The 72,089-nt window shown below is 39.8% G+C and overlaps 2 protein-coding genes across 2 annotated transcripts in view; both read left to right on the top strand.

Annotated features, from left to right (window-relative positions):
• Window positions 1–25,221: 25,221 nt before the first annotated feature.
• Window positions 25,222–49,254, top strand: slc34a2a (solute carrier family 34 member 2a). The gene is made up of 14 exons (XM_076293181.1): window positions 25,222–25,343; window positions 25,458–26,264; window positions 26,332–26,585; window positions 40,296–40,421; window positions 40,566–40,694; window positions 42,563–42,706; window positions 42,822–42,933; window positions 44,914–45,109; window positions 45,228–45,323; window positions 45,504–45,624; window positions 45,976–46,143; window positions 46,571–46,687; window positions 48,267–48,391; window positions 48,706–49,254. Exons 1-14 carry the CDS (start codon window positions 25,222–25,224, stop codon window positions 49,252–49,254), a joined length of 3,066 nt encoding a protein of 1,021 aa, XP_076149296.1.
• A 14,281-nt stretch (window positions 49,255–63,535) lies between these two features.
• The window catches only part of rbpja (recombination signal binding protein for immunoglobulin kappa J region a), an 11,496-nt gene continuing 2,942 nt past the window's right edge, over window positions 63,536–72,089 (top strand). Inside the window, exons 1-10 of the mRNA XM_076294256.1 lie at window positions 63,536–63,568; window positions 64,618–64,656; window positions 64,765–64,860; window positions 65,004–65,169; window positions 65,266–65,440; window positions 67,170–67,307; window positions 67,489–67,601; window positions 68,168–68,308; window positions 68,727–68,882; window positions 70,908–71,011. Of these exons, the coding sequence (XP_076150371.1) occupies window positions 63,549–63,568; window positions 64,618–64,656; window positions 64,765–64,860; window positions 65,004–65,169; window positions 65,266–65,440; window positions 67,170–67,307; window positions 67,489–67,601; window positions 68,168–68,308; window positions 68,727–68,882; window positions 70,908–71,011 (1,148 nt within the window). The 5' untranslated portion in view covers window positions 63,536–63,548. The remainder of the gene's footprint in view (window positions 63,569–64,617; window positions 64,657–64,764; window positions 64,861–65,003; window positions 65,170–65,265; window positions 65,441–67,169; window positions 67,308–67,488; window positions 67,602–68,167; window positions 68,309–68,726; window positions 68,883–70,907; window positions 71,012–72,089) is intronic.

Genomic DNA, 72,089 nt, shown 5'->3' with positions numbered 1-72,089 from the left:
TTTTGGTACTTGTTGTCTAGCAGATATCAGTGAGAATTGAGTGTGGGTAATGCAATTTAGTGAGACAGTTAGAATCATATAGGCCTTTCAGCGTGATTTATTTTTGTGGAAAAAATGTGCTGGACTGGGCGGCGGTCATATTTTGTACCGCTCTGCGGTACATCTAGTTTTGTAAATTGTTTGTTTATGTCTTGATGTCACGTACGCTGGCAACTACGCCGCTCCGTCCAGCATTGTTTGTCTTTGTGTGTCAATGTCTTGTGTGTGGAGCGCTTTGGATTGTACTAAGTACATGTTAAATGCGCTTTATAAATAAAAATGACTTGACCCCTATATCGATACCTTCAGTGATTGGAAAGACGTGACAGGTTTGCCCTCAGTTGAATGGCCGGACATTTATAATTACCTTATTAAAAAACCGAGCGTCTACAGTAAGGAGAAGCTGAGGGTGTATAAATCATTGGATGCGTATAACTATGTCCTAAATGGTCATGTCCAAGACTTACAATACAATGATGTATCGGATGAGTTTTGTGCTGACATTTTTTAGGCTAGCATGCCACTACTAGTTGGTTGGGCTGGTTAACGTTAGCAAACGTTTGCTACGGAGTTAGTTACCAATTAACTCATTGAATGCCAAGCTGTTTTCGGGAGCTTTGTCCTAGAGTGCCAGCAATCTAGACCATTGTTGATGATTTTTGTACAGCCACAGCATATTCTGTGTTATAGCTATGAACACATACAATAGCTCGATTAAAAGGTGAGACTAAGCTCTCGGTGGGTGCAAACCGTGTATTTCTACACGCCTCTGTTCCTGAGAAATCCCAAGCTAAACAGTGCCTAGTTTTCATCAAAATCGCTGTTTTTTTCTAGAAATGGAGATATAACGTCCTTCATGAAATATGAAGTGTTCCCTGTTAACTTACTTGTGTAAACTTTCCGGGAAGTGATCAGCGAGACCTGGCGAGACTGCCACCTAGTGATAGACCCACGAAAATGGCCTGGTTTTGACCTGACGTGCATGAGTCACTGATTCGACCCAAAGCGGCAACGCGAGTTATGATAAAATGTCCAGATTGTGTGTTTTCATGAGTTTCACGATCGTCATATATTTCATTTCCATTCATCACAGAGTTCCCAAAATCACATATAAGGTGTGCTAGAGCAGTGATTCTTAAACTAGGGGTCGCGACCCCAAATGGGGTCGCCAAAAACTTCCGTGGGGTTGCCAATTATTTTCTGTATTCAGTCTGAAATTATTATTAGGTGAAACAAAGGAAAATAATATTGGCCTTTTCTGCCTTTTTCTTATTTACACGCAGTTAAGAGAAGAGAGAGAAATGTTTTCGTCTTTCAACAAGATCTGGTTCAGCCTGTGGGCAACTGGTCCGCTGATAGAAACAATCTGCTCCCACTATGCAAACTCAACTTGTTCCCGCTATTTTAAGTAAAACAAAACAAAAGACATAGACCGCCTACTAGCCAAAATGGACAGGTGGCTGCTTAAAAAATTGAACAAAAGCTCGGAAGTGCCATCTACCAGTGCGTCTACTCCTCCGTGATCCTCAGATGGGACAAGTCTACAGGCCGGTGAGAATAAAAAAGAACAAACGGCGCGTCGGCTTTATCAGAAAGAATTTCTGAAATATGCATTCACTTGCCAAGTTAAAGATAACCTCGACCACCCACAATGTGTGAATTGCGGCGATGTTCTGGCGAATGAGAGCAACCTGTCAAAATGAAACGACATCTCAAATAGATGTCGGCTCAGCACCGTGGAGGAAAATCTCCGTGTCGCCGTATGCAGCATTCCTCCTAGAATTAACTTGCTATGTTCACGGAAGCATGCCAACCCTTCCCATTGAAATTGTTAAAGATGGTAAACCAGAAAAGGGAAATAAAAAATATTGTTATTGTTGTTGCCATAAATATAATTAATGTAGTTGTAGGCCTAATGCTGCATGTGTATGTGTGTGTGCGTGCGCTACAAACATAGCGCTCTGATCTGATATGGCGGCAGCCTACACTTGTTTAATCGTGATTGTTTGGTTTTCTCGGTTCTTGTTCATATGGAGTAAATAAAACAAATGACTTTGCTTTCTAGTTATTGCTTGATTTAGTTGTTAACGTTTAAGGGGGGTATTTGAGTAAGGACTTATGGGTTTGGGGAAAGTGGGGTCGCCAGACCTCGCCATACTTTTTTGTGGGGTCGCCAGACAAAAAGTTTAAGAACCACTGTGCTAGAGTGTCTAGTTTCGTAATTAAAAAAAAAAAAAAGCTAAAAACGTAATATTACGTTTTTGGCACTCAACGCATTTTGGCACTCAATGAGTTAACAAGATAAAATTAGACATAAGATACACTAGAAAAAGATTTATTTAGCTAGAAAAGCAAGTTTACCTAGCTATAGTAACATCAGTATTTTGTTATGAAGTGCGCGCTACAAACACAAGCATTCTTGATGATCGCCTCCGTCCAGTCCTTTCTTCTGATAACATTTAGCCATAGTTGTAGTCTTTTTTTTTTTTTGACTGACCGGTGGTATTTAATACTATTTAAAATTGAACCGATGACTTTCGGTTCTGGCACCTGACAGCACAGCAAGATGACACCATGATAACCTTTAGCCTCCCAGAGATGACTGTTTAGTTTGAGTAGCTTCCCAGCTGAGGTGATGGTTTGTTTTGCCTCCAGTGAACGTAGTGACGTAGGCTTAGAAGGTACCAATACTGCTGTAACTGCACTGCTGTTATTATATTAATTGTTAACTTCCGGGAACTATTTGAGGCTTCCATTAGCTGCCATTGTTGGAAAAAAAAATGGAACATTAGCATCAATGGAGTTGTCGCAACTCTACCTTTATATGGCTCTGGGTGGTGATAACAAGAGACAGCATTTTTAGCGATACATAGCGATATTTAGATTGATTTGTTTATATATTAATATTAACTTTAGCTTAGAATAGGAGATAGGTAGAATATATTTTGTGTAATATATATATATATATATTTGTTTGTTTATATTAAATCACATTGTAATCTTTGTTGTATATAGATAGATAGAGTTTTAGATTAATTTAGATAGCGTATAGTATTAGATAGCGTTATATAGTTTAAGACAATTTTTCCCTCTGTGAGCTGTTGAAAAGGTAAGTGTAATGATAGTGACTACAATGTTAAAAAGTCACTTTAGTGCTAACATGCTAACATTATTAGCCAACGACAACAGTAACGTTAACCTTTAGAACGTTTGGAGCGCGAGCACCTTTGATCTCCATTGATGATGTCAACAATTTAACCTGTCGTTAACGTTATCCAATAACACGACATGTAGATAATGTCATGAATAACGTAAATGTTGTGCATTTACGACGAATATGGGCTATTTTTGTACCAACGCCATCAGCTATGGCAAACGTTAACTTTGGCTTGATTAACGTTAACTTTGTTAACGTTAGATATCAAGTCTAAGTTAACGTTTAAAGTTACAGTCCTCACTAGCAATGCAACAGAACACATGACATGTACATAAATGTCATGAATATATAAGTTAAGTTAACTATTGTAGGCCTAATGTTAAGTTACATTTCCGACGGGTATTTTGTGTATCAAGTTAATACTAGAATTGAGACCTTGAATTTCCCCTTGGGATATAGAATGCTATGATTGGCTATTAGGCTACATTAACGTTAGCTGACGAACTTTAATCAAAACATGCTATAGTTGGCCTACATGTACTACCTTATCATTAAAGAATAAATGTCCGTTAATTCAGCGAAAATGCTTGAGGCATAAGCGGGCAACTTAGGCAGAAATCGTTCGATTCAAAGTTCATGACAGTTTAGCTAACGTTACAGCAGTTAACACCGCAGTGACCGATTCCATGTTTACAAATTTGTTCCGTTTGTTATACTACGGTATTACTATACCAATATTACTACGAATATGATCCATAATATTGGTATTTAGTACAATTTATTTCTAAGAGATAACTTTATTGAGTGATGTCAGGATGGCACGCTGCGTTCCTTACTAAATCCCCGGGAAACTGTCGCAGCTAATGTTAGCCCATGCTTAGACACATCTGACTATACTAAAATAAATTTAAGTCATTAAAAGGGTCGATTCGCTACGGGAAAACGACCCATGGACATGTCTGTCCATTCTACATAATATTGTACCAAATACTGCAACAAATTTTTTAAATTAAGCTTAGGAAACAATTCTGCTAACCTTGCTATGCCACGTGAAAATCCATCACAGGTGTCACAGGACAGTCATAGGTGTCACGGGACAGTGTCTGGGTGTCTCGGGACAGTGTCTGGGTGTTACAGGACGGTCATAGGTGTCACGGGACAGTGTCTAGGTGTCATAGGACAGTATCTGGGTGTCACGGGACAGTGTCTGTCCCGGGACAGTGTCTAACTGTCCTGGGACAGTTTCTGGGTGTTACAGGACAGTCATGGGTGTCACAGGACAGTGTCTAACTGTGTCGGGACAGTGTCTGGGTGTTACAGGACAGGGGCTAACTGACCCGGGACAGTGTCTGGGTGTCTCGGGACAGTGTCTAACTGTCTTGGGACAGTGTCTGGGTTTTACAGGACAGTCATGGTGTGACAGAGGGCTCTGTCTAGCTCCTCCGTACAGTGCCTTGTTAATTGTCCCTAGTTACTATCGCGGGGGTGCACACCTGACTTTAGTTGGCTAGTGGCAGATACCAACTTTTTGACAAGCGCCAGTACATGCGAGGAACTGTAAAAGCACACACAATAACATTCACACACACAACGATAAACAGACACGGTAACAAACATTAGTATATGCAAACAAACAGCCAGACGCGACCACACACAAACATCAATTCACGTGAACAAAAACACTGAAACTCGCACCTGTTTTCCCCGACCGCAGCAATATTAACCCTGTAAACCAGTGGTTCTTAACTGGAACGGTCTTGGGACCCACAATTTTCCACTGTCATTAGGTCACGACCCAATTTTTTTTAGCGTTCAAGTCAATTTAAATGTAATTCTCAAATAACCATATCCAAATATATCCATAATAGGCCTGTGTAATAATAACATTATTATTATTATTAGGCCTATTATCATCATCATTATATTATATGATAACCATAATATAACCATATATAACCATAATAGGTCTGTGTAATAATAACATCATCATCATCATCATCATCATAGGCCTATTATCATTGTTGTTATTATTATTATTATAGGCCTAATTGTGTTTGCATCTGCATGGCCATTCTATGCTGTATGTCTGATTAATAAACAGGCAAAAACATTTCATTAATCAGGACTTCAACTTTATCCTACATTTAACAAAGTAGGCTATATGAGCATTGCAACAGGAATTTGAGCAACAACTATTTCTTTACATAAAGAAATTTAACAAAGTGGGCTGTATGAACATTGCAACAGGAATTTGAGCAACAACAGGTAGGCTTTCAATACAGATTTGGTATATTTAACATTCTGGTTTGTTATGAATAATAGTGGGGTTGTTTAAGGCTCAGTCATTTCAAATTTGTGTTAAAGTTTGATTTTCACTTCCAAGTTGAAGTTTAGGGTCTATAGAACAATTTGAGTCCGAGTGTCAAACATACAGATAAAAAATGGCCTCTGGGGGGCGCCGTAAAATATATAAACTGCTACAACTTTTCATTAGATTATCCAATTTTAACATATGAGGTATGTATGGATTCAGAATTAAAACAGCAAAATTTTGCTTTTTTTTAGATAAAGGGTGGAAATGCCCTCAAAGTTGCAATGAAACATCATTTTTAACTACATTTGTTGAAAAACAGTTGCTTTTCTGGACCAGTGAGTGACATTTGGGTAATTTTCTGTGGCACACCTGATGATCTCACGGCACACTAGTGTGCCCCGGCACAGTGGTTGAAAAACACTGTCGTAGGCCTAATCCCTTGCATTGCCACAAACAAACATTAGGCCTTTGATATACCATGCATGATAGATAGATAGATAGATAGTTATACTTTATTGATCCCTAGGGGAAATTCAAGAAATGATCTCATGTACTGTAGTCCAGGCAAAGTAAGGTAAGATCTCATACTTATTTCAGACTGGTTTGTTGCAAAATTGGTGTCTATTTTTACATGTTGGCCCTTTGAATCAATGGAAATGGTTGTTGACGGGGATTGACTGATAGACTGTCTGTCCAATCAGAGGGGCCTGTATGATACCTCTTTACTTTGCACAAGTTTGGCTAAAACAATAGACAGTATGTTTATGTAAGTGAATGAAGATAAATTGTAAAGGTTGAAGAGGGGGTTGAATGGGGGTTTCTGGGCTATAGGGCCAGATAATAGCGGTATTAAACCAATGATGTATCATCTTGGGGTCACCAAGTCCCCAAAAAAATCTTCAAAAGTGACCTCACTGCTAATAGCTTATTTAGAGGGCATGCAGGTAAAAGCCTGTCCAGCCATTTAACTATTAATGTAAACGGCAGCAGTTACTGAATGGTACAGTGACTTTATCTGGAAGTGTGGTTTATTGTCAGATGAAATGAAAATTGAGCTCTTTGGCTAGAAACTTTATATGTGTTTGGTGTACATAGAAGAATGGCTATACTGAAAAGAACCCCATGCCTAATGAGAATTATGGTGGAGGGGCTGTGCTATTGTGGGGCTGTTTTTATTCCCAAAGGCCTTGAGAACCTAATTAAGGTGCATGGTGTCATGAACACCAAGAAAAACCTGAACATTTTCAAAGGAAATCTGCTAATCTCTGCCAAGACACTAAAAGTTGGTCATGATTGGATCATTCATCAGGTCAATGAACCAAAGCAAATGTCCAGATCAAAACAAATATTGTTTGCTGAACACAAAATCATGCTTCAGACATTGCCATCTCAGTCCCCTGATCTAAACTCCATAGGAAAACAGTGGGGTGAGTCAAAGAGGAGTGTGGACCTAGGAATCTGGACGATCTGGGGAGATTTTGTAAAGACGAACGGTCTTAAATCCCTTGCTTTGTATTCTCCAACTTTATGGGGTTTTATTGGCAAAGGGAGGCTTAAGAAGTTATTACAAGCAGGGGTGCCAATAATTGTGAGCAATGTGTTTTTGTTACAAATATTTATTTCTTTATGAGATTTTCCTTTTTCTCCAAATAAATTTGCTTCCCTTCAAGGTTGGATTTTTCCTAATTTCTTTCATTGTGAGATTACAATAAATCACCAACAGATTGTTTTTTTTATACCAGTTTTTAGTCAACTTTAACCGAGGTGCCAATAATTCTGGAGGTTACTGTATATAATTGCTATAATTTTAAACTAGATTTTCTGATTCAAAGCTGAACAACAGCTATAAAACTGACTAAAAGCTAGATTCATGTCAATTCAGGTTGGTTTTTACAAAGTTAAATTGTGTTTTGTTTTATAAATCATGATATTGAATTATGCAGTGCAACACACACACACACACACACACACACACTTCACCTGGTGGGGTAAATGATCTATATACTATAGTATGATGTAGTTTGTTGTAAGATTCCATGTTGCATTTTGTTTCAATATGGGTCGCTATAATTTAACAGATTGAACTGTAAATTATGCTGACATATGTTTAAAAATCTTGTTTCATGTGCCCCTTTTTCAATTTGAGCCCCTGGCCCTCCAAAGGTCTCTACACGCAGGGGCGGAGCTACGTGGTGGCCAGGGGGGGCCACGGCCACCACTGGTCAAAGCTTGGCCACCCTGCTGGCCCCCCCAGCTCCGTTCAGTGAAAAGTAAAAAAGAAAAAATAATTGCTGCCGTTTTCGACGGCACTTTGCCAACACTTTGCAAAGCAGGGACTGAACCAATTACTGCACTCTATCTACGACCATTGGCCCAGTCAGGAAGTGTAGCCCACGTTGTGATCAAATCGTGAGTAGGCCTAGTGCAGCAGCAGCAGCGGGACAATTCAAGTCATCTTTTAACAACACTTGACAGTAGACTAGCCTAGCCTACTACTTAACCTCAGTAACAACAGGTGAGTTGATGATGAGTTGGAACATTAATGCTAATAAGATTAGAATGTGTCACGAATCGTGAGCTGCGTTGGGCTGTCCTTAGGTAGGCTCTTGACATTGACGTGTGGGGCTGATCAGAAATAATCGGATGCCCGCGGTAACGCTGTTACAAAAATATTTCGATAAAATTCGGGTGAAATGCAAGCATATTAGGCACATATCATGGCTACAATAAAAGTATGCTAATAGGGCCTAGGCTAGGCTACTTTATAAAAAACATAATTTGCTGACTGCGTGTGGTTCTTGCCATAGCTGGTCAGGCAGAGGCTGCTTTGCCTGAGTTCTTTGTTCCATTTACATTGCTCCAGAACTGTTCATCGCAGCGAGATGAAACTTTAATTGCGTGACAGAGCAGAAGTGGGGCTTTCCAAAGAGACTAAACTCTTGCCTGTGCGATCAAGTATGAAAAAAAAAATCATGAAATTAAATCAATTGATTCATATTTATAGTTTACCTGCGCTCTCTTTTGCTCTCGTTACTCTCGTTTAAATTACTCGCGAACCCGTGATCGCATAGATATGGCAAGCATATCAGAAGAAAGAGGAGACACATGGCTATCTATTGGTACCAAGTATATCGATGCTTCTGGGCTATAAAACAAAATAACATCATGTACAAAAACCAACTCTCGTTTGAATTAGGCCCTACTCACGAAGCCGTGATCGGATAGATGGGTATTTCCCAGAATTGGGGCCTATTTCTGTCCACAGGGTGTAATTCTATTAAAAACACATTAAATCTAATAATGTTTAGCATCACTAATTAGTATAAAGAAAAACAAGCCTAGACTTTTTTAATGGTTGCTCCTACTCATGATTTAGACAAATTTTATTGGTGTTTTATGGTACAATATCAGTGTTTTGGTGTTGTCCGCAACCAGAGTTTTCACATATTGTGCCATATCTCAAACATTATTTATCAAAAATTCATTTAAAAAATCATGCATATGAATTAAATGTTATCTGAACTAATGAACTGCATGCACACATTATGCATATATATGCATTTCCTGCTTTATTTTGCTTAATGTTTACCTGTCCCATGGTTTAGCCGTCATTACCAGCACACTCTACATAAAGGCACTTTGCTACTGTTTTTTCATCAAAAAAATATTTGGTAACCATGGTCACCTATTATCACAGTGGAATACATGGGTGTCAAGCAGAAAGATTGATGCCTTGATGTCCAGAAACATAAGAAAATCTACTCTTTATCCCTCGTTTTGGGCATGTACACTTATTATGTGTCATTACCATACGCATTGTATTTCTGTATTTTTGAATATTCCTGACATTTTAAAATGACTTTAATAGTTTAAATGATGTACATTACATGTAGAAAGCTAGCTACACTTGCATGGTGATCATTTTTGCTTCTCAGGGTAGTTTTTCGGTATAAATGTCATCACCAACACAGTCATTACCAGCACATTATAGCTTGAAATGTAGTGGTAATGACGACTGTGTTGGTGATGACATTTTTGCAGATACATTTAAAGTACTCTTTTTAAAAGAAATACGTTTTTTTTTTTCACAAAGTCAGTTCAACTTGGGTTTCTAAATTATAAACATTTAATTGCAATAGATTACGATCAGTGATTTGTCATCACCGCAACAAATGTCATTACCAGAACTGCAATGTCATCACCATCACCATGCATATTTTTGCCAATAGATTATGTATAAATTACAATAAATGACATTAATTAGATATTTTTGACAATGTTGGACAGTCTAAATTGCCACTGGATGAAAACAGATTTGATATATGGCATTTATTTCAAATAAATGAAATTCCAAGCCAGGGTCGAGTGAAAAAATTAAAAAATAAGATACTTAAACGACTATAATTCATGTTGTAAGTAATATTCAACAATTCTAATAAGTTCAAGATAAAAATAGACTTCATGTGAAACCATAATTGATCATTGATTGATCATTGATTGACCATTTCATCTTTAAAATGTACATATTAGATGATGTGATGGTAATGACATTTACCTGAAAAATGAAAAAAAATCATAAATTCCCTTATATTGTGGTCTCAACCAAGCTCACAAGGTTACTCCTATCAAAATGACTAATAATTTGATGCATACCAATTAGTAAAATTTTGAATTTTATTTTTCAAAATTTCAGTAACCCAAATAGGCCCGAAATCTGAGAAATGCCCAGATATGCCACGCATGTCAGATGAAAGAGGAGATACAGAGCTATCATTTGATACCAAGTACATCCTGCTGGGTTATAAAACAGACGAAATGACATCAAAATAATAACTTCATATAGCTCCACTTACCCCACGTTTTTGTGTGTTGTAGTGGCAAGGCATGTTCATAATCCAACGCTATCATAATGCGGTTTTGAGATCCCAGCAAATTCCTGCATGCATCCAATTCGAGACTCACATTGCATCCCAATTTATTCGACAAAGAAACACCTTTTTGCATTCACTTTGTTCATGACAATGCAGTAAAAAGTTGTTTTAGAATCATTAGTGTACACACAGAACACGCAAACTCGGGTTCAGTCAGGTCAGATCAGTTCGTGTCACAGATATGGAGCGCAGAAAGGGCTTTTTTCATTACTAAATAAAAAAAATGCCATTTATTTCTGGAAGGCGCACACCACATGTCTGTAAATTGCTCAGCCCCAAAGCCCCCTCTTATATTGCCAGATTCAGGACAGTCTGCCCTACACATACATGAAAGTCATGTCCAGCTGACAGAGATACATTTCAAAATAAGAATGGTATAATACGCTTGGTAATATGAATTGGTGGCAGATCTGGGTAGCCTAGACTGTTCTGAAAAAAATATAGCATGTGCAAATGGCACTTACAATGACCAGGATAAATGCTTACAACTAAAGGTAGTGGAAAAGCCCTTAAAACAGTCTAGGGTTCTAAGGGCTAATTTCTTAATTCAGAGCCATGTTACTTACAGCCAAGTACTCAGAGTGGATATCAGAAAGAAATATAGTTTGGCCATCAGTATAAGATTAAATATCTGAATACAATATTTGTAGTATTTATTATTGTTCTTTAACATCATTTGAATAAGACTGATTAAGTAAGGTGCATTGTCATAATGTACTTTTTATAGCATTGGCTTATGGAAAATGATTTGGAGTGGACAACAAACTGACCTGTGTATCAGTGTTGGCTTTACACAATTTATTACCATTATTAAAATAGGCTATCCTAATCTTCAAAACTTTTTGAGTAGTTTTTAAATAGTAGTTTTGATTCTCAAGTGCCACCCCAATAAAAAGTCTGGACCCAGCTGGCCCCCCCTATAAAATAATCCTGGCTACGCCCCTGTCTACACGGCCCTGATATAGAGAGCTGGGCAATGCCCATAATGATGACTGAGCTGTGTAATGGGTCTGTTGCCTATTAGACTACTTTAGGCTATCACGACTACTTCATGACTACCTAAAACCTATTCAGAAACTGTCATTGGTCATTGATTTATGTACTCAAAAATAGCCCTCTAGACTTTTTCACAAGCCTGTATTACGCAATGGGTTCCTCAAAATTCCACGCACATTATTATTGATTTACTTTCTTCCAGATATAAAGTTCTTTTGTGAATTTTTTTGTGAATAAAATGATGGCTTGATTGAAAAAAGTTGGTACTCATGATCCTAAATTCATGAACTTGGGTGCTTAAAGGTCCAGTATGTAGGAAATAATGGAAAATAAACTGTAACCATTCCAACCATGATCACCATATGTTGTCAGAGAGTGAGGAAACACGATGAATTGAAGTAATGGCTTATTTGACAACATTACTCTAACCCGTGAAACTCCGTAAAACCCATGAAAAAAAAATCAGTTACGGGGCGGAATCTCTTGGAATTTCCGTTTATGTTTTGAACGATTAATTCTAGAATAGCGTATTAATAATGGGCTAGCGCGTCCTCCTATTTGGGTTGCCAAATTAGCAAAGGCCAACTGTCAACAGCTGTCAGTTGTAGTCATGAACGCCTACAAGAGGCATGCAAATTTCCAAAATTAAAACAAGAAACAAATTAAGTGGACATCGGAGGAGCTTCCTGAGATGGTGACGTCTTCGTCAAACTAAGAATATCAAGTCTGACGCAGAGCTGGCCATATTTCTCCACAACAGGTAGCCTATGCTAAACTTCATCTGCATCGCTAACTTCAGCTAAATAGGTTACGTTGGTTAGAGAGGTATTTTTTGTTTTCACTGTTCCGTAATGTGTAGCTGGGTCATGGTTGGAGAAACGTTAAAGCAGCTGCAGGTCAACTAACGTTAGCTAAGTCTTCATTACATCTGGCAACCCAGAAGAGGCTCGCGTCTGGTAGTCTTGAGAACGTTCACCAGTGTTTTGATTTTGGCCTACAGAACGTTCGTTAACAATCCTACAAATCGCACCTTTAATATCACATCGGCTTTATGCAGCCATATTTGTGTATGGGTATCCTAGGTATCTTTGTGCTTCAGGGATATTCTGAACAACGATCTTAAATCGAGTTGAGTGATTACCCAGGCTTTATTTACAATAACTTTAAAAATGATTGCAACTTTGAGGGCATTTCCACCCTTTATCTAAAAAAAAGCACCATTTTGCTGTCCATGGGCTAAAAGTGTGTTTATTATAAAGTGTGTTTTTAATCTGGTAACCAAATGCTTAGCTCACCAGTTTCTCCTTTTAATTCTGAATCCATACATACCTCATATGTTATATTTGGTTAAACTAGTCAAAAGTTGTAGCAGTTTAAATATTTTGCAGCGCCCCCTAGAGGCTATTTTGTTATCTGTGTGTTTGACACTCACACTCAAATTGTTCTATAGACCCTTCACTTCAACTTAGAAGTGAAAACCAAACTTTAACACCAATTTGAAATGACTGAGAAAAATTACACATACATACGACCCCACTATAACAAGTAGGCCTATGAATGCAGCAATTAACAAAAACATTGCGACATTGCAAAAACATTGCTTATATTCTCACGTAGGCCCTACGCATGACTACAATGAGGAGCACCTTTAGTGGGAGAGTTGGGGATGTTTCTTGCTAATTACTAGGGCTTCGAAATCTGGTAGGATGGTAGACAGCAACTCGTAGATCGTGTTCAGTGTCCAACCTGTTCCTCTGTTTTGATTTGAGTTGGACAAGAGTGGAGAAGCCACTTTCACAAAGATAGGTGGTGCTGAAGGGCAATAAGATTTTAATTGCCTGTCTCGCTAACTTGGAATACTCTGCTGTGACACTGCACCAGAACTGACACAGAGTGACTTTTCCGAATATAGCTTTCATTGTCTGGCCACACGAAAGTTCGATCAGCTGGTTTTCTTCCTCGCTTGGCAGCGCATCGCTTTCAACGTCGGCTTCAAAGGGATCACGCACCCATTCTTCCTCTCTGTTGTGCGCGCTCTCCGGGAAGTAGTAATTAAACCGCGTTTGCAGTTTGTTGAGGTGTGCAGAGATGGTGCTCTTCAGGGCATTTTTGTCCGTGACACTATCCAGCTGAAGTGCCTCTTGACAGGCGTTAGGCAACATGTCAAGCCTGTCTTTGATTACTCTGCTTTCCCACAATGCTTTTGAACGCACTGACTTTTTCGGACTGCTCGAACTTACTATGCCCCTTCCCTTGCAAAGACAAATTCAGTGTGTTCAGGTGCTCGAACACATCGGCAAGATACGCAACTTTGGCGAGCCATAGTTCGCTGTCAAACAGCTTAGCATAGGCTGAGTTGGTCTGAGAGAGGAATGCCGCTAGCTCTGCTTTAAGTTCGTAAAATCTGGTCAAAACCTTTACTCGACAGCCAGCGAATTTCCGTGTGGTACAGCACCTGTAGGTGCTCAGCACCCAAGTCCATGCAAAGTGTTTTGAAACACCGGCTATTCTTCCCACTGCGCTTAATGTGATTGACCACTTTAACCACATCCTTCAGTATGCAATCAAGCTCTGGCACCATGTCTTTTGCTGCTAGGGCCTCCCGATGGAGAAAACAGTGGTTCCAGATTGCATTCGGTGCCCTCTCAAGTATTCTCTTCACCACTCCTGAATGCCTGCCTGTCATACAGGCTGCACCATCAGTCGTGATCCCAACGCAGTTGCCCCAGGTCAAACCCACGGAGCCCAAGTACAAATCCACTGAGTTGAAGATTTCATCTGCCGTTGTTGTGGTGGGCAGATCTCTGCTGCAGAGAAACTGTTCTTGCAAGTCTCCTTCCCAAACGTGTCTCACATAAACGAGCAGCACTGCATGATTGGCGATATCTGTGGATTCGTCTATTTGCAGTGCGAATTGGGTGCTTGTCTGGACACGACTTGTCACCTGTTCTTTTATGTTCTCTGACATGTCTTCAATACGCTTGCTAATGGCATCATTGGACAGCGGTATTGTTTTTAACTTATTTGCGGTCGCTTCATCGACCATCTCCCTCACCATATCCACAGTTGCAGGTAAGATGAGGTCTTCTGCTATGGTGTGAGGTTTCTTGGCCTTCGCGATCCGGTGAGCTACGTGGTAAGATGCGGAGTGCCTGCACTTGTGTGGAGCATGTTGCCGTTAGCAGTCTCTGTGAAGCCCTCAGTTCTTGGCGCCGTCTTTGAAAGTACTCCACTGGTTTATCTTTGACCGTCGGGTGTTTTGTGTCCAGGTGCCGTTTCATTTTCGACGGCTTCATGCTCTCATATGAGAGTGTCTTACCACATACCACACAGATGGGTTTCTGAACCATTTTGTCCTCGACACAACTAAATCCATATTTCAAATATTCGGGATCGTACCTTCGTTTCGACATCTTGTTCATCCAAATGACTGCACGTTATCTCGCATAAACACTCCGACAGTATCTATGGCAACAGATGATATGGACCTGAAATCGTCTGTCAAAATAAGAGTGGAAATTGTTGCCGGGAAAAGTTGGACGTGTATTTTTTTTTTTTTTTTTTAACCGTATCAATGAATTAGCATTTTTTTCACCACAGCTCCGGGACCCACCAAGGACCCCTCCGCGACCCACTTTTGGGTCGCGACCCACCAGTTAAGAAACACTGCTGTAAACTAATAAACTTACACTCACCGGGGAGAGCAGGTTAAATCCTGATTGCTGTGTGCCCATTTTTCTTTGGTTTTTGTTGTGTCATCCGTTTCGCCCCACGTTTTAAGTCCAAGCAGCATTTATTTGGGGATAGTTGAATGGCGCGCAAGCCGCCATGACGGGCTAACCTGAGCAGTGGGGCTGAGGGCTAGTTCAAGCGCCTCAGGTCTGCGCAGTGCAGCATGGGTGTGGGGCAAACTATGTTTTACGGGGTTTTTCATGAAATACTGTAGTAATAAGGGTTACAAGGGGAAATGATACATATGGAGTGTATTCTTGAGGAACTATTTACTGACTGTGGGGGTGATGTTTAAAAGTGTTTATTAGTGATTTTTGTTGTTAACTGTGGAGATAGTATGACCTGTGGGAGGGGTTGAGCATCTCAAATGTTGGGCTCTGAGCATTCTGTGGGAGAGAGAGTGAGGGAGAAGCAACAAGTACCAGCTCAGGTAAACAGTTGTTTTGCAGGTTGTGGCTGTAATTGGATTACCTTTGAATATTCGTTTGCTTGTCTTGTTGGACTTAGTTATTTTGGACTCTTTAAAATTAGTTTTTTTCCTTTATTGAATTTTTTTTTTTTGTCATTGGCCAGTCTTGTTTACATGCCACAATTTTTCTTGGACACTATTGGACGTCGGGTGCACTTTTTACAATAAACATCCTGCACTTAAGTGCTGCTGTGGCGGAGCCAATTCATTTCTCTCTAAAGAACCCAACCTGAGCTGTGCTACTCTGTGACACATGGGTGTCACGGGACAGTGTCTGGGTGTCTCGGGACAGTGTCTGGGGGCTTACTGCTTACTTTCATCACCTCTCGGAGCTTAAGGTCCATACCTGAAATTGCCTTTATTGTAATCGGACAAAGAATATATTGGGGTGCTGCCAACTGTCCCTTTTTCAAAAAAATTCTCGATCCCCTCCACCATCGCTTTCATAGTAACATAACAAAGCAGTTAATTTCACTTTAAACTAATGCTGTTGTGTAGGTGTACTGTGTGTGAAGATAGATTCATTTCCTGGTTTATACAACTTTACATACCTGTTAAAAACTCCTTTCGGAGAGCCCCCGTATCAACTCCTGCTTCTCCTAAAAAGGTAACTTTAAGATAATTGGCTGGGGAGGACTTTTTTTGCCACTGCCACTGTGTGAGGCCCCTCTCCATCAGGTTCTGTCTGGATACAGTCAGCTCAAAGGCTTTGTCAATGTTAACCAATTCTGATATTGTTCAGATAACGTCGTTAAGACTAAAGAGGAAAGACAGATATTTTTGTGTTTTTGCATGCAAATAAGACCAGCCCAGCCCCCCCCCCCCCCCCACCACCACCACCACCAAAAATAGAAAAATACATAAATAAATACTAACTTTTCAATGACACCTCCTTTTGGACTGAATGGCCCAGAATTTGATTCTTCCAAACTATGAAATCAAAACAGGTTTGATAAATAACTTAAAAACAGCAAATTAAAAGGTTAACAAGATGCATCAACACGTTTTGCAAGGCAAATAGCAAATACCTTCGGCTACAATCGCTGGCATGTGCCTCTACATCAGCAGCTGGAAAGGTATTGCAGCATATTGGGCACCTGACATCATTTGTCTACGTACAGACAGGAAATAAGAGTTTTGTGCTCAAGACACTTTGGGACATAGCTACAATAGTAAAGAATAACCTTGATTGATAATCTTGTTAAAACAGGCTACCTGTGGGCTACAGTTGTCAATAAACACCACGTCCTCTTCCTAGATGCAAAATGAATTAGGATCAACAGGTAGAAAGGTAAAAATGGTGCACAAATAAATAATAAATAATAATGTCAAATGTCAAAACTACAAATCCCTACTATAACAAAACTAACTAACCTCTATCTCAGACAGCTCTGGCGTTGGTGCTGGTTCTCCAGAGCTGCTGTTCAAAACAGGTTCCCACTGCTAAAGGTAGCAATAAGATGTTACAAAAAAGGTAGCAATGACATGGTTTCAAAAAAGACAACATCGTTCATGAATTTGAATGGTTTGGTGTACATCTTTGTATAGGTGTATCATGTGGACAATCTATGCTTATATTGGCCATTATGACAATTTATGTATACTACATCTGATTGAACATACAGCGAGACATGTCAACCCTTGTTCCATACAGTATGACTAACCTCTGAATCTGAATCCAGGGCTTCTGTGTCTGTGGATGATTCCTGAGCTGTTTTGAACAAAGTTATACAAGAGTAGTTAATATATTGCTGTTGATGTTCAATACATAATGTATAATGTTATTTTGTTTTACAATAAAATAAATGTAAAAAAATTAAATCCAATTTATTATTTGTATTCATTTACTCCTGAATAAAAGTATGGACCATGGACCAGTTCTTATTTGGTTATTAATTTCAGAATCACTTACATGAAAGGAAGTGTTCTGATGCACATATATATAGGGCGATTCTTTGATATGCCTTCACTGCATCTTTATAAAGTTGCAGTGAGAAAGGCATATCTGTCCTGGGAATGTTGATGACTGGTGTTGTGTCAGGGTAGAGCAGGACATACGAATCAGCCTGCATGTTTGTGTTGAAAGTTTTCATTTTCATTTGAGCTGCTTTTAGCAGCTGTTCTGCTCTAATCTCGGGCGACACTTGCAGGGGGAGGACCGTTCCCCTGACAGGTCTTATGCTCCCATCCTTGAGGCGCATAAGGCCTACTGAAATCTACAGAGAAATGCAGAAGGTAAATTAATGTGTTCATTGATGCACTACAAAAACTACTACATTGAACTACCAGCAAAATGATTAGCCTGCATCAACAGACGAGTTACCTTCACACAGTTGTCTTGTGGGGATCTCTTTTTTTTAACATTGCTGCCTTTCCCTGGACTTGAGAAGCTGGAAGTCCCGTGCTGCCTCCACATACTTCCCAGCCCTTTCCTGTTGCTGAGGAATGTGCAATCCTGCAAAATAAGAGGTGTTAACTCTCTATACATTCAAAAACACACATGTAGTAGTAACAAATAGACAGTAGTAAAACATTCTGTTGACAATAGTAATAAAGACAAGTACTGTATAGCGTATACATATAGGCACATATCAACATATTAACATTAGTGGCAGACCGTCAGGGTCTTCAAGGCCTTCTCTGAAGCCTTAATTATTTCCAAACGAATAACAAGTAAGTGTCTTTGATAACATTTTACTTTACCATTTACCTTCTGCTTCTTCCCCGATCGTTCTCGACTACTACCACTGTCCGCTATGTGATTTGATTTTGATTTGATTTAGTTTCGTTCTGCTTACAGTATCTCACTGCCACTGCAAAGCCTTTGAATGCAATCCGCTGCCCTGTTTACAAATGCTACAGCGGACTTAAACTGCCACCTTGTGGCGATAAGTTTTAATACATTTCACGCAGCTGCATGAATCACTGAAAGCGCAAATGAAGTGGCCAATATTTTTTTTTCAAATGTGCTTCATAAACATAAAAAATATGTATCACTGCAATAAGCTATGCGGAATTCAGCTAGTAACTTGCATTGTTTGTGTAACGAAGATTCTAGAGTGCTACACAGTAAGAGAGAGAAAACTTTTACACCATGAAATGCTGGGAAATTGCACATTTTAACGCTGAAATAAAAAAAAAAATCTTCGGGGGGAGCCCCCTAATTATTATTTTTGTCAAAAAAATAGTCATAGAAGGCCTAACCACTGAACGCATGATTCGCCACTATTTAACATAATATACAAATAGGCTAGGCATAGAAGGTGCAGCAACCAAGTAATATTTACGGTACCTTCGCTGGAGCCAGGCCCACTGTCCTCAAGGAATTTAATGGCCTCAATGTTCTTCCCACATGTTATGCAGTATGTGGCTTGAAAACTTTTGAGGCCGACTCCACAAAATGGACTAAACTGTAAAGGAAGTAGTTGTTCTATTATTTCTCTCAAAACAGTTAATCTAACATGAAAGGTGATGTAACCCCTTCAATTAGGAGATGGAGGAGCGTGGTGCCTCCACTGTAAAAAAATATCCACACTCAACTTTAAGCTAATGTGTACAATATAGGCTTAATCGAGTAATTAATTGATTCATCACCATACATTAATAAACAGATAAGATTCACGTGAACTCAACAATTGTCTCATTCCACATCTGTAGCACTATTTCCATTTCGCTATAGGGCACTTGTTGCGCTACTCACTGACTAGCGAGCGGCATAGTCTCCTCTTCCTTCAATTTACCTCAGCCACAATTTAACCGTTACCTCAGCTGACATCAACGCACAACAAAAATCACTAGTGCCACAGCGCTTCAAAATCAGAAAGTGAGTGAACATTCACTTGCCCCCTCACATTTGACATTTAAATTTTTTAATGTAAACACACATTAACAGGTGTCTCTCCCATCTTATTGAGCGCTTTTAGTCTCAACTCTGAGCGCTTATTGGCAATTTTAACCTAGGCCTATCGGTTTCAGCGTAACGTTAAGGCGCACCATCATCAACTAATTAAAGTTAGGAGGGGAAAAAAAGAAACAAACGCTTCATTAATGTAGCTTACAACCAGAAAAAAGTCTATCAGCTACTTATTAAGATGAACGACACAAGCTGGACTTCTTCATCTACGATAATTCATGCTAAAGTTACTACCATGAATTAATCAAGCCTTTCTATTAGGGCTGTCAATCGATTTTTATCTAATTACATACTCTGTGATTAATTAATCTAAATTAATCACATATATAAATTTTGCTGTGAAAGTATTTTAAATATTTAAATTCAAATGAATCATTGAATAATCAGCATTAGTGATATTAAAGTTCAAAAACTCTTTTAATATTATTTTCACTGTTCAAATAATGGCCATAACAATATATAATATGACCTAATATGCTGAGGAAATAAATTCAAAAGTGCTTCAGGAAGAAGTTTTTTTTTCACATACAAGGCATTTCAGGCCACAGATATAACCTAGGGGACACAATGAAAATAACACTCCCCTCAATATGTCAACACTATTTCTTTGCATTGATGTGCGACTTTAGAGTTTACAAACTCCGGTGGTATGCATATTCCTTGCTGCAGACATTGCAGAGGACTTTATTTTAATCAACACTTTATTTTCATCAACACCATCAGGCCGTTTTTTAAAAGTAAATGTTCCAATCAATGATCTAGGCAGCACATTTTCTTCTCTTTCCTTCATTTTACAGGTTACTTTAAGGGTTTAAAGGACAATTCCGGCGCAAAATGAACCTGGGGGTTAATAACACATTTGTACGAGTTCGACCGTTCGCTGGGATTTATTTTCATGCTAGTCGAATGTGACCAGTTTTATTGCAAACCGCTAATTAGTGTTTAACGCTAGCCTTCGGGGCACACGTACAGTAGAAAGAAATCGCTATTTCTATACCACTAACAAGGCTCAAAATAGCACCACACTTAAACAGTAGCATAATGAGGGTCTCTACATGTAAACCGAAGCATTGAGAACTTTGTAAGTGTACAGGCAGTTTATTAAAAAGAAACACATTACCGTTCACGTCTGGTTGTTCACATATACAGGCAGGCGATGTGAACTAAAATCATGTAATTTGCTCAATATAGGCCTATCAGAAATAAGCTCCGATGTAACATAACTTGTATAGTGTACTTACTTAGTGGATGTCCATCTGGTCTCTCTGGTATCGATCGCCGCCTCCAATTTCTTTTCGGGACATGGAAAAAAGTTTCAACTACAGCCCTGTTTATCAATGAGGGGGAATCTTCAGACTCTACAAAACACTGCGTCTCTTGGGGGTCGCGACGCAACAGGTCCCACTCCATGCAACACAGGCACTCCTCTTCGGTGGCTATAGCTTCACAATGTCCGCAGGTAGCCTACAGTTTCTAGAAGTGCGAGGCTGTGTGCAGCATTGACTACAGGTAGCTCTCTCTCTCTCATAGCCCTTTCACGGAGCTCCGCAGCTCTTCGTTGGTAGGCTATATTCCGACGTCCAATAAGGGTTCATCCTCGATGTCTTCAAATTCGTTCAAATAGCCTGCCATCTCTTATGTCTCCTGTTGCGTTCAGTGCTTCTCTTTTGCACAGTCCTTTCTTTCAGCAACAACGTTTCACATGAGATTCACTTCACATCCCAGAGTTTCGTTTTCCCAAGGCGCCTGCCTGTATGTGAACCAGACGTGAACGGTAATGTGTTTCTTTTTAATAAACTGCCTGTACACTTACAAAGTTCTCAATGCTTCGGTTTACATGTAGAGACCCTCATTATGCTACTGTGTAAGTGTGGTGCTATTTTGAGCCTTGTTAGTGGTATAGAAATAGCGATTTCTTTCTACTGTACGTGTGCCCCGAAGGCTAGCGTTAAACACTAATTAGCTGTTTGCAATAAAACTGGTCACATTCGACTAGCATGAAAATAAATCCCAGCGAACGGTCGAACTCAAAACAAATGTGTTATTAACCCCTAGGTTCATTTTGCGCCGGAATTGTCCTTTAAGGGTTACTAACTAGAACGGCTCGGGGTCAGAGGTCATACGGAATCGATTAATCTGCACTATTTTTTTAATCAGTTATTTTTTCTCAAATTAATTAATCGAAATTAATCAGTTATTTTGACAGCCCTACTTCCTATGTAAACTCAACGACTACCAAAATCAATGTTAATGTCAATTTATTTTACCTCTACATCTAAAGGCTAACAAGGTACTTATCTGAAGAATTTCCCCATTTTTGCTATAATAGAGGGCACTTACCTTGAATAGGGTCGTAGCCTACAATCTGCGGTCAGCGGTTTCCACCTTAAGCAATTTACCTCACTGACAATTTGACAGTTACAAGTTACCTAAAGTTATCATGCATTGGTGACGACATCATTAAAAGAACCAATTAACATGACTTCTTTTACCAAATCTGCTTGTTTCTGGGGAGAAAATACACAGTAGCGATCCTAGGTATCAAAAGAGTATCCAATATCAGATTAGAATGCCACTTTACTTTACCCACCAATCACAGACATATACTATCAAAGAATGACGTTTATTCATATCTGTATCTGTCAGACACCAAACAGGACGAGGGCCACAAAAGAGTCACATTAGAAAATGTATTTAAGGGTTGGGGGTTACGGGGGTTTCAGGGGGTCCGGGAGTTCCAGGAGTTCCAAGAGTCTGCGTGTGTGTGTTCCCCCAGTAGCCGAGCAGCGATGGCAGGAGCTGGATGATCCGGGAAGTCCGGGGCTGGAGATCAAAGAAGTAGTGATGTTACCCGTGAACCCCCTGCTTCGAAGCGTGTATCGAAGATATGAACCAATTTGGAGTGAAGCTTTGTATCGGAGCTTGATTCGTTTTGTGATAATCACGTGATCAGTGACGTCCGAAGCTTCGTTTCACACACACCCACGTGACTGCTTCGAAATGTAATTCAAAGCATTAAAGTTGCGCGACACGGGGGGCGCCGTTGTGGGTTGTTGAAGAAGGAGAGCCAACAGAGTCAATAATGCTGCTAACACGAAAGCTTATAGGCTGGGCTTTTAGCTCAATTATCAGCACGCTCGACTCCCGTTCTAAGGTGTGTCTGTTTCGCGGGTTCGAGTCCAGGCGTGTGCAGGACTGAATCGCACAGTTACAACACAACCCAGTTTACAATTGGTCTATGTACTCAATCATAGTCTATGTACTCAACGTAATCACAGAAATGTGTGTGCAATGTGCATGCCCATTCTTTATTCATCTCCCTTCTAAATTGATGTATTTTGTTTACAAATACAAGAAATGTTCACAGCCAAAATACTACCTTTATTGTTTTTGTAGAGAAGGCAATTACATTTGTATTTATGCAGGGTACAAAATAGGCTTAGTTAGGCCTATTTATTACATTATTTATTTATCCATTAATTCATGCTCAACATTTATTCATCTTCGACTCAAAGACATTCATGGCTAATGTCTGAAACACTTCGTGACACAATGCTATCCTTAACTTTCACCAGCAGAGGTCCTCATAGAGTTCTGAAGCTTCGAGTACTGAACCTTTTTTCGATACAATTGGATTGGAAGCTTCACTGGTTCAGAAAGCTTCAGTTCGCCATCACTACAAAGAAGTAGTCGAACAGGTCCGGGCTCACAGGCAAAGAGTCAGAGGCGTTTTCCAAGACAGGCAGGTAACTGGTGCTGGTTTGCAGACGATCTGACAAGTGTGGACTGAAAAACAAGGCTTTATATACAGGGCATGATGAGTGGTGAATGCAGTGCAGCTGGTAGGTTAACGAGGGTGAGGCAGAGCAGAGACAGGTGAAGGTGATTAGGCAGAGCGGAGAGTAGAGTGGAGCAGAGTAGGAACAGGTGGAGGTAATCAGACAGTAAAGAGAGAGCAGGCAGCCAAGTGGCACAGAATGGGATTCAATCAGCGTGTGTTACCAGGCAGAGAGAGAGCTCATGACAGTATTTGGGGAGGGAAATGAGGGTTAGGAAGAAAAGAAAACCATAAAGTAAGCCTATTACTTATTAGAGTTACTAGCTAGCTACACAAACTGTTAGCAAAACAGCTAGCGAGTAAGACTAAAGCCTTAGCCTTAATTACTTGGAAAAAACAGACATTGGGGTTAATATTTAACTCGTTTATTATCAAAACATTACAAACGTACATCTGTATAACTTGTCTCTCGAGATGTCCTCTTTCGTGTAACTCCTCCAAGCTACAACTTTTTTAACTTTTTTAAAAAGCGCGGCCAATAGACCTCTCCAGAATAAGTCCCGCCTCCGTAACTTCCGTATCCATCCAACTTCCGGGCGTCGATTGTCTATGGGAAATAACATGGCGTTTTGAAAGATCGTACCTGTCAAACTCTGTAGGTGACAAAGTAGAAAAAGCTGGTGGGCCGATTGGCCTACACACTTCTGCCATCTAGTTTCCACTGGATTTTTTGATTCTCGCTGCCGTTTAAGTAGTAAACGATCATTAATGCTAACCGGGAGCTAGTTCCGATGTACGCGGGCGGAGGAGGGCGTTAGATCTTGCCATAGAACCAGTCACAACCTAATGTGATGGTCATTTTCACGTGTGATTCATGCGTGGTTTCAGTGGTCTATAAATGTAAATCGTTTGCAAGGTTCAGCCTCTTTTCAACATGACTTAACTTTGGTTTGACTGTGCTTTTGGCTGTGCTTTTGCGTTTGTTGGCTTTTATTGAGATATTTGAAAAAGAAAGAAATTGCCGACGAAGACACTAAAGACATGACGAGATGAGATTTTTTTCACGAATAACAGATAGGCTAATGATAAGCAGACTAGGAATCAGAGGCTGAATCGTATTGAGTCGATAAGCTTTATTTTGCATGACCTTGATCAGAACAGTAACATTTTCAGAATGTATTAACAACCTATCAAACATGATGATTTCACGCAGGGTTAGTGCCACCTCCGTAGACAGGCTCTGGTGTCACGAACTCCATTTCGGTGAAGACAAACTATGAAACATTGCCGTTGCTATGCAACCTTGACTGGGGGAGTCGCGGCGTCTGAAGCGTGCGTTAGCTTATTGCTTCTTACTGATATATTTCTACTTTAACGGCACCGACAATCAAAAAACCCAGTGGAAACTAGATGGCAGAAGTGTGTAGGCCAATTGGCCCACCATTATTTTCTACTTCGCTACCTACAGATGTTTTACCGGTATGATATTTCGAAACGCCATGTTATTTCCCATAGACAATCGACACCCGGAAGTTGGATGGATACGGAAGTTACGGAGGCGGGACTTATTCTGGAGAGGTCTATTCCACCGCTGCTCACTTCCGTTGTGGGTTCATATCCGTTGTGAACACTTATTTGCAAGTGTTGTAGCGTTTGTATTTCACTGAGCCGTCAGGGTCGTGTTGCAAACACTTACTTGCAAGTGTTATATCGTTTGTATTTCGCTGAGCCGTCAGGGTCACGTTGTGAACACTTACTTGCAAGTGTTCCGAACACTTGTTTGCATGTGTTGCGAACACTTACTTGCAAGTGTTGTGGACACTTACTTGCAAGTGTTGTAGCGTCAAAAGATCATCGTGAAAGTCACTGAGCCAACCAAATGGGTCAACTAAATGGTAGCAGCAAAAAAACCACACAAAGGCAAGCTGAGGATATGCCGTGATCCCAAAGACTTGAACAAGGTAATCAAACGACTGCACTACCCCTTACCAACCCTCGATGACATCACGTCCAGGTTAGCTGGAGCATGCTACTTTAGTGTCATGGATGCCAAGTCAGGCTACTGGGCTATAAAGCTCACAGGGAGTCTTCCAAGCTGACAACCTTCAACAGTGTTCGGACGGTACAGATTCCTGCGGTTACCCTTTGGAGTAAAATCTGCCCAGGACGAGTTCCAGCGGAAGGTGAACGAGACCTATGAAGATCTACAAGGTGTCATGGCAATTGTGGACGACATTCTCATATACGGCAGGAACAAGCAGGAGCATGATGAAAACCTCCGTGCCATGCTGCAACGTTCCAGAGAGAGAGGAGTGAAGCTCAACCCGGAAAAGAGTGTTGTCTGCGCCACTGAGGTCAGCTACTTTGGGCACCTTATCACCAAAGATGAAGTCAAGCCTGATCCATCCAAGATTGCAGCTATCAAAGAGATGAAAGCCCCAAAGGACAAAGATGAGCTGGAAACAATCTTAGGCATGGTGAACTATCTGTCAAAATTTGCCCTAGGTATTGCCAGCATCAATGCGCCTCTGCGTCACCTGTTGAAAGAGACCAATGAGTTCACACGGGATACACAGCATGAAGAAGCATTTCAGAAGATAAAAGAGCTCATCACACGTGAACCAGGTCCTGTCTTAGCTTATTTTGACCCCAGAAAAAAGCTCACCCTACAAGTCGATGCCAGTAAATATGGACTTGGTGCTGTTTTGTTACAAGATGGCAGACCTATTGTATATGCATCAAAAGCACTCACTGACTGTGAAGTCAATTATGCTCAGATCGAAAAGGAGCTTTATGGGTGCAAACGCTTCCATCAGTACGTGTATGGCCACCACGTCACAGTGGAAAGTGACCACAAGCCACTGGAATCCATCATCCGCAAACCTCTTGCAGCAGCACCTCCCAGGCTACAGCAAATGTTTCTTCAGCTGCAAAGGTATGACTTTACCATTGTCCACAGACCAGGCAAGGACATCCCTGTTGCAGACACTCTATCCCGGAAGTCTGTCTGACCAGGATGAGAGCCTCAGAGAGGGCATGGACATGCAGGTAAACATGCTGTACAGTAACTTGCCTGTCAGTGACGCAAAGCTAAAAGAAATCAAAGCAGAGACCGACAAAGACCCACAGTTAAAGCAACTTAAAAGAACAATCAGTGAAGGATGGCCTGAGGAAAGAAAACTGTGCCCGCAGAATATTGCTGAGTACTGGAACTATCGCGACAAACTCTCCCAGATGAATGACATCATATTCAAGGGTGAGAGAATTGTTGTTCCTACTTCACTGTGTGCTGAGATGTTATCACAGATACACATTGGTCACATAGGGAGGGAAAGTAATCTCATCGCCATCTAGTGGTTGCGTTCCTAGAGTTTAGCGGAGTGGATCTACAAGAGATGTCCTCTTTCCAAGAGATATCCTCTAACTGAAGGTGGAGGAGCGCAAGGTCTACGTTCAGACTGCAAGCAAAAGTCGCCCAAATTTATGGGGGGTTGAGTGACCAGGTCAGACTTATTCAGAAGTAGTGTGAACACTCAAATCTTGCCTAGAGGCAGATTTGATGCGACTTTTATGTCAATCTACATTCACATTTGTCACAAGTATGCGCCGGCAGGAGTTAGTTAATGTCATTGTTCTTCTTTTGCACATGCGGGTCATTTCAGAACAGCAAACAGTTCACACTGGAATCTGATATAGGCCACATTTTAAAATGTCATGTGAACAGTCAAACAAAAAAATGGGATCTGAGCAAAAAATCTGAATTGAGCATTAAACATATAAAAATAAATGCAATGTTTTGTGTTAATTAATCATCTTCGTAAGTAGGTAGGTATATAGTTAAATGACTCATTACAGGGTGAATGAAGACTCTCTCACCCGCCCCTATTGCCTGTAGGAAGAATATCCCGCTTGCAAGTTCGGTGTATCCGACCTGCCGACCTTCAGTCTCACAAAGTCTCAGACATCGCGAGAAGCAGGATCAGTTTACATCCTGCATCCCCAGCACAGAGGCAGGCTAACGAAACGCTAGCGATTGTTGCAAACGTGTGTATAATGGCAGAGCCGGCGATGAAGCAGCGAAAACCCTTGACGGAAGATGCAAAGAAAAGGAAAAGAGCTTCAGACGAGCGAGGGCTTGCACACGTATCAATACGTACAGACGCTAGGGGGAGCTTCGTAGAGAAAAAGCGTCAGGCTTGCCTGGTGTCCCTTTAAGACGTGCGATGTGAACGTAGCCTAACATCCACCAGCTCCATGATGTCGTCATGGAGGAGTGGAAGAGAATTCCAGTGGCTGTGAAGCTCTGGTGAACTCCATGCCCAAGAGGGTTAAGGCAGTGCTGGAAAATAATGATGGCCACACAAAATATTGACACGTTGGGCACAATTTGGACATTTTCACTTTTTTGCCAGTGGACATTAATGGCTGTGTATTGAGTTATTTGAGGGGACAGCAAATTTACACTGTTATACAAGCTGTACACTGACTACTTTACTTATCATAGGAAAATGTATCAAAAATGTGAGGGGTGTGGACAAAAATGTTTTAGGGTGTAAAACAAGGGAGGAGACAAGGGGCTACCAGAGCCTCACTAGCAGTGCAAAAGAAAAGATTAAAACTGTATGAAATGTAACTACCAGTTGATCGATTGTGCAAATACAGTATATTATATAACATACAGTAAGTGTATAGTCTAGTTACACTTGTAGTGTTCAAATGATAGAGTAACAGTAGATTTAGCAGACAAAATTATTCTTTGTACATTATTCTTCAGTGACTTCAGTGTAACAAAAATGACTGATACTCACTGTGTGTTGTTATGAGAAATATATACAGAAATATAATGACAGAATTGCATGTTGTCTTTACTTATCAAAGTTGCACAGAAAGATGACTTAACCTGACCTAATATGAACTGACACCACACTGTAGGAGCAGGCTATAGTTGGTCCAAGCCATGTACACATTTTGAACTTGATCCAGGAAAAGTCTATTCTGTTTTCCTCCATTTTTATGGGAATAAATAGTCAATTTGGATATTGATCTGCTAAATATAGCAATGCTGTCCTCCACTGCAATTTTCCGATCCCCAGTTCCTCTCTCACTCTCTCTCTCACTCTCTCTCTCTCTCACACACATACTCACACACAAATGCACACACACACACACACACACACACAGAAAGAGTGAAAGAAACAGAGACAGAGTGTGAGAGAGAGAAACTTAACTCATTGTAACAGCTCTTGATTTTCTTTATTTTTCTATTTTTTAATTTTGAACAGCCATGTTATCACTATTTGAAAATGTAATTATTTATGTTAGTTGTTTAAAAATTATTTTCCAAGTTACTCAACAGATAAAATGGCAAGGAATCATTTTATAACTGCTATTATTATCCTTAAACTTCTAAATAGTGAACTGTGAAAATAATCATGTGGCTGAATGTTCAATAGCTCATGAATTGATCGTTGCCCTACATTCTTGTACTATGCCCACAGTCTTTCCTTTTTGCTCTCACCCAAAACACATGGAAACAGATAAATGCACGCATGGGTGCTAACAGGTTCAATTAGTCATACAAACTCCTCCCACACACACACACACACACACACACACACACACACAAACTGTCCACGATTGCCCCTCCTTTGTTACATCAGAGGGGTAAACCTTGTACATGGGGAATCCTCCATACAATGTCCAATGGACTATAAAAGGGAGACACTGAAGTTGGGAAGACTTGTATTTAATGGAGGCAATGCTCCCTTCTTTTAGCATCTCAACTTCTACATTATTTACTTAAAGTAAGAGAAGACTTCAAACAGGACGGTTCTGTAGCCTTTTGAAAAGTTGAGTGGTGCATGTGTAATAGACAGGAATCTATCACCATACCAAGTATTTTTCTTTGAAACACTGCAGGGTTCACAGCAGGGATGTCCCTGTTGTAACTTTGGACACTTGGCAGAGTTTCAGTGAACAGAAGACAGACAGTTCTGAGCCAAGGGGGTGCTATCAGCAGTAGATAAGCTAAGTCACAGAGGTGGACACAGTTATTCAGATAGCGAGGTGACACACGTGGCACTCCTCTCTTGCCCTGTGTTGGAGAAGATCTGTACTGGACGCACACAGCTGAGCAGGGGAACGCGACTCTCGACAATCTCCAATGGGACTGACCACTCAAGCTGGAGACACGGATACACTTGGACTGCCACAGGTAAGTGTGGTGATGGATAATCGTCTCAACGACATGATGTGGTACTACATTTGAGATATGAGCCCAATGTGAGCTGACCATTTATTGCTCTGATATAACTATGGCAGGGGGGCAAAATCATACATACATTTATAAGTAATGTCAGAGGTGGAACTGTAATGGTATTATTGCTATTTGATTTATTTATTTACTCAATCAAAACAACGAAACTGGGGAAGATCACGTGGTAACAGAGTTACACTCCCATTTGATGTTTTGGTGCTACTCAGCAATTAATGAACCAAATTTAAGATTAATATGTCAGTTTGTATGTGCCTTCGTGTACTGTAACACAAAATGGTCTAGTGAAATTAAATCTTTATATATAAAGTCAGAAAGTGCTCAGTAATGGAGTTACAGAAAATTAACATCACTTTCTTACCATAAAAGTCAACATCATCAAAAATGTAGTTCTCAAAATATAACATTAAAATAACTCATATAGAAGTGTTTCTATACTTGTTTCCTATATATGACCAAAGATTTTGTGACAGTGACAAGTTCTGAAGTACGTCTAAGACATATATATGTTTCATAAGTCATGGTAACGGAGTTACAAATGTTCCTGTTAAAACAAGATTTAATTGTGTGAATTGTTACCAAAAATATATTAAAATTATCATGTATTCATTACTAATAGGCTAGTATGTTTTATCATAATGAAAGAAGAAAAAATACAGAGTAGATGTACTGCATAGCGGTACAAAATATGACCGGTGCCCAGTCCAGCACATTCTCTCGGTAAATAAATCAATTGTCAATTTGTCTCTATCCTCTACTAACTCAAGCTATGTAAGTGTGTGTGTGTGTGTGTGTGTGTGTGGGGGGGGTAATGGGGTGTGTTTGGGGCGTGTGTGTGGGAGGTATGGTGTAATGGTGTGTGTGTGGGGGGGTGGCGTACCCATGTGTGTGTGTGTGTGTGGGGGGGGGGCTGTACCTGTGTTTGTGTGTGTGTGTGTGTGTGTGGGGGGGGGGTGTATGTGTATGTAATGGTATGTCTGTGTGGGGGGGACTTATGCATGTGTGCAAGTGTGTGTGTGTGTGAGTGAGTACTGTACGAGTGTCACCATCATCAACCGGCAACCCTTCACTCAACACCACCATCTTCAAGATGTACACTTAGAAATTCATTTATTTCATGGCCCCCGGCCCCATGGAGAAAATTTCACAAAACTTAGCATGTCCGCAGAGGCTTTTAGCGTGATCATACACATCAGATTTGGGGCTGTTCAGAACATCTCAGCCGAAGATATAGAGAGAATTCTGTGACTTTGCTGTAACTCTGTTACTGAAAATTTCAAATGAAATATACTAAATCAAGTGTCCTAACATGGCGTTTTATTTTGGAAAATAATTTAATTTTTGGGCTTAATGCCATTGATGGAGGGTGAAAAAAACTGCATTTTATGGTAAAGGAGTTACGGTAACGGAGTTACAGAACAGCATGTTTTAAAAGTCTCCTAAAACCCTTTTAGATATATATTTTTTTCATTCACAAACTGGCTTATCCACCTGGCACACCCGGATCGTTGGTCTGATTAGTTGAAGGACTATCAAATTTCTACAGTCATTTGAACTATGCCCGTTGATCAACTGACAGACAATAAGCCAGTTATGTAAGTAAATGGTAGCCTAGAAATCTAGACGCGCCCCTAGCGGCAGCAAATTACATTTGCTGCCAGGGCTAGTCTAGCAACTCTCCGTTGACTTGTGAGCTCTAGAAATCGAAACTAAATCTGGCATTGAAATCGTGTATAGAGTCGTTTGTTGGGCTTAACATAATGATTGATGGCAGAGTTGCAATGGTTTGGCTTGAATTCCCTGCTACTTGAAAACAAATATCCTATTGCGTCCTATTGCGTGCAGAGGGAATTTGAAAGACAACTGATTATCCCGACCCTCGGACTGAGCACTGCGAACGGTGAGTGCCCAGACCCTACATTATAATGTGGGTCTGGCTCGCCAGGCTAAGTAAATGGCCCATACTGACCATGAACCTGTTAAATTATTGTACAGGACATATGTGCAACACACAACAATATAAATGCAAAAGGCCTATTATAGGGCAGTTCCAGCGTTATGGATGTGACCGCTGGATTCATATTGGTAAACAAAATGCCTTAGAGCAGCAGAAAATTTAAATAGTAATTATGAAAAACTAGCAATGAAAGTATTGCTTCATCAGTGCCCATTAAGATCCACAGGAAGAATCAGGACAAGTCATTTAAAATATAAAAAAAATATGTTTTTTTCTTTTACTGTCATCAATTTTGGTCAATGATTCCGGGTTACTGAAACACCAGGGAACATGACATTTGTTGGCCACTCCTCCACCGCGCTAGGCTAAATAACTAGCCCTACCTGAACCGTTGCACCCAAGATGATAGATAGATAGATAGATAGATAGATAGATACTTTATTGATCCCCAAGGGGAAATTCAAGATAAAATGTTTATGGTATATTAGTCTCAAGAGCCTGCATCCACTATAGCCCATACCCACTCATTTGTGATTTGCACACATACAGTACATGCGCACACGTGCGCGCGCACACATACACACAAACACACACAGACACACACAGACAGGCAAGCACATACACGCACATGCACAAACACCCACACACACATAAACACACAAAGGCACACACACCCACACACACACACTGTTAGCACCCACATACACACACACACTTACACAAAAGCAAACTCACACATGCACACAATCATTTACATGCACATGAGTTGCAGGAGTATCATATTGTGTACCGCTATGCGGTACATCTAGTTTATTACTGGCGTTACTCATGTTACTCTGTGGGTATCAGCTACAGAGGATCTGACACTTCAAATGCTGGCATATCGTGTTGTAAACCTTTATCAATGAGAGTCACATTTCAAATTAAACTGAGTTACTGTAAACAGATGTGAACGGCAGGCTGAACACATCTGCAACAGAAGGAGGTTGCTACGTTAACTCCAGCTGCAAAGTCAGCCATCCTCACCAGTTACGATCATTCAGTTACTGTACAACAACAGTATGACAATTACGGGAAGATAATCGCTCAGATTTTCGTTATTGGACCACTCGAAAATAGCCTATGTCAATCACTGGAGGTATTTTAATCTTATGTTTTGTTTTGCTAATGCTGAGGCCTTCCTGTGGTTTTGATCAGCTTAATAATCTCTGAAACATCAATAGTAAACACTAAGGTGAAATGTGTTGCCACCAGAACAGACAGAGGCATTATATGTCACCAGAACAGACGTTTATCAGCTTTGAGGTAAAATAAAGTCTCCAGTCTTGTAAATTCACATTATGTAACATCCATAACGTCTCATCCATAACGCACCATTAAAGGTTTTGTAAGTAAGAAAGGGGCAATTTTTTATCATACTTTACATTGATATAAATCAGCTTTGCACAGACACTTTGGACATTGTCGCATCAACACTGTATGTGTAGCATAAACTTTTTCTATAAAATGTTATGGATGTGACATGGCCATGGAACTTGCTGACTTAAAAACAAAAGCCTTACAAATGTGAGGAGCTGTGCAAACTGCAAAACTGAGCATACACATTGCTCTACCATTCCCTTGTCAATCTGGAATTTGTCAAATGATAACAATTTGTTGGAACATTGAGTCCATTTATCCCCTTTTTAAATATGTATAATACTGCCATGTGAAAACTGTTGTTTCTGTATGGTTGCACACCATATTTATGATGTAAAAAGAGTGTAATTCTTCATGAAATTCAATCAGATCAGTTATAAACAATAAAATATAGACCTAAATGAAAATTTTAACAATAGTTCTATTTGTGTGTGCACAACTTTTTTTCCATGGTAAGGATGACCTTTGCATGGAATTGCCCTCTAGTAACCTATCTGAGATGACAGTTAAAAAGTCTTACAGTGATATTAACTGCTACTTTGGTCAAAGAGAAAAGAGTACCCACGCCTGCCCCTTAAATAAAGGCATTTTAACTGAAGGAGAGCCTTGTTTTGTAAAAGTTTTTCTGGCCTCTTGTGTTATTGTGGTATTAAGAGAAATGATGATGTGTATTTTGGTGCTTTTCAGGGAATCACTCCTTTTATGGCAAAAACATATCGAGGGACGTGTACAACATCAAAACAAGAATAAAATAAGAAAAAAGTTGGCAATATATTTCACAATTACTTTCAAATAAATGAGCTTTTCAAGAGCACAAATCCATACTGCCTGACGCTCCACTTTAGACTGGGTAAACCTAGCCCGATCTACCGCCAATTTGATTTCACCCTGCAGCTCAGGCTGGAAACCTCCACATTTTTCTATCCTACTTCTGTTACAAATCTGCGTGGACCAATCACAAACTGGCTTATCCACCTGGCACACCCGGATCGTTGGTCTGATTAGTTGAAGGACTATCAAATTTCTACAGTCATTTGAACTATGCCCGTTGATCACGCCTATTGTGCAGTAGAAAATACAGAGCAGACTCCCTAGACTAATTTAATCTTAAAAGGTTGAGCTTGGTCTGGTGATAGCCAGATTAACTCCACTTGTCATTATCTTCAACATGCTGTAACCTTTGATCTAGGGCACATAAACAAACTTTAACTTTTTGAAAGTGATTGGTAAATTCATACCAGATGTGTTTTGTAAAGATGTTTAAAGTTTTATTTTTTACCCTAGATGTTGACATGCGTGTCATCTTCCCCAACTGCAATTTTGTTGATATTACCCTGAATTAAATAACATGATGACGCTCATGATCAAAAATGGAGATAGAGCGTTTTGTAACCAAACTCTTTATGTTATTGTCATTCAATGGTTTTATACTCTATTGTGTTTACATTGAACTGATTTGGGGTATAAAGTGTATTAAGTTTCCATGAATTGTATAGTTTGATACAGCCTAGATGTGAGAGAAATATCTAAATTATGCTATCAAATACTATGGATAAAATAACAGTAACAGAACAGCCAACACGATCGCCCAAAATTATGTGATTTTCTGTTCTTTTTCTTCTTCTCTCTCTCTCTCTCTCTCTCTCTCTCTCTCTCTCAAGAATCATATTTGTTCATGATTTGCTCAATCATATTCATTCATGATTTGCTCAGAGAGAGTACAATACATACAGTAATTCATGTGTAAAAAAGAAAGATAGAAAAATAATGAATGATTTAATGGATTCATTCACAAATGAACCAGTCAATGAATGAATTATCAATTACAAGATAAATGGTGTGTGTATTATGTCCTTTAATAATTAAGATCTAATTATACCTGCAATATCCGTTCCTGCTGAGAGCAGTTAAACACTAACACACCCATGATTTTCTTTTTATTATTATTTTTTTTTTAAGTATATTTTTTGGGGCTTTTTATGCCTTAATTTGATAGGACAGTTGAGAATGACAGCAAGTGAGGGGGAGAGAGAGTCGGGGTGGTATACGGAAAAGGACCACGGGGCGGGAATCGAACCAGGGTCGCCGGCGTACAGTCCAGGGCCCAGTTTCCCGATAATGACGGAGACACGCTCTTAAGAGGGTTTTCTACGATTCATCTTACGATCGTTCGTTTGGTTTTTCCGACTGTTTCCCGAACATGCTCGTAGCGTGAACGCGCGTGCACTGCTCTGAAGATGCTCTTAAGGGGAGCTGTCCACGTTAATAGTTCTGAAATATCATCTAATTTGATGGTGATGTCAGGTGACTGCACGTCACAGCTAGGCCTACCATTCAAACTTCGGATCTACACATTAATTCACATCAATACGAAAATAGAAACACTTTGACATTTGCATGTAAGCATCCGAAGTAGGCTAGGTTATATACCACACACAGACATAAATAATTGTAATTATTATGACCGCCACGCAGGAAAGCGGCAGTCATATAGGTTTAGTCAGATTTTTTTTTCTTTCTTTTTTTTTTTCTTTTTCGCATGTCCAAATTTCCGTCAAGGATTCCCGGGACACTGTAAGACCGGGGTACACGAAACTTGGTGGGCATGTAACCCCACATGGATAGCATGGAACCATCATTTTTCGTTTTGATCTGTAGCCCCCCCGCTGGACTGGACCCCCCGAAAGGAGGGTAGGGCAGACACAGTTTTCTGTGAATATCTCGAGAACCGTAGGGTTTAGGAGGACCATTTTTTTTGTATGTTGATCTCAAAGGGCCATGTCAATCCATTCCATAACCACTCATTTCATGTATAGCGCCACCTAGTTAAACACAAAAAAGTAAAAATGAGGTGTTGTAATCACAGGTATCTGTGACCTAACATAGTCAAAACTGCACGAAATTGGAAGTGTAGGATCATTATGACACCCTCTGAATGCACGCCAAGTTTCGTGGAATTCCGTTCATGTTTCAGGAAACAGTCGGCAAATCTTAAGACGTTCGTAAGAGGAACTTTACGACGCTCTTAGGCTTAAGATGCTTTCGGGGAACTGGGCCCAGGTGCCCCAGCCAGTTGCGCCACGGCTGGGGCCACCCATGATTTATGATTGGTCCATTATCTTAAAGTACATTACAACTGACAGAAGATAAGACAGTTATGTAAGTAAATGGCCCATACTGACCATGAACCTGTTAAATTATTGTACAGGACATATGTGCAACACACAACAATATAAATGCAAAAGGCCTATTATAGGGCAGTTCCAGCGTTATGGATGTGACCGTTGGACTCATTGGTAAACAAAATGCCTTAGAGCAGCAAACAATTTAAATAGTAATTATGAAAAACTAGCAATGAAATTATTGCTTCATCAGTGCCCATTAAGATCCACAAGAAGAATCAGGACAAGTCATTTAAAATATATAAAAAAATATGTTTTTTTCTTTTACTGTCATCAATTTTGGTCAATGATTCCGGGTTACTGAAACACCAGGGAACATGACATTTGTTGGCCACTCCCCCACTGCGTTAGGCTAAATAACTAGCCCTACCTGAACCGTTGCCCCCAAGATGATAGATAGATAGATAGATAGATAGATACTTTATTGATCCCCAAGGGGAAATTCAAGATAAAATGCTTATGGTATATTAGTCTCAAGAGCCTGCATCAACCTAGCCCATACCCAATCATTTGTGATTTGCACTCATACAGTACATGCGCACACGTGCGCGCACACACATACACACACACACAAAATCAAAAACAAAAAGCCTTACAAATGTGATGAGCTGTGCTCTTAAGGCAAACTGAGCATACACATTGCTCTACCATTCCCTTGTCAATCTGGAATTTGTGAAATGATAACAATTAGTTGGAGTCCATTTATCCCCTTTTTAAATATGTATAATATTGCCATGTGAAAACTGTTGTTTCTGTATGGTTGCACACCATATTTATGATGTAAAAAGAGTGTAATTCTTTATGAAATTCAATCAGATCAGTTACAAACAATAAAATATAGACCTAAATGAACATTTTAACAATAGTTCTATTTGTGTGTGCACAACTTTTTTTTCCATGGTAAGGATGACCTTTGCATGGAATTGCCCTATAGTAACCTATCTGAGATGACAGTTAAAAAGTCTTACAGTGATATTAACTGCTGCTTTGGTCAAAGAGAAAAGAGTACCCACACCTGCCCCTTAAATAAAGGCTTTTTAACTGAAGGAGAGCCATGTTTTGTAGACTTTTTTCTGTTTTTCTGGCCTCTTGTGGTATTAAGAGAAATGATGATGTGTATTTTGGTGCTTTTCAGGGAATCACTACTAGGCCAGAACTTGAGGATAGCAAAGGGGACACACAGAAAGACACAAACAGTACGTATTATACTTCTGCATATTGTGTGTGTGTGGTTGTATGTGTGTGTGTGAATGTGGTTGTGTGTGTGTGTGTGTGTGTGTTAGTTGCAAGTTTGTTTGCGGTCATTTTCCATAAAGGGCCTCGTCTTGTTAAATTCTCTATCGTAATTACGTAATTACAATTATCGTGTAATTATCTTGTAATTCCCCACCTGTAATTATCATACGGATAAGGCAAAGAAATTCACTGAGATTAGCTTTTGGTGGTATAAACTAGCCGTACAAGAGCACAGAGTTAATGAAATAAATAGGATGAATTGCAGCTAGTTTAGATAACCAGCCTAAATGAAATTCTGTGGAAATGTACACCAACTTTATTTCACAGAATCCTAACTTTTTCTGCAGACTAAAATCTCTTTTACGTTATATTTGCCTGTTTGAGTTATGTTTGCTCACGTGCAGTACACTACACTACTTTTACTGAGTAACAGTGAGAAACACATTCAACTGACTTTGCCTTTATCTCACTTGTAGTCAAGAGTAAAAGATTCCACCAGTTCCCTAGATTTTAAAGAGAATGATATTCAACTGTGGCCACCACAAGATGAAACCTACTGACTGAATAAGGAGTCACTGACAAACTACCAAGTAAAAATGATGCGTATTAATATATGCACACAATTTAATATTACATATTTAAATATGCATTTAAAAAGTACATAATTTCTGATAGATATCATAATAACCTCTTTTCCTTTTTGCTTAAAAATGAACTGGATTGATTAATGACCAAATGTGCAAAAATTGTAATTTTAAAAACATATCTTATATTTTAAAGTTTAAAGACCTTCTATGTGAAAGTGTGCTCATATTTACCTGTATTTATGGTTAAGTGTGTTATTGCATTTTATGTTTCTGGCAGCTTTTAATTAATTTTCCCAAATACGAAATCCATATTTGGCGGCCATTTTGAAAAATGGCTGCCATGGCCCCCAGGGGCCAGATTTTGAGCGCCTACGGTCCTAAATCTGATCAGACCCCCTTTGTGAGCCTTCATACCAAATTTCAGGCTTTTATCGCAAAGTGATCGATTCTGATGAAAATCTGCGCTTAGCCGCCCCACTAACCGGCTAAGAGCGTCTTAACAGTACTTCTCACTGAGGTCACCAACAGGACATACCAAGGAATTACAACTTAGAATACATAATCCAATTTACTTTCCCATTCTTTATTGTGTTTACCTGTGATGAATCAGATTTTAGCGTGCAAAATAGCATAGCCTAAATTTAATGGTCATAATAATGTGATGAAAAGCAGACAAAAATGCAATCAAGTTATGAAACAAGACGTTGCCAGAATAGTTTGCCATTATCTTTGCTAAGTGAAGGCTATATTTTATTAGGCCTTTAAGGTAAAAGCAGAGAAAGGAACATGTGGTTTAGTCTGTACTGCATCAAAATCTAAGCCTACACATTTCCTCACTTTCTTACTCGACTTCTTATCTTCAAACGTGTTCTTAAGTGACACCGCGAAAAATTATTGCATGGTGCAACAATCTAATCTTAAATAATTACAATTATTTATGTCTGTGTATGGTATATAACGTACTTGGAATGCTTACATGCAGATGCCAAAGTGTTTCTATTTTCGTATTGATGTGAATTAATGTGTAGATCCGAAGTTTAAACGGTAGGCCTATAGCTGTGACGTGCAGTCACCTGACATCACCATCAAATGAGAGGATATTTCAGAACTATTAACGTGGACAGCTCCCCTTAAGAGCATCTTAAGAGCAGTGCACGCACGTTCACGCTACAAGCATGTTCGGGAAACAGTCGGAAAAACCAACAACGAACAATCGTAAGATGAAAACCCTCGTAAGAGCGTGTCTCCATCGTTATCGGGAAACTGGGCCCTGCTGTGTAATAGACACTCTGAATAAGGTATGCTGTTTGCATCAATGTATAGTTAGAAGTGGATGCTATTCGTTCCCTGGTGTATATAGTACTGTATGCTATTTACACCCTGGTGCATGAACTATAGCTAATTGTTGCAATCAAAACTTCCGTTTGAGAACCGATTTCTTGTTCAAATTGCGCGCCTTCTCTCCAGAGACGTTGGTACACATGCACACTCACTCTGCCAAAACGCATCACACTGGAATTGAACCTCAGTCTCCCACATGCCATCTCATGTCTGTGACCACTGCACTATCTTCTTCCACAAGTAGATAATGTTTGCAGGTAAACTTATAGTTTATAGGCCTGAACTTCATATTCACGAAATTTCTGTTACTAACTAACCATGGGCGGATTATGAACTTCCGGGCCCCTGGGCCCAGATGTATTAAGGGCCCCCCACTAATTGTCGCATATGTGGGAGGGGGGGTTTGGGGGTCCTCCCCCAGAATTTTTTTAATTTGTTTGATGTGATTTCCTGTATTCTGGTGCATTTTGGGGATGGCCAATACTACATTCAATCAGATTCATAGCCTACATCCTGATTTGTTGATACTGAGGCAATGATTCCATGCAAAAGCTTGGGCTTCAGGGCCCCCTGACCCCATGGGCCCCTGGGCTCGGTAGGCCCGTGCAGTAATCCATCCCTGTAACTAACAAACTGACGGTTGTATGTGTTCACTGAACCAAGATTATGAAAATAAAACACAACTTTTCAATCTAAAACTTAATCTGAACAGATATTAGTGCCGAAACCTTTCAGAATTCTTCACTTTCTGCTGACGAAAAACGAATGTCCGCCATGTTTTTTGTGTACGTGAGCAACGTCTTTTTGTTGTTGTCACAGGGTGTGAATAGCTCAGCTGTGTGGCCAAGGCTATTAATACCAGGGGTGTAAATAGACACTCCGTTATCATACTCATATTGAACATGCTCTCACTCTCTCTCCTTCTCTCTCTCTCTCTGTCTATTTATCTATCTATCTATCTATTTTGTAGTGAATGAGGAGAAGTCAGTGCCCATTGCGGCTGCCCACTCTACAGTGGCTCTGTTTGAGGGTGAGAAGAAGCAGGAAGACCCGTGGGACCTGCCTGAACTCCATGACACTGGGGTTAAATGGTCTGGTAAGGTCTCCTGTTTCCACAATCCAAATGTATTTTCCTGATTATGTTTATATGATGGAGCTCTTAAGAGGCACAGCATGAGTGACCATACTTAACTTTCAGATTCAGGAATAAAGTCTCCTGTTATGTCTCTGCCTCACACAGATCTGGACAGAAACGGAAAGATTAAGAGGGTGGCAATTACAGTGGGGAAGCTGATCGCTCTACCTGGTTGCCTCTACATATTTGTCTGCTCATTGGATCTCCTCAGCTCAGCATTTCAGCTTGTTGGAGGTAACTGTTGTTTTTGTTTAAATCAATATGAAGAAAACAAATACAAATATGAATAGATACAATCTAGATACTATCAATACTGGGGCATCACAAGGGTGTGTTCTGTCACCTATCCTATACGCTGACGACACAGCACTGGTTGGCTTTTTAAAGTCCGACATTTCTCCTGTGAATGAATTTCAGAAGGAATTACAGGGTTTCACTCAGTGGTGTTCTGATAATTTTCTTGAAATCACTGTGAAGAAAACAAAAGAGATGGTGATAGATTTGAGCAAAAATAGAATAATGGTTCCCCCTTCAAAGATCAACAGTGAATTAGAAGAGAGGATCTTCACCTACAAATACTTGGGAGTTGAAATTGACTCTAAATTAATTTTTAATGAATGTGCACTGAACAAAACCTAGGAAACTCTAAAATCTAAATAATTTTAGATTAGACAGTCACATCCTTGTAATGTTTTATAAAAGATCTTCAGAGTGTTTTGTCCTTTGGCCTTATCTGTGTGTTTGACAACATGCATGTTAAGGACCAAAAGAAACTGCAGCATATGTTCAAAATGGCCAGCAATATAGATAGATAGATAGATAGATAGATACTTTATTGATCCCCAGGGGAAATTCAAGGTCTCAGCAGCATACATACAACACAACCACATTCTTTAACATCAGAAAGAGTAATACAGTATATAATATAAAAACACAACTAAGCAATAAGGACAGTAGAAGATAAAGAATGCTAAATATACTAAAATACAAATTATATAACTAACACTTAATGCAATATATAAAAATATACTAAAATACAAATTACAAAAATACAAATTATACTAACTAACACTTAATCTAAGTCATTCTAGAAACAGTATCCACATAGTGGTTATTAATCAATCAGAGGCGCTTGCAATGACTGAGGCAGGGACTGAGCCTGTGATTCTCTGTGCATAGTTAAGATATGGTATGGTTATATCATCGGACTTGACTTGTCGGCAGATCAGCAGTACAATGATCCTAAAAATTACTGACCAAATCCTCAATGGCCCCACTCAAGCTCTCCATCATAAATTTATGCGAAGCAATAGGTCAACTGGTAGAATTTTACAACAGAGAATTAGAACAGCAAGGTACTATAGACCCTTTCAAGAGAGTTCCATTATCAGCATCAGTTGGCCCCACAAGACTTCCTTTTTAACATTCCATATGTTATCTTAATGCAGAGGAAGTAGATCGGGAACCAAATAGAATGTTCAAGTATTGTTTTTGTTTTTATTGTTGAAAGGGTCTATAAATCGTTTGTGCCCACAGCGATCAGATTGCATAATGACCAAGCACGTCGCAAGCCCTTTAACTCCACACTGGCACTTTAACTGGATGGTTGATCACAATTTCCTTGACAGCCATTCCTAGCTAGCTTCCTAGCTATTTCTTTTTATAAATTTTTTGCTACAATATTAGTATTTTCTATGTTGTATCAATGTCTGATGTTGGATTGTCATTGTCATTTCTGTAGTAAGTCTATTGTCATTTTTGTTTTGTCACGGTCAATCTCGGTATTGTTATTCTTTTCTTTCCCTTATACATGTTTATTGGTTTAAGGGTTGGTTTGTTGTTATTGGTGTATACAGTATGTCTTGGAGAGTGTGTTGTGATGGGGGCGCAATGAAGGACCATGAATGAATTTTCCCCCTGTGGGATAATAAAGTTCACCTTGATCTTGATTTGGGAAAATACACTAACATTGTGTTTATGTAACATTGTGTTTTATCCAAAACCCTGTTGATCTATTTGATGTGAATCTGTAAATACTGATCTTAAAATGCTACCTCTCCCAGCCTCACACATACCAGTTTTACCCCTATAATTCCCATCAGGAAAGGTAGCTGGAGATATTTTCCAAGAGAATGCAGTGCTTTCTAATCCACTGGCCGGCCTGGTTATTGGAGTGCTGGTTACACTACTGGTCCAAAGCTCCAGCACCTCTTCCTCCATAGTGGTCAGCATGGTGTCATCTGGATGTGAGTCTATATCACAGGACAGTGGAGTGGTCAATGGAATGTCATAGACAGGTGTGAACCATGGTTTATCCAGATGATCTGGCTCTAATCTCTAGATTCCCTCTACCCTCCATAGTGTTGGAGGTGTCCACAGCAGTTCCTGTGATCATGGGCACCAACATTGGAACATCTGTGACTAACACTGTTGTGGCAATGACACAGGTTGGTGACAGGAACAAGTTCCGCAGGTAAGTTATGGTTAACCTATAGGCTATGCCTATATGCGTCCTCATATAGCTACCTCATTACTGAACAGATTTCATTGTTTTTGCTCCTAATGAAAGTACTTAAAGACATCTGACAAAAGGGCTCCAGACTGAGATGCTGAAATTCCCCTTAACATTTTGCTTTGTGCTGGTGTAATGTTTTTATGCAGTAGAGGTCACATAGCCTAGCCTGGCTCCGCCCTCCTACGTACTTCCGCTCAATTTTCATTTTCCTTCAGTACGTCGTCTGGGATTTCGGTATATTTGCGGGTTTTCTCAAACAAATGTTACCTGTCCAATCAGCAAACAGAGGGCATGACATATTATCACTCTATATGCAATTCTTAACAGACACTGCACCCTTCTTGGCTATATTATTGAGGGAAATTAAAGGTGTTCTAAGTAAGGGATAACGGCTGCCGAGGTGTCCTGTTATACAGAATTAATGGATGAGGGCGAGAGGCAAAGAACTCCCTGGCGCGCAGCGTCCATTAATTCCGCATAACAGGACACCTCGAAGGCCGTTTTCTCTCTTATCACCCGGTTGCCACTATAGGCAATAGTACAGCACGCAAAGGAAACAAGCGGTTCCGTTTAAAAAGAAGGCGACTTATTCAGTTTGTTGCACAACTTTCTTTGGCCCTATAACAGCGATAGCATGGACAGTTTGCTTGTTTGTTTACAGTTGATTCCATAGTTGTGAAGCCTGCTTCCAGGCTCAACCGTCATCCTACTATGGTTGTTATAACAACCATTCATAAGCATTGATATGGAATGGTGATTAAAAATGGTGATTTTACCAGATCTACTTCATAGGTGTCCTGTTGACACCTACCAGCCAATCAGAAAATAGTATTTCTTCTCTCTGTGTGATAAGCGATGTTACGCGGTTTCTAAGCTAAAAATTTTTTTTGTCACATACTGCAAACATCACCTCACCATCCACTAGCTGCCTGTGCCCTAAATACACAGTAAAAAACATGTCTCTGTGGACAGCCCAGGCTCCAAAAACAGCAACAAAAACAACTTGGTCCAGCCTGGATCATAAAAACATAATAAACTGTTCCAGCCAATCACCGACGAGATGCCTAGATAAAATCGCTGGACTGGTTGTAAACAAACAACTGGTCTATGTACTTCCATTCTAGAATGTTCAAATTGTCAACATGGACTAGTCAAGTCAAGTCAAGTCAAGTCAGTTTTATTTTTATAGCGCATTTAACATGCACAGAGTGCAACCCAAAGCGCTCCACATACAAGACACATAACGAAAAGACAAAAGATGCCGTTGCCAACGTACCTGTGACATCAAGACATGACACATACATTAAAAAAATAACAAACACAAAAGATGCTGGACGGAGCGGCGTAGTCGCCAGCATACCCGTGACACCAAGACATACAAGACAGACAACAAACAAATTAACAAATAAAAGTAAAAAATAAAATAAATTTAAAAAGAAAAAAAATATAATAATAATAAAATCATGGTAAATTAGTTCAATTTCCAAACCAGCTGAAAATGTCTAAGGGCAATGATGACCCATGTGAAAACTTCACACAGCTGTGTCTTCACAAACGATGCAACACCAACAAAGTTCTTTGAAACTGACCAACCGGAGAAATCACTGGCAGTCTGGAGAGCACCGGAAGAACAAGACAGTCCAAAGTCGTGATGGGCGACCGTGCCGATTAGCAGCTCGGTGGTCCTAGACAGCAACAGTCTGTTGTTTCATGGTAATTGCTGCTGTCATCAGAGTTCCTTAGCACTCAATCCAGACTCCAGGCACTTAACGGTAGATGCTAGCTTGACTAGTTGTCAACGAACAGAGCACAATGTAGCGTTATGTATTGTTCTGTTTGGGTGTAGCCAACGTGAGATGCTTCAGAGTATTTCTTCAGTCAGTGCGTAATATGTGACACACTAAAATAATAAAACTAATGTGAATCTTTTGTTGCCAGGGCTTTTGCTGGAGCCACAGTGCATGATTTCTTCAACTGGCTCTCTGTCCTGGTGCTGCTGCCATTGGAAGTTGCTACTGGGTACCTGTACAGAGTCACTGGGCACTTGATTGACGCCTTCCACTTACAATCTGGAGAGAATGCTCCAGAGATTTTAAGTGTCATCACAGACCCTCTGACTGAATCTATCATAGTGGTATGTGGTTGGCAGTTATTGCAAAGCCAAATGTTTTTTTTTAAATGTTTTATTATTGCACACATGCATATCAGGATAATTCTGAGCTGGATACTCTATATTCCTATCTCTGTCATAGCTGGATCAATCAGTTATTAGTGCAATAGCTACTGGCGACCCTGCAGCAAAGAATATGAGTCTTATCAAGATCTGGTGTGACACCTTCACAAATACGGTAAGGTTATTATTATGAGTGAAGAAAACAAAGGAATGTAACTACACATACACATGCGTCAGAACAAAGTTGGTGCATAACGGATATGTATGAAATTGAAGTAGATATTATTACACTACCCTATACAACCAATACCCCACACAGTCTCATAAATGGTTTACATGGGATGTGGTGTTTCAGACCCTGAAGAATGTGACCGTGCCAAGTGAGCTGAATTGCACATCTCCATTGCTCTGTTGGACAGACGGGAATCTGACTTGGACAATGAAAAATGTATCAGAGACCATAAACATCAAAAAATGTATGTTTTCTATGTTGATATTAACCCAGTCCCTGCTTTTTAGAAAACACATTCACAAAATCTGAATATGCTCTCATTACAATTCTTTACTGGGGAAGTGTTAAAAGTAATTATGTCAATAATACAAATAAGTTATTTGGCATGCCACATCCTTTTAAAACAAATTTCATCTAAAAAAGCATGAAAAGTTTGATCTATAACAGGATGTTAGTCAGAGCTGTTTCCCCAACTATGTTGAATCAAATACCAGAAGATAAGCCGAAGCATTTACAAATGAGTTAACCCCCCCCCCCCCCCTCCAAACTTGCTTCATATTCTTTATGATCATGATTCTGCTGTTCATGTTCACAGGCCAACACCTCTTTGTGAATACCAACATGTCTGACCTGGCTGTGGGCTTGATCCTGTTGGCTGTTTCGCTGCTGGTCCTCTGTTCCTGTCTCATTGTTATTGTCAAGCTGCTGAACTCCATGCTAAAGGGCCAAGTGGCCGTGATCATCAAAAAGATCTTAAACACAGGTAAGAGAAAACATGCACTCTGCATGTAAATGTGACGCTGGTCAGCAATGTTATATTCAATGACGAATGATAACAGGGAAATGCTTTTTGTCTGACACAGTTCATACAACATAGTCACACACAACACACATGCTTACACACAACATACATTGAATATGCTGCTAGGATGGTAAAATTGACAGTTGGAATAATTTTCGAGAGGAAAACATAGAGAAACTCCACATGCGTTTCACAATGACACTTTAAGACTACCAAGAAGAATGAATTAAATTCAGAAGAATATATTCATTATGTTGGAATTGTTCATGTACACAATGTATAATAATGTACCTGTAAGCTTGAAATTCATAAGAGTTTTAACAGTACTTTAATTCAGGCCAGCTTGTACGTATCTGTTACAGTACATCTTCTCCTCATGTTTCTGCAGACTTCCCATTCCCCTTCGGATGGGTGACTGGCTACATCGCAATTGTGGTTGGCGCAGGAATGACCTTCATCGTTCAGAGCAGCTCGGTGTTCACATCTGCCATCACCCCACTTGTCGGTCAGTCGTAGCTGCTACACCAAGGAGTTTAGATAAATGTCCCAGCGTATCCACATATTTCTGTTTCCACTGTTTTCCACCTTTCCACCTTTCTCCTAACATGCTGCTCTCCCGTGCTTCTTTTTGCCCATGGTTACCATTCGGGTACACGGTAGTTTGGTTTATCTTTTGTTACAAGTTGCTTAAGGAGGGAATGTATCTACTTTACAAGTTCACTGTTGAATGGGTATCTTTTGAACTTAAAGGAACACGCCACCCAATGTCAGTAGTAATATATGTTCTTACCTTAACTTTCACGAGTTGAGTCATACCTCTCCCGTGTCGGTAAGTGCACTCAAACGCTCTGGTGCGCGGCGCGACTGTGTTAGCATGTTGCTATGCTAGCGGGCTCAGACGTAGCCAGACACGTCATCCACGTTTTCCCGACTTAAATACAGTTGCACGAGTAGTTGATAAAAATGTCTACGGTCACACAACATAAAACGTGACGATTTACCAAGCGAATAAACAGGAGAACTACAATGTGTGGCGCAATAGCACTGGGAGTACTTCGACCTAGCGTAGTAATATTAATTAACACCTAATTGTAGATCCTATCCACCAGAGTTTAGAATCCATGCTTGATCGACCCCTCAGCCTCCCCCTCCCCTCTGAGCGAGAGAGAGGCACACACACTAGAGATGCGCTGATGGGCTATTATTTCAACCATAACTGCATAGCAAAACTTATCATCCATCAGCCATCCATCAGCACCAAAGTTTTTTGACCAATTTTCAAAACCGCACCCGCCCACCAACCGCTGGTTGTGTTAATGTAGGCTATATGGGTGATGCAGCGCTGCTGACGTGAGGCTAGAAAGCCCTTGCCTGTTCTAGAAAGACTGATCCAATGCAGCAAATATATTAAAAGGCTAAAGTCGTACATTGGCTATGTTGTAGCCTATCCTCAGAATATCAGCAGCAAACTCAGTCTCTGTCTCGCAAAACAGTCTCCAAATAAAACGCACATCGGCCTGTTGCCTATTCTACCAGCTTGTGAAAATATATTGTCCAAAATGCTTGATTGCATTGCATTCTCCAGATTTTTAGCTACATTTTCATGTACCACATCAGCATTGTTGTTCAGTGAATCTTTTGTAAATTGCTTTACAATTACCGTCGGGCCTATAGGCCTATTGCCTGGCTTGCCTCAGCTTCGGTCACGTCCTTTTACAATTTTATCATTGTAATAAAAAACGCAATTTGCCACATAATTTCAACATGCTCCTGGCCTACTAATTAATGCCTATTGTACTATATTTTTTGCAAAAAGAAAGAAATCCTTGATAAAATAACAAGTCATTCACATTATAGGCTACTTTACGTCAGTCATGTCAGGGTGACACTATGACAAGCCTATTCTGAAGATTCCCATTCATTTTGACTGCACGGGAAGAGAGCGCGTCTTTTTCAGACATACAGCGCAATTCATTTTATACCAGCATATATTACTACTGACATTGGGTGGCGTGTTCCTTTAAGTTTTACAATGTAAGTTGGTTATTGGAATGTTACTTATTGTGGGAATGTCTCATGTTCAGGAATCGGGGTCATCAGTATTGAGAGAGCATATCCTCTGTCGCTGGGATCAAATATTGGGACGACAACAACAGCCATTTTAGCAGCTTTGGCCAGTCCTCCGGAAACACTGGGAAACTCATTACAGGTTAGTCGCACACATACATGTTTATGGTATTTAGCAGACACTTTTGTCAAAAGCCACTTACAATGACATCAATAAACATTACACTAAAATGTGTGTACTAAAATAAAATGAAAAATATCATTAACAGACTACGTAGAATTAAACAAAATAACAATAACCATAAGCTTCTACAAACTCTGCAACTCTGTAAGGAAAGAATCTCTTATATCCTCACTTTCATACCACCAACTGTCAGTGATGCCCATGATGACATACCTGAGTCATGTATTCAGCATCTCTCTCCTCTCTCTCTCTCTCTCTCTCTCTCCTTAAAGATTGCCCTTGTGCATTTTCTGTTTAACATCTCCGGTATAATACTGTGGTTCCCAATACCCTTCATGCGTGTGCCGATCCGGCTGGCCAAGGCCCTTGGGGACCAGACAGCGCAGTACCGCTGGTTCGCAGGCCTCTACATCCTCAGCTGCTTCTTCATCATCCCGCTGTTCATCTTCAGCCTGTCGCTGGCCGGCTGGCAGGTGCTGGTCGGCGTGCTAGTGCCCATCGTGGTGCTCATCATCTTCGCCATCGTGGTCAACGCGCTGCAGAATCGCCGGCCCCAGTGGCTACCCAGCGGCCTGCGCTCCTGGGACTTCCTGCCACTCTGGATGCACTCCTTGGAGCCATGGGACCGCGTTGTCTCCTGGATGCTGACGCACTGCTGCTGCTGTTGCAAATGCTGTCAGCAGGAAGCGTCGGATGAGGAGGTAGCGGTGAGGGAAGAGGACGGTCACCCGCTAAAGGTGTATGACAACCCTGCGATGAATGGCAAGGGCGATGCAGCAGCAACCATGCAACCATACATCATCAAGGCCACATCTCTGTAAAAGACACACGTTGTTTGTTGATAATTTATAAAATGGCCATAATGACTTTATATTGTCTATATCACATATGGTTGGTCATACTGCATCATTTTCAATGTTAAATAGTGTTGTTAAAGTGCCTGTCTGGGTGAACTAAGCTAGAAATACCATTAATGTGAAACTGAAAGAGAAGTGCTATGGGACACTCCGAATTAAGAAGAATGTTGAATACTACTGCAACATTACAGAGAAACATATATCAGTCTGAGCTGGACTTACGCCCGTATTGTACATCATGTATTTTTACACGGTTTAACATTAGAAAGAAATATAAAGCACTTAAAACATTCTCTTATCAATTTATGGTTACACTTTATTTGACAGTATCGACATAAGAGTGACATGACACTGTCATGAACGCGTCATAAACAAGTCATAAACGTTTATGACATAGCGCTTCTGTTATTATGACCGCCGCTTCATCGCGGTTTAGTCAGATTATTATTATTATTTTTTTCTTTTTCACATGTCCAAATTTCCGTCAAGGATTCCCGGGACACTGTAAGACCAGGGGTACACAAAACTTGGTGGGCATGTAACCCCACATGGATAGCATGGAACCACCTTTTTTCGTTTTGATCTGTAGCCCCCCCGCTGGAGTGGACCCCCCGAAAGGAGGGTAGGGCAGACACAGTTTTCTGTGAATATCTCGAGAACCGTAGGGTTTAGGAGGACCTTTTTTTTTTGTATGTTGATCTCAAAGGGCCATGTCAACCCATTCCATAACCACTCATTTCATGTATAGCGCCACCTAGTTTTAAACACAAAAAAGTAAAAATGAGGTGTTGTAATCACAGGTATCTGTGACCTAACATAGTCAAAACTGCACGAAATTGGAAGTGTAGGATCATTATGACACCCTCTGAATGCACGCCAAGTTTCGTGGAATTCCGTTCATGGGGGGCCACACAATAAATGTATTTATGTTACTATACACCAACTGGCCTGTAGGTGGCCGGAGACAGTTTTCTGTGAATATCTCGAGAACCTTTTTTTTGTATGTTGGTCTTAACTGGACTGGACCCAGGCAGCTTAAAGCAGACCCATGGGGCATTAAAACGGAAACTGAAAGTAACTCCTCACTGCCCCATGCGTCTGCTTTAAGCTGCCTGTCCATAACTTGTAGCCTGACGAGCCAGACCCACATTAAAATGTAGGGTCTGGGCACTCACCGTTCGCAGTGCTCAGTACGAGGGGCGGGATAATCTTTTGTCTTTCAAATTCCCTCTGCACGCAATAGGACAGCGGCAGCGCTATGAGTCCCATGCGTTTCCCACCAGCGGAGCTAGTTGGTTAGTTCAAACGTTTGCCAACTTAATAAAAGCTTAACTCGTGTCACACTGTTCGCCAGCAGCAACATCCATCTTATTTGTTTTCAAGTAGCAGGGAATTCAAGCCAAACCGTTGCAACTCTGCCATCAATCATTATGTTAAGCCCACCTAACGACTCTATACACGATTTCATTGGCCTGATTAAGTTTCGATTTCTGGAGCTCACAAGCCAACGGAGAGTTGCTAGACCAGCCCTGGCAGCAAATGTAATTTGCTGCCGCTAGGGGCGCGTCTAGATTTCTAGGCTACATAACTTGGCCTATGTTGTCCCAAATTGTCTCATTCTTTTTCCTATGGGCTGCATGTGTCATGTAACCCGTGTGTCATGTGTTCATGACAGTGTCATGTCACTCTTGTTGATACTGTCAAGTAAAGTGTTACCTAATTTATTTTATAAGAAATGCAATATTTTGTTAAAAAAAGCTACTTAAAACCATGTTAATATAAACTGTGAAGTTTGACTAGGCTTTAATGCCTGAACTTGATAACTTTAGTAAATTGATAATTTACTACTTAAAGATATTAATTGTGCAATAACTCTCAGTGCATCATTTTATATTTATGTACTCTTCTGGGAAGAGTAAAACAAAGCAAATAAAACCACAGTGAACATTAAATATATTGTTGGACTTTTTGTGTGGAGAGTAAATACAACATTATGTGCTACCAATGTGCTGGTTTATTACACGGCTCTTCATAATGCTGCATGCTCCATTCACTTGAATGTTCGGAGGTCTGATAATTCTGTATAACAGACAACTGTCAAGGAAAATGGGTTTTGTTCTTCTGATTCACGTCTTACATATCATTCTGCGAGTAGTTGGTTTGCTTATCGCAATGGAAAGTGAACATCAGCTAGTAATACGTTGCCACCTGAAACTTTCAAGTTCTATTTTGGTTGACAAACTATTTTCGTTATGTCGCACGTTGACACGTTATGTCATCAGGCCAAAGTTCACAGAAATATGTAGGTAGAAATGCAACAAATGCAAATAAACTGTTCCATAAACTTTATCAAGAGTTAATCCACCCCCCTCTAGAGATTTTTTTTATGCACAACAGGAGATTAAATGCAAATTCCAAATGTTTCCAGTCAGGATTTCTATTTGAATGGTCAATATGTGCATTGAAAAGTTGTCTAATTTCATTAGTTATGAATTCCCTCAATTTGATCTCTTGAATGAATTTCAGAAGACAGCAGAAATATTAATTACGGTGTATAGGTAATAGACAATTCCCAACTATGCTCTTCTCTTGGATAAACTTATATAAACTACCCAGGCAACTGCATTAGACACTTGGATATTTAAATTGTTCCATTGTAATTTAGTCACAGGTGACTGCAGTTAACAGTTAAACGCAGACGCGAAAATAATGAGTAAATATTTGTTTAAAATTGATGGCTGATCATCACCGGCATCTGTCCTAGATAAATACCCCTCGTTTACAGCCCATGATAATTACACTGCCTGGCAGGGTAAACAAGAACTGATCATCGTTCCTAATTTGCTGTTTTGCAAGTGTTAAGGGCTTAGACATACAACCCCAAAATAGAAAACGTTGGGACATGTTTTTAAGATGTGAATAAAAACAGAATGTAATAATCTGCAAATCTCTTTAACTCACATTTAGTTGCAAAAAGGATATATATATTGTGTACTATTTTATTGTCATTGCTTGTGTGTAATGCATTTCAGTTTGGGAATGTGCGCACATCCAAATTAAGGTGCAGGAGCCAAAAGTCCAAGATCCAACGTAACAGAGAAGGTCCGCACACTTGCTCTCCGTTTTTTTTTTTAATTTGAGTTCAATCCCCAACACACATGACGTTTCGAGCCCTTCGGCTCTTCATCAGACTTGCCAACTTGTGTGTGATGCCACTCTTTCGGACATGGAATACTGTAAATAATTTATTTTTGCCCGTTAACCGAGCTAGCTAGCAAGCTAATGTTAGCACAGTAAACGACAAGCAACCAAGGACATTGGTTATGTTCTTGTATGTTGTTGCAAACTAAACTGAAATAGCATACGTTCAGCAACTGTGTGGTAGTCTACTAGTTTTAGCAAAAATATGTTAGGATAGTTTATCAAAATGGGTACATAACTTACATTGCTGAATGTAGAGTTAATGGTCATAGGCCTACTAATCTGAAATAATGTTTAGGCTAGTCAAGGGTTCTAGCATTCCACCAATCAGATTGGTCATGGAGGCCGACTGCCTTTGGCTGATTCGACATGTCAAATCGGCCAAAATGAACGCCGACTGACGACGGCGCGGGACACACCGAACCGACTCGAGTCACCGACAACGTCTGATGGCCGATAATCGGGTTGGTGTGTCTGGGCCCTTAGAAGTAAAGATGTAGGGGTATTCACCACTTTGTGTAAACCTTTGTGCACAAATGATGAAACAATGTCATTTTAATGTTTCTTAACATTAAATTGTGAAGTATTTGGGGAGTTCATCATCTACAGGACATGAAACAGAAAATACCACCCTCTTATCTGGGCCTGAGCTTGTTTAAAATGAACTGAGGCAACATGGGAAAAGGTCCTGTGGTTCAATCAAAATTTGCCATTGTTTTTGGAAATTATGGACTCATCTGGGCTCAAGAGGAGAGGGCCTATCCAAGTATCCAACTTGTTTTAGTGCTCAGTTCGAAACCCAACATGTTGCTGGCATCAAATTCAAAATTAACATATATTTTCCATGAAATATTCCAAATTTTCATTTTCAACATTTGATATGTCATTTTTGCTGCTAAATATGGGTTTACGAGACTTATCATCACATTCTGTTTTTATTTGCATTTTACACAACATCCCAACATTTTCTGTTTTGGGGTTGTACAATGTCAACTGAACACCCCTCATAAATTCGGCTCTTGGTGACTAGTCTGGCAAAAGGCCTGCATGAAGCACATCTATGGTTAAAAGCTATGACATTTTCAAGCTTTCTTTTTTATCATTGCTCCTCTGATACAAGATTTCAGTTGAGGGGCAGATGTGTATAATTTCAGATTTAACCATCCAAGAGGAATTAAAGGACACACCAACATTAACATGTTTCATGATATTTCTCATTATATTGGCAGAAGTGACAGAGAAGGCCTCATATAGAGATAGCCCAGATTGACATGAGAAGGTTTTTCATGTAGACGCAGCCCAGATTGACATGAGAGGGTTTTTGTGGCACCGCGTTCAGCTCTAGGGCACTCAGTGTCACTGACATTGATTTGGGTATTGATGAACAATCCCGTGTTCATGGTGCAACTCCTGACCATCATGTGTTACAAATCCATACAAAGGCTGCTGTAGATGTGTTTCCTTTAACCCTTTGACAACACAAATCACAGAACGTATAAAAATAAGAATTGTGAAACATTTGTCACAAATTGTCTATGAGATGCAGGAGATCTCATGACCAAAACAGTCACAAGTCAAAACATATGCTTGTGTTTGACATTTATGGTTAAGAAACACTCCCTCCCTCTTTACTACTCTCTTGGCCAGTTAGCTCTCTGCTGTGAGGCAGTAAATATGGAAAAGAACATTGCTATATGAACAGTGTATAGCCCCCCTATCTTTATGGTTGTTATCTAACTCCCCACTTGAAAATAGCTGTGTCCAAAGTATTAGAACCAAGGGCAGGGGGTAACTGATCTGTGGCTTCATCTTGCAACACCAATCCTGACATGTGTATAAAAATCAATAGGACACTGTTAACAGAGAGGCAATAAACTGTTATTACATGCCATTATTGGTGCACTTACTGATTTACAGAAGGGCTGGCACAAGACAACAAGACAAAGAACATTGTGCATATTTTGTGTAGATCAAAAATCAATCATTTTTTTCATGGGCTCAATTAATAGTGCAATGTTTGGCTGATATAATTTTAAATGAAAACTGTGTCCTCAATCATCACCTTAAATATGTTATCTTGTGATATAGACATGTAGCTAATGCAATTTTGATTGTCCTAATATTATCTTCCAGGGTCTTGATTCTCGATAACAATGGATCTTACAAATGTTTTCTATGACCGTTCCTCTGAACATTCGTTAGGATTTTCCATGTATGTCCCAACCATGCTTGTAGTGTAAACGTATGGAAGCATATGAGTAGCTTTATTCAAATGAGAATGCAATCTGCAATATGCAATTCAAAAAGACATTACATTATGGAATTGCCAATTCATTATGCAATTTAATATTGCAATTTTCAATAATTTCCAACAAACTGTATTTTAATCTGCAAAGTGACAATGAAATCCTAAAATCAATTTCAATAATTTTGGTTAAAAAATAGAATAAACATGGATTGAATTGCATTCCATTTTGCCGTGGTATTTCAGTCTCAAAATTCAAATCGCAATTCATTTTGCATTTCAATTTTCTATATTCAGTTTTATCATTTAACTGTCAAATCGTCAAAGTCAATGTAGGATTGTATTTTGAAAACATATTTGGCAAAACTGTCAATGTCAGCCTGAAAACATTTTGGATTATTTTGGGCAAAACGTTTTGCCATCGTTTTGAGGCATTTTATTCAAATGGAAAAGAAATAGCGCCCCCCGTGATTGCATTGCACTTTGGTGTTGCAAAATTCAAATGGCCATTCAATCTGCCAAACGCATTGCAATCTGTCAAGTCACTCGTCAAGGCGGGAACTAGGCTACGTCACTTCCGTGTTTACGTTTTCTTCACCAGTTAGCGTTTGCAATGGAGGAGTTTGCAGTGACAGAGGGGGCATTTGCGATTTTCAAGGGGGCATAATTTTTTTTATTGGGGGGGGGGGGGAGTGTTGGCTGCGCAAACATATCATGTCACAGTTGATGAATAATGTTAACTGTGATGAGGCCTAGTGTCCGCGAGACCCAGCTGTGTTCTTACATTAATTTTTCATTGTCACTTTGCAGATTAAAATACAATTTGTTGGAAATTATTGCAAACTGCAATATTAAATTGCATAATGAATTGGCAATTGCATAATGTAATGTCTTTTTGAATTGCATATTGCAGATTGCATTCTCAATTGAATAAAGCTACTCATATGCTTCCAAACGTGTGTGCACTGCTCTGAAGAACTTCTTAAGGGGAGCTGTCCACATTACCAGTGCTGAAATATCACCTAATTTGCAGATATGTAAAAGTCCGGCTTCTGAAAGTAAAATTCCTGCCATGTATTGGTTCTACCTGTGCGCTTAACACAGGTGATTTCACTAATTACCTAATTACTAATCTAAGAGCTGTGATAATTAGAATCAGCTGATTAAGTGAACGGTTGGAACAAAAATGTAGCAGGACTTTTACTTTCTGAAGCCGGACTTTTACACCTCTGTTAATTTGGTATTAGGTAATATCAAGCACAGCTGTCATTTGAACTTCATATATAGGACCTATGTTAATAGACTTCAAGACGAAAAAAGAAAAATGTTGATATCTGCATGACTTGATAAATCATTCCCTGCCTTTGCCCATCCCCTGGTATGCATGCATACGACACACACATGCATAAACAATGCTAATGATTTCAAATAAGATTATTAAACTGTTTTTTTTTTGTTTGTTTGTGTGTTGCATCATGACTGTGAACATGTAGGCGTAGGTTCAAGACATTTGACATGAGAGTCCAACAGCGTGAGTTTTGTGGTATCATTGAAGAAGAAATGAAGATAAGGAAGAGGTTGAGTAAGATAGTGAGGACATAAAAATAAAAATACTATAGGTTTACACTGATATTGACAGAGCAAAAGTTGTCTAGGCTTGTTGTAACATGTGAATACATTGAATACACTGTTGTAACATTGCCAATTTTGATCACATTTTATGAGCATGAAATATAGCACTTTTCTGGCAAAAAATACCACAGTTAAATACACTAAAATAAAGAATGGGAACATAGGCTCATTCTACTTTATGCAGCATTGTGCAGATCTGGCTGAACTTGAAGAATGCTGGACATCGTCTGCACTGCATCTGTTTTTATGTTACAATGTACCCATTCTGTTCACACAGAGGCCCCTATCGTGCACCCGGCACAAGGTGGCGCAAGGCATGACGCAAAGCTTATTCTTTTCTTACACTCAATAATGTGATGATTTTTCGCCATGCACTCTTTTATTAAACCTTGCACCCAGGGGTGTGGTAATTAGCAAGGTCCACTTATCAGGTCCACTTATCAAGTTTCCATTTACTCCAAGGTCTGCAGGCTACAGAACTCCAAAAATAGCCGGTAAATCCACATAAATCTCAAACTACACAAAACAATGTGGTGTTAATGGGAAGTGACCACCAGCCATTCAGAACTGTATTGCAGTTTATTATCTCCATGCCTTCAGCAGGAGGACCAGGCAGAAGCCTATAAGAAGTGTCTGTAGCAGTTTTGAGGACAGGAAAGGGGGCATCAGATCAGGATGATCAGAGGGTCATAATAATAGCACCCAAAGAGAATCGTTGATAACAACAAAGTGATGTAAAATGAAACCTCTTTGGCAGCTTGCGATTAAAGCAATTAAAAAAAAAAAATAACGTGTGCTTGGCCCTGAATCTCATTGTGATTGACGCATTTAATGCTGCCAGCCAGACCTATTTTCCTTTGGCAGCTTGCGATTAACGTGATGTGCTCGGCCCGGAATCTCATTGCAATTGACACATTTAATGCTGCCTGCCAGGCCCTGTCCCAAATAACACGTTATGCTAGGCCCTGAATCTCATCACGATTGACACATTTAATGCTGCCAGCCAGGCGTATTTTCCCGTCCCCTCATTCGTAAATTCGGTTTCCACAATCAATTTTTTTTTCTTTTTTTTCTTGCTGTTGGCCAGTTTTGAGCGAAACTCGCAAACAATCATGAGAGATAACCATCCACCTGAGTGCTAGATACTGTAGCTAGCGCATGCCGCCAGTAGCCTGACATTGCTGTTACAGTTGCTGTGATTGGACCTAACTCTCCAACAAAACAGCGCAGAATCATACAATCGTTTGCTGGAGTCCGCCTATTGAGTACCCCTGGTTTAAGAAACATAAGAACAACCCTGATTAAGAAACAAGAACAACCCTTTTGCGCCAAGCGCCCGACGTTTGACCACATAATCACGCCAATGACGCCATTAAAGTAGTGAATGTGGACTGGCCACACCTTTAACATAAACTTTACTCCTCTGACCACCCATTTCTGATCGCCAAAATAGAGCCCAGAGACACACTACAGCTGTAACATAGAGACATTCCATGATTTCTTTTCAATCTCATTTTTTTAAACAATAAAAATAAGAGCAGTCAGATGATGGCAGGTCCTCAGCCCTGTCTTGTTGTACTGTATATGATAAGGGCCCTGTTAATTTTTCCGCACCTGTCCTCCAGACACCCTGAGTCCGCCAGTAATTATGTAACTCTTATTCAGTTTTTTAAGACATGGATCAAGTTTCCTGAAACCGTTTTAAGTTTGTAAATCCCTCTTACAAAAATGCAAATTGGTATAGGAGGTTGAATACTTTTGTAAGCTGTATGTGTTTTACAAAAGAATAGATTCATTTCTACATATAATAAATTTTATATGTGGCACATTGTGACCTTTTTTCGGTCAAAATCCATTTAGACTTCATTTAGACTGCTTGCTTGGCAGATTGAAATACTATTTCATCTACTGTATAAGCACATTCTAAAGAACCCTATTTGTTGCTCACAAAGGCTTTGTTGGCAGTGTTGTTCTTGCTTTGGTTATTTGGTTGGGTATTCAGGCTATTGGCTTTACAGTACTTAGAGCCTGCATCAAAATAAAATAAAAAATAAACTACTTGTTGCTCGCACAGGCTGCTTTGTTGGTGAAGTCAATAACAGCAAGGAGGCCATTGATGTTTGCTGACTTGGTTCTTTGCTTTGGCTCTCAGCCTACTGGCAGTGCATATTGTACCATGAAGGAGGGCCTTTTGATAAACCTTTCTTGGAAAGCACTTCATCAAACCTTTGACCAGATAAAGCAAATTATAATGTATCTTGAATGGCAGACTTAGATATCTACAGGCCCACAAGAGAAGGCAATAGTTGACACCCATCAGGAAAACACTTGCCACATTTACATGGACACTTTTAATCCGATTAGAAACGGAATAAAGGCTCAATCGGAATACAAATTCTCATATAAACACCTCAATCGAAATAAACATGCCTGATCCAATCAGAATTTTATTCGGAATAAAAGGTGATGTAGTCCGTTCCTATTCCGATTGAACAGTAGGCTACGGTCAATCAGATTGCCTGCTGTCTCTTCTTAAGACAAAGTAGGCAACAACGGCTACTCTAATCAAAGATTCTAAAGTGCTTGAGACGAAGTCCTTTTAGGCAAGTCCCTCCACTCAGCAGCCATATTGCAACGCTTTTTGGGCTCTTATCGGGCATCTATTTCAGCAGAAATGCGCGTGCGCAAGGCTTCACGACACCAATCTTGCTCCAGCGGCGAGATCACAACACATGATTGGCGCGATGTCTTCACAACACCATATTATTGGCTCAATGTATTCACAACACACCACATAATTTGGCTCAATGTATTCACATGTCAACGTTTTGCCGCGGAAGGGGTGGGATAGGTGTAGACAACTGCCATTTTGGCGTTACAAACTAACCCCATGCATTTCTATGGAGGGTTTTTTGAGTGCTGTGTCTCCTCATTAGAAAGTCTCTGACTGAGAGCACCTGATCGGAGCAGAACGTACCCCATGTAAATAGACGGCACACATTTTTCAATCTGAATAGTTTAATCGGAATGACAAAAAAACTGTCCATGTAAACCAACCTATTGTCAATGATTTATGTCAGTGGCGACTTTTACATGTCTGCGTAGATACAACCGGACTCTCATTAAGTTTTATCTGGTCAAAGGTTTGATGAAGTTTGCAAGAAAGATTAAACAAAAGGCCCTCCTTCATGGTACAATATGCACTGCCGGTAGGCTGAGTGCCAAACCAAAGAACCAGCAAACGTCAATTGACTCTGATTGCTACACACCGACATTATCTAGGAAGGAAAAGCAAGTGACATTCCAAATTAGAACACTAGAAATAAATAATAAAGTATTTACTTGGACCATGGGTTACACACAAGGAGCACAACACTCCAGCAACCAGAATATCAAAGATGACAACTGCCGATATACAAAATGAGAGGGAAAAATATGGTTCATTTAGAAATTATATATTTCACATAGACAGAGGTGTTAAAGACTTTAGAAAGAAAAAGCTGATGCATGTATATACATGCCAGGGCTTTTACTTTCTGAAGCCGGACTTTTACATCTCTGCACTTCTAAAGCACTGCATGCACAAGTTCCATTCGTACACCACATAAACCACAACTGAAAAGATATAACTTTGTTATGGTATTTCTTTAGCTTTTCTAATAAAAAAATATTAGTAATATCTATTATTCATATTTTCCACAACAAACTCAATCACAAGGTTTCAAATGTCAGGTGGAGCAGCAACATGGCCCATGGTGAAACATGCACCAATAGCAAAGATGCTTTAATAAACATGTTTAGGCAAAGTTCAGTTTTATGCCATTTATTAAACATGTTTAGGCTAATTTCAGTTTTATGCCATTTAATAAATATGTTTAGGCTAATTTCAGTATTACAGTTTTATGCCATTTAAGAAACATGTTTAGGCTAATTTCAGTTTTATGTTTCATACTGGGTAGAGTTGGCTATCGTTCGATTCCGATTCTGCTTACCGATTCCAGTTCCAATCGATTCCTATATATATCTTTATTCTAGTGGTCGATACTATATGCCATAACCGAACATTCAAAAATATATTTATTTACAAGTATTGATCCTCAGACGTTTTAAAATACTAAGGCCTTAATAATACATATCAGTTTAGAGCTGTTATAAAATAACTGCTAGGCCTTGATGTTTCAGAGTCTTCTGTATCTTTACTTGCCCTTGTTTCCAAAAATAAAGAGGCTATTGTGCTTGAATTAAAAGGCAGAACCAAATTACATTTATTTATTTATAATTTTAATAGATTTTCAGTCTCGGTTTTTGTTCTGCTTATCGGTTACGGTTCTTTCTTATCGATTCAATGCGATTCTAACATTTTGGTTCCTAACTCTAATCCTGGGCCTTGTATATCATTGCCACAGTTGGCAATTCCAAACATAAATGCATACACCAGATTTCTAAAAATGGTTATGATGTGATAATTTTATCCTTCATGTTGAACATGTCAACTGCTATTTGAAAACTAAAATGTATAAACAAATAGTCAGATTGAATATCTGTGTGTGATTGTTGTGGTTGATTTGTATTTATTTAATCAACAATCATCTAAATTTATGTGATATAGCTAGCCACGAGAATCTGTTCAATGTGAAATTTTGATCAAAACAACTTAGTCCTGAAGGTGTTTTGACAGTCCTTCTGCTCCAACCAGAGGCATATCAAGCTTTTTAAAAGTGTGAGAGTTGTGGGGAATAGAAACAATCCAGACAAATGGTAAATAACTCCCTGCAGGGACGTTGGAGGTATTTTCTGAGAGGGGTGCAGACGATATTGGCGGGGGTCCCGGAGTTTCTCCCCCGAAAAGTTTTTGAAATTCTGGTGGCTAAACACACCATTTTAATGCAGTTTGGGAGGGATAGAACAAGCAGCACCCCTCATCTGTGTGGCTCATGTCTCATGCTTACAATATGGCTCTTTTTATTCTCAAAGAAATCACAGTGTCATAGTAAAAGCAGGTTTGAGTTAGTTGATAAAAAGGAAGAATGAAAGAGTAGTACAGAGCAGAAAGAAGAAGTTAAAGAAAGAAGAAAAACACAAAATTGTGTCATCTAGTGGCAGCCAGGATAAAAGCAGATAGAAGCAGGGCAGTTAAGCACTAGGCCCATGTGTAGTAGGCTCAGCGTATAAAATGGAACTTTTTGGCTTGAAACATGCACCAAAGATGCCATTTAACAAACATGTTTAGGCTAATTTCAGTTTTATTCCATTTAATAAACATGTTTAGGTTAATTTCAGTTTTATGTTTCATACTTACTGGGTAGAGTTGGTTATCGTTCGATTATGATTCTGCAATACCGATTCCAGTTCCTATCGATTCCTTTAATATAAATATATAGTGAGAGAGAGAGAGAATATAAATATATCTTTATTCCTTTTCGAAGGAGTTGTCGATACTTATGCCATAACCGAACATTCAAAAATATTGATCATCAGACGTATCAAAATACTAAGGCCTTAATATTATATCAGTCTAGAGCTGTTCATTAAAATAACTGCTAGGCCTTGATGTTTCAGAGTCTCCAAATTGTGACAAACTTCTGTATCTTTACTTGCCTCTGTTTCCAAAAATAAAGAGGCTATTGTGCTTATGAATTAAAAGGAAGAACCAAATTAATTTTTTTTTTATTTATAATAGAATTTGAATAGATTTTCACTCTCGGTTTTCGTTCTGCTTATCGGTTACGGTTCTTTCTTATTGATTTGATTGTAACATTTCGGTTCCTAACTCTAATCCTGGGCATTGTAAATCACTGCCACAGTTGGTAATTCCAAACATAAATGCATACACCAGATTTCTAAAAATGGTTATGATGTGATATTTTATCCTTCATGTTGAACATGTCAACTGCTATTTGAAAACTAAAATATATAAACAAATAGTCAGATTGGTTTAATCTATGAATATTTGTGTGTGATTGCTGTGTTTGATTTGTATTTTTTTTAATCAACAATCATCTAAATTTATATGATATAGCTAGCCTAACGAGAATCTGTTCAATGTGAAATTTTGATCAAAACAACTTAGTCCTGAAGGTGCTTTGACTGTCCTTCTGCTCCATCGCAGGTTATGGCATTATTGTTGTGTCTGGCGATAAGGATTAGCCTATGGCTCTTTTTATTCTTAAATAAATCACAGTGTCATAGTAAAAGCAGGTTTGAGTTACGAAACGAAAGAGTAGGTACAGAGCAGAAAGAAGAAGTTAAAGAAAGAAGAAAAACACACAATTGTGTCATCTAGTGGCAGCCAGGATAAAAGCAGATAGAAGCAGGGCAGTTAAGAAGCACTATAGGCCCATGTGTAGTAGGCTCAGCGTATAAAAAGGAACTTTTTGGCTTGTCTACCAATGGCAGGTAAATTCAAATAAATTGCCACAAAACTGTCATTCTTTAAAAAGGTTAGGCTTTATGAGAATTTATAGAGGGAATTCAATGAATGGCATATTGATATTTTATTGAAATATAGGAGTGAGCAGACTTTTAGGGCTAGTAGCCTATTGCATTTTGGAGCCTATCACAGGCTGCTACTTTTGTTGTCGTTTTTTTGTTTTGTTTTTCTTTTTTCTCCTTTACTGGATTGAGCTACCTATACCAACATTGTTGTGTGGCAATAAATAATAATAGGAACAAAAATAAATATCATACAAATGTATATATTATTATAGCGTAGGCCTAATTATAATTAAAAAAAAATACAAAAAAATACATCTAAAAATCTATCAGCTTCTCATCAACTTATGACCATACATTCAATTTGGGAACAAGTAGCCCTAATAATCACACTAAAAGTGTTTTTCGCTTTCTGCACAAAAAAAAAAGCTAAAGGTAGGTAAGGTCAGTGCATGCAGTGCATTTGATCAAGGACTTGGGTCCACTTTAGTTGAATGCTCTGTGGGAATGTGAGCTTTCATCTGTTAGTTTTCACATAAGGCCTACTACTGCGTCTTACTGTAATCTCGCGATGGGATAGGGACAAGTCTTATGGTTACCTATTATGAGAGATTTCTTTTCTCGCGTGTTTTTCCAATTTTCCCACGAAAGTTTTGCCCCCACCCTTTTCCCCCTCCCTCCCCACAGTGCAACTGTTTGCTTAGGGGGAATCTCGCGATCGTTGAAGTTTTCGGAGAGTTTATGGAAGATGGCGCCTGTTGTGACAGGGTAAGTAGTGAAATTCATAACGAAGAGAAATTAAAGTATAAGTTAAAATAAATAAACGTTGCGGCGGATTGTTACTTAAGATAAACCATTGCAGCCAACACCTTGCGTTGTTTAAACGTGTTGGTTAACGAAGTGGAAACAGAATTCGGATACAACCGATTTTGCTATAAAAACAACAATGAACAGCCTACTCCATGAATAAATTCGTGCAAGTTAGCCTGCTAAATAGTTAGCTTTCCAGTTTTCTCAGCAAGTTAGCTGGCCTGGCTAACTGTTACTACGATTTCTTCGTGCTTTTTTCACGAGTTTGCTCATACTTAGTATCAGTTTGCTAGTGTTACGGGTTTTCTCAACTAACGTTAATGTTAACCCTTTTCTAATTACAAGCAATCCACCTCTGATAGCGTCACATAATATCAATTGTCAGAAATTTGCTATGATTGCATATACTTTAACATGTGAGTTTTTCCAGTTTTGGTTGATAGCATTGGGCTAAGTGCCAGATAATGTCAGTTTTATTAACACTCGAATTAAAGTGTTGACTAGATAGATTACTAAGATAATAGAGCAAGTTAAATATCGGTGTATAAGTTAGATTTAGTAACATTACCCTTAGCTGGCAACAAGACAAACGTATAACAGTTAAAGTTAAGGTTATCTTCCCCTGCACGCTAACGTTAGCTGGCACCTAGTTAGCTTCCTATCGAGTTGGATGCCTTGGTCAGCTGGAAACCTAACAATGTAACTATAATAAGTGACGCAAAAATAGTTGCTGTTTTGCATTTTTCGTCTGGTGAACTGATCTTTGAGTAGCGTTATTCCTGTTACCTTTTCTGCGTCTGTGTTTACGTTAGCTGCTACTTCACGTGTTCATCATAAACACCAGAGGTTGAGCAATTACTTGTAGTAGTAAGATGTTTTCTAAAATAAATAGACTATTTGCTTATTTGACTTCATCACGATTAGATACAAATATATGTCAGTAATAGTTGAAATGACTTCATCATGTGGTGTTACACAACCTCTTAACGCTAAGTGTCAATTTACAGGAAATTTGGGGAGTTACCTCAGCCAAAGCGTCTTACGAGGTAAGAGCAGTTTCCAGCCTTTTTGGACCACCTTGCTGCTGTTTAGTCAATTTTTTCTGTTAATTTAATAAAATATAGATAACACAGCTCTGTTACCTTTCTTAACAGGGAAGCAATGCGCAATTATTTGAAGGAGCGGGGGGATCAGACGGTGCTCATATTGCATGCTAAAGTTGCACAGAAATCATATGGAAACGAAAAAAGGTGCGTTTTGTGAATTATCTTTTTGTCGTTAAAACAGTAATTTAAGCGTGCACATGCAACAATTGCATATGTGCTAGCAACTGTGTGGTTGATGTGCACATCCATGGTTTTGTTTGAGTATGTAATCGCACTTTCTTGTCCAGGTTCTTCTGCCCGCCTCCATGTGTGTACTTGATGGGTTGTGGCTGGAAGAAGAAGAAGGAGCTGATGGAGAGAGAGGGCTGCTCAGAGCAGGAGTCCCAGCCTTGTGCCTTTATTGGCATCGGCAACAGTGAGCAGGAGATGCAGCAACTCAACTTAGAGGGGAAGGTAAAGCAAATAAAGTCTTTCTTATAGAAGAAGTAACATAAAATATGGCTATTGTGTATTGTATACTGAAAATGTGTGTCTCCAACCTTCCAACAGAACTTTTGTACTGCAAAGACTCTGTATATATCGGATTCTGATAAGAGGAAACACTTTATGCTTTCGGTGAAAATGTTCTATGGGAACAGCTCGGATATCGGGGTCTTCCTCAGCAAGAGAATCAAGGTCATCTCCAAACCCTCAAAGAAGAAGCAGTCCCTGAAGAACGCAGACTGTGAGTAGGATAACGTCTTGGTCTCTACAGTGATTTGTGTCACGTGTACCTTGCATCTGACCGGCATCATTGTTTTTTTCTATTTTGTACTGTACCTTTTGAGTAAAGAGCAGTCCTTTGGTTAAAATGTGTATTGTATAATGTGGGTTTCTTCATGTTGTTAATATACTTCATGCTTATAATCAGTCATGGGTATTAGAAAAGCTGATGTTTGAATTCATTGTATGTGTTTCAGAATGTGATGACCGTTTGGTCAGTAAATGTAGATGGTAGACAGTAACTTGTTGGGTTAAGTCAGTGAAAATGCAAAAGAAAAGTCTTAGTCTCAGTAGACTGTTGATTGTTGATGTGTGTGTGTGTGTGTGTGTGTGGTTGTGTGTGTGTGTGTTTGTTATTTCTACTCGGTCTTCCTTGTTATCTCTAGCTGTGGTTACTTAAACGGAAGAGGATGGAACTACCCTTACTCTGTAATTCTAAAATGAATGATCAAATTAAAAAAAAAAAAGTACTGAGTACGGGTGCTGAGGGAATGCTTTGCACAGCTGGGCGATGCCATCATTCAGATATTCCAGATGCTTCTAGACTCCAGCGGTGTCACACAAGTATAGAAGTAGTCCACCATCATATCTGTACTGGAAAAAGTCCAATGCCAAGAAGATGAAAGACTTCTTAGACCAGTGGCACTCATGTCCAATCTGATTGATGTATGAAGAGGCTGCTATGGTGACAGCCAGGCAAACCCCATTCCAGATTGCCTATAAAGCAAGCTATGGTGGAGGGTGCCTGTCTGACCCTCTTAGACAGTTGATTGACACACCCTCTGCAAAACCTCCTCCTAGGATTACAGATCAACCCAACTTGGATCCTATAGATAAAAGACTTCCTGCAGACGGACCTCAATATGTTGTGGTCAATGGCTTTAAGTCCAAAAAGGATTGCGTTTTACCCCCTATTTTATTCTCAATCTACACAAACAAAATAACCTACAATAATAATGAAGTATGCAGACGAAATGGCCCTGGTTGCCCACATCAGGGATGAAAACTACATACAACAAGCAAGTAGATACTCTGATGTCATAGATAGGGATAGCTTCTTGGAGCTCGGTGTACAAGAAGCCACAGCAACACTGGTTCCTGCTCAGGAAACTCAGAGGCTTCAATGTCAGGAAGGACTTTTTTATCAGCTGTCCACAAATCACCTATTGAATCAGTATTTACTGTCATAATCTCATCCTAGTTTAATTAATCTCGGATGGGAACAGATCAAAGCCTTCCCGTATCATTAAGGAAGGAAAGCTAACCACATCATAGCAGATTCTACCTACAAATCTTTCCAGTTATTATCGTCAAGTCCCCCCCCCTCCCCCCTAACTCTAGTACCACTACCACTATATATGTCATTAATATCAGCATATTATCCTAGCTACCTTCATTATGTTTTAAGAATGCATCCTTTTATGGCAGTTGTCTGGGTTGTTGTGATTGATGATTTTGTCATGACAGACAGTAAAGTTGTCTGATTCTGTTTCTGAACATTCAAGCTAAAAATATTACTCAAATGAGCTTGATTTAGATTGTTTAGACAACTTGACATGCTAAAACCTCCCAGGCCTTTGTTCTCACCCCAGAGTGGGTTCAGGGGAGATTTGGTTTTCCACTGTGGTTTTCCCCTAAGTGCACCGTGCAGTTGTACTGTCTCACCTCTTCAACCTCTGTCCCCCTCCCAGTGTGCATTGCGTCTGGGACCAAAGTGGCGCTGTTCAACCGCCTTCGCTCTCAAACAGTGAGCACGCGTTACCTGCATGTGGAGGGAGGCAACTTCCATGCCAGCTCACAGCAGTGGGGAGCCTTCTACATCCACCTCTGTGAGTGAATGTCTATTCTCACACCTCACAAAAGTCTTTGAATAGACATTTTGTTCCTCCACAGACCCATATAGTCCCCATTTTCTATGTTTTCCTCCCCTGATTAAGGTCAGTAATGAACATCAGTGTTTTCCTGTCCTAACTCTCCTAACGTCCTTCATCTTCTGTGTCTTCTGTGTAGTGGATGATGAAGAGTCCGAGGGGGAGGAGTTCACCGTGAGGGATGGTTACATCCACTATGGTCAGACAGTGAAGCTTGTGTGCTCCGTCACTGGCATGGCTTTACCGCGGCTGGTGGGTCTCTCTGCTCTAACATACCAATACTTACTCCTTAGGCTGATTTATGGTTCTACATCGACTCCACACCGTGGCTGCGCCGTTGCCTCCATGCCATTGTGAACTTTTTTCAGTTGTGCGTCTCGCATTCCCTCCGAAATGCTAGTTGGAGTGGCAAACACCATGTTTGAATATAAGCATAGTTTGTTTGGCGGGGGGCACTGTGGTGCAACTGGCTACAACGCCCGTACCACATGCACGGTCCAAGTGGTACCAATTCCAATCATCACAATTCTTTCTTGCTTGCTCAATTTTTACAAATGTCCTTAATCATCAAAAGTAATAAAAAGGGCTAAAGATTGTATAAAAAGAAAGAAAAATGAAAATCCTGCATTTATTTAAGATAATTTTATATTTTTAACAGTGTATTTTCAAAATGCAAAACAAAATGTTTTATGAATCGTTGAAAGCCCAAATTGTAATTGAAATAAAAAATATTTTATTAACTGCATAGCCTCACTGTTACCGCTGACCTATTAAAGAGTAGTCCTGTGTCTAACCTCGGGGTGTGGATGTGTCCTCAGGTTATCCGTAAAGTGGACAAACAGACGGCCCTGATGGACGCAGATGACCCAGTGTCGCAGCTGCATAAGTGTGCTTTCTACCTGAAGGATACCGAGAGGATGTACCTGTGTCTTTCCCAGGAGCGCATCATTCAGTTCCAGGTCCGCACTCCATCCTCGCTACCTTGCAACCTTTCAACCACAAATGTTTCTGAGGAATTTAGAACAATTACCTATTTTATGTACAGCTCGGCCTGTGGAAGGGAGTACCGGTAACATTGCACTAGCTACAAAAAAGCCACTATTCAGGGGAGCGTTTCTCAAAACCATAGTTGCTAACTAAGCAACCCTTGTGGCCAGAAACTGCTGTGTCCAGAATGCAATATTGCATTGATCGTATTCTATGTGACTAATTCAGGCTTCTCAAACCACTTTTAAACTGTCCAGATTGGTGCATAATGAGCCAGACTTGACGCAATGATTGAGTGAGAAACTATTCTCTCTTTGTGATTGATTTGTTATATTAGTAGAGCGCATTGCACTGGTGTGCATCTTCCTTAAGCTCTCTGCCCTTTTCCAGGCAACCCCTTGCCCCAAAGAGACAAACAAAGAAATGATCAACGATGGAGCATCATGGACAATCATCAGCACAGACAAAGCAGAGTACACCTTCTATGAAGGCATGGGTCCCGTGCCCACATCAGTAACCCCGGTGCCTGTGGTGGAAAGCCTACAGGTAGGTGCCTCCGCTCATAGGCTTTTTTGGTCTACGGTTATAATAGAGTATTACAATCTAATGTTTGTTTAACATTATTCAGAGTCTAGTGTTTGTTTTAACATTGTTTGGTCTAATGTTTGCTTAACATTATTTAGAATCCAATGTTTATTTAGCATTATTTAGAATCTAATGTTTGTTTAACATTATTTAGAATCTAATATTAGTGCAGTAGTATTTTGTGTGTGTTTGTGTGTGTCAGTTACTAATGGTAATGCAGACCTGCCAACCTAGCATGCTTTTTCACATCAAAGTACTCTAAAACGTTTTTTTTTACTTAAAACTACGCAAAAACAAGCAAACATCCAACTTCTCCGGAAAGCTCCCTAGAGCGTGTGAATTAGAATCTCCGCAGATCTTTTTCATACAAGGGTGAGAGAAAGAGAGAAAGTGACAAGTGAGAATGACAGACAGAGCATAGTGATTGGCCTTTCTTTGGCTTCTCTGCTATTTTTGTCTTCCGCCAACGGTGGGTTAAATGAAAGACTTGATGAGGTGAGCTTGCGCTCACTCGCAAATTCGCGTTCCCCCAACGGCCGTTTTACAAAACTAAAAAATCTCCACTGAGTGGGATTAGCCCTAATGATTTGATGTTGTCCTGGAAAGTTATTACTTGTTCACCATTTGTTTCGCTTAGCAAAAATTAAACTGATGGTTAAAGTTTGCATAACTGAAATGCTCTCAGGGAGCACAGACATTTCCAAGGCCAAATGTAGCCATTTACAACGAGTCTGAAAGTGGGCCTAGACTAAATATTTTGAGCTGCTCAGTGATGAGTGTTCAATTTGTTTTTTCTTTGGAGCATATCATTCTTCTTGATTATTAGTGCAAGAACAAATAATAGGCCTTCAGATGGAGCTTGTGCACCTATCGCTTTAGTTGGGATAATGTTATCATAAGTATAAGTATATATACTCTTTTGATCCCGTGAGGGAAATTTGGTCTCTGCATTTATCCCAATCTGTGAATTAGTGAAACACAGTGAACACACAGTGATGTGAAGCACACACTAATCCCAGCGCAGTTAGCTGCCTGCAACAGCAGCGGCGCTCGGGGAGCAGTGAGGGGTTAGGTCCCTTGCTCAAGGGCACTTCAGCCGTGCCTACTGGTCAGGGTTCGAACCAGCAACCCTCCGGTTACAAGACCGAAGCGCTAACCAGTAGGCCACGGCTGCTCTCATTGCAGCCTCACAGATGGCAGAAAGACACCGCCATCTGAAAGAAACTGAGTGCATGTGCAAGTGAAGAGTCTTTAAAAGCAATCAGTAATTTGCATTAGTCAGCAGGTAATAATTAAACACTGAATGTATAAAAAAAAAAGGATAGTTAAGGGATATCCTGCACACTGATGACAGCAGATATCCATAAGCCTCTATCTACTCTAGCCTATATTCAGGTAAAATAAATATGTTGGCATAACATGAGGGATACATGTATTTCTTTACAAAATAAATATTTAATAATAATGATAATGGATTGAAAAGAGAGTAATAATGGACCAAACATGATTGAGTAGAGACCATATATAAGAAAATTGACAAAATATCCACATCAGTCCCTATCAACACAAGTGTTTTTTATAGGTCAGGATTATTAAGCTCTAAAACAGATCGTCATTATAGACATTATAGAGCTTTCAGGAACACATTGGATCAAATTTAGATAGATATCAGTCATTGAAGATGGGTCGCTATCCAAAATGTATCTTGCGTGTATGGCTATGTCTGTTTTTGCCTGCATGCATCAGGCTTGTGCAAAATTCCAGAATTGATTTGAAACTGGCTCTTAAATTCCAATTCAATTCTTGAATTTCACTTGCATTTCAATTGAGGTAGCAAACAGGAAGCAGAATTGCATTTCGAATTGTGCACAACCCTGGCATGCATGAAGGCCAACATGAGCATTCTTTTTGTCTCTGCTCGAGGTGCTACTCAAAACATTTCCTCAAGGTTGGCAGGTCTGGTAATGTAATATAAATCTTTTGCAGCTGAATGGTGGCGGAGATGTTGCCATGCTAGAGCTGACTGGTCAGAACTTCACCCCACACCTACGTGTGTGGTTTGGGGACGTTGAGGCTGACACCATGTACAGGTGAGTGGTGTGCTCACCTGTGTGCTATGAGCTGTGTGCGACTCATTGAGCTGGAGAGTCTTACTCAGGTTTCCCACTGGGTCATGGAATTTCTGGAATATCATGGAATTTTAGAAAGTCTATTCTAGGGATGCACCGAATCCAGATTTTTGGGGTTCGGCCGAATACCGAATCCACTGGTTTAAGATTCTGCCGAATCCGAAACCGAATACCGAATCCTACTCCATCCTCAGTCCATTAACACAGTAAACACATTTATGAAGTAAATAACATCCACAGCAGTGTATATTTAATTTTATTTTATTTTAACTGCAAATTGAACATGTAGCTCGACTAGAATCACCTTCTTTGGACTGAAAGTACTGCCAAACAACACTTTTTCTGCTCACGAGTTCCATTTTCACTTTCTCACTCACACAGCCTGAGCTACTGCATTCGAACGGGCCACCTACGTAAACACCTTCCTATAATCAAAGGCGGTGTCATGACGTCGACCAGTGTAGCGCGCATAGTGTAAGCGTAGGGTTCGGTTCGGTGGGGAAAAATTCTAAGGTTCGGCAGAAACCGAACCCCGTCAAAAAATCCAATATTCGGCCGAAACCGAATCCTGGATTCGGTGCATCCCTAGTCTATTCCAGACATAAAAAGTTAGGGAATTTGATAATTTTAGGGGCAAAGTCATGGAATACAGGGAATTTTGTTGTACATACACATTCATTTCCAATGTCAAATGTAATTCCACTTAGAATTGGTGTATATTTGGTTATTAGCTTTACTGCTTGCTTGAGTAGGTTTATTCAATGCCCAATTAATTTTATTCAACTCCCTCTCTAAAAAAAGTAAAAGATTCTTGAACGCTATGCGTCTGTTCTGAAATCTGTGGTCGGTATATTGTACCCTTCATTATATAGTAATTTTTTGTCAGGGAAAAGTAGTGGAATTTTAGATTTCACTTAAGAGTGGGGACCATGCTTTCTGCGGTTTCAAAGCAACCTGCACAACATCCACGCCATCATGGCTCACTCTGCTCTTAGTACACAATGTCATGACTCACAAACACAACAAAATCCTCCATCTT

This window comes from Alosa pseudoharengus, unplaced genomic scaffold, assembly GCF_046254945.1.
Source record: "Alosa pseudoharengus isolate Yale_2024_CS ecotype anadromous, Long Island Sound unplaced genomic scaffold, YU_APseudo_1.1 YU_APseudo_1.1_scf_2, whole genome shotgun sequence".
NCBI classification, from domain to species: domain Eukaryota; kingdom Metazoa; phylum Chordata; class Actinopteri; order Clupeiformes; family Clupeidae; genus Alosa; species Alosa pseudoharengus.
Note: the sequence above shows the minus strand (reverse complement) of the source record. Positions and strands in the feature narration are given on the sequence as shown.

Excerpts from the sequence above, each read along its gene's own strand:
- slc34a2a (XM_076293181.1), top strand. The coding sequence starts at position 25,222 with ATGGTAGCAGCAAAAAAACCACACAAAGGCAAGCTGAGGATATGCCGT. Across the intron at positions 42,707-42,821 it reads CAGCATGGTGTCATCTGGAT|TGTTGGAGGTGTCCACAGCA; the intron begins GTGAGTCTATAT and ends TACCCTCCATAG. Across the intron at positions 42,934-44,913 it reads GACAGGAACAAGTTCCGCAG|GGCTTTTGCTGGAGCCACAG; the intron begins GTAAGTTATGGT and ends TTTTGTTGCCAG.